This window comes from Mauremys mutica, chromosome 7, assembly GCF_020497125.1.
Source record: "Mauremys mutica isolate MM-2020 ecotype Southern chromosome 7, ASM2049712v1, whole genome shotgun sequence".
Classification (NCBI taxonomy): Eukaryota; Metazoa; Chordata; order Testudines; family Geoemydidae; genus Mauremys; species Mauremys mutica.
This window is the reverse complement of record NC_059078.1, coordinates 32,772,121-32,839,403: the sequence shown is the minus strand read 5'-3', so window position 1 is coordinate 32,839,403 and position 67,283 is coordinate 32,772,121. Positions and strand designations below refer to the sequence as shown.

The window sequence follows — 67,283 nt, the reverse complement described above, 5'->3', positions numbered from 1 at the left end:
GCTCAGCCGCAGCTATTCATTAACGTCCATCCTCAGAGTTAATTAGAGTTGGGGAAAATCTGTTGACCTGAGATTCCCCCTCCCTGCAAGCCCTCTTTGATTTGAGATTTTGTTACAAGTGTGGGTTCTCGACAAAGGAATCTCGAAGGAAACAAACAAGGGTTGATGTGTGAAAACCCGCTTTGGGGCCCCTCCCCCACACTTTAGTTCCATTTTTCCTTCCCATCCCCCTGCTTTTTTTTTTTCTAATTGGAGAAAAATCCCAGCACAAAGCACCCAGCTGGCACTTGGAGCTGGACCCTGCACTTGGAAAAAGGAAAGCTCCCCCGATGCTAACGGGACAGGATCAAACCGGGGGCGCATGTGTGTGCTTGTCTTACTCTTGGTGATGGAGTTTCGCAACGAGAGCGTCCGGGGTAGGAATTTCTCGGTGTCACTCATGTCTGAGGTGGGCGGGGCCATCTCACTAGGGGGCGAAGCCTGGCTATCCATGACCCCATGATCGGGGGGAGCCTGCTCCAACGATGTGGGGTCTCCTGGATGGTCCTGGGACAAGACAACACAGTGATTGATGCCTGGAGTTTCAGCCACCTCTGGGTGGGATGTGGAGGCTGTTTATACAGGGAACCCTCACCCAGTACTGAGATGCAGCCACCTCTTGGGTGGGGCGCAGGGGCTGTTAAACAGGTTCACAGATTTATTTCACAAATAAATAGCTGCAAATAACAGTGCACATCACAGAACGCCAAGAACAACATTAGTGCACTTGAAACCTCCAGAGCTCCAGCACACGTAACCGAGCGGCCTGATTGCATCCTGTAGGGGGCTGCCAGGACACACACACACTCACCATTTCCCGCTCAGGGGGCCCCTTGGGCGTGGCTGCCAGGATGAGGTCAGGTGTGGGGTCAGGTAACATGGGGATCTCCCTGCTCTGGGACCTGCAGAGGCAGAGGAACATTAGCCTGTGGTAAACACAGCTGAGAAAAAGGGGGGGAATGCAGAGGGGGATAACAGCTGATGTGGGGAGCCTAGGAGGGGGATGGCAAACAGTCCGTTGGGTGGCATTTGGATCTGGGGGGAGGAAGGAGTCCTAGAAGGCTGCGGGAGTACTCACAGCAGGTTGGGGGCTAATGGGGGTGGGGTGAAGGTGGGGATCTGAGGATGCAGGGGGACAGGAGACCGGGGGGGGGTGGGATGGAGGAGGGGGTCCCAGGAGGTACTCATGGCAGGTTGGGGAGCTGGGGAAGTAGTGTGGGGAGGTTCAGGGGTGGGATGGAGAGGGGCACTTATGGTGGGGCAGGGCGTCAGGTAGGATGGAGGTGGGGGTCCCAGGAGGTACTCATGGCAGGTTGGGGAGCTGGGGAAGTAGCGTGGGGAGGTTCAGGGGTGGGATGGAGAGGGGCACTTATGGTGGGGCAGGGCGTCAGGTGGGATGGAGGTGGGGGTCCCAGGAGGTGGGGGTCACTCATGGCAGGGCAGAGAGGCCGGGGGTGGTATGGAGGCGGGGTTGCAGGAAGTTGGGGCATTCATGGTGGAGTGGGGGGCTGGGATGGATTGGAGACGGAGATCCCAGGTGGTGGGGGGCACTCACGGTGGGTTGGCGGGCAGGGTGGGATGAAGATGGGGTCACAGGAGGTGGGAGTACTCACAGCAGAGTGGGGGGCCAGGATAGGATGGAGACGGGATCACAGGACGTGGGGGGCACTCACGGTGGGTGGGGGGGCCGGGGTGGGATGGAGATGGGGTCGCAGGAGGTGGGGGCACTCACAGCAGAGTGGGGGGCCGGGGTGGAGATGGGGTCGCAGGAGGTGGGGGCACTCACAGCAGAGTGGGGGGCCAGGGTGGGATGGAGATGGGGTTGCAGGAGGTGGGGGCACTCACAGCAGAGTGGGGGCCAGGGAGTGATGGAGATGGGGTTGCAGGAGGTGGGGGCACTCACAGCAGAGTGGGGGGCCAGGGTGGGATGGAGATGGGGTTGCAGGAGGTGGGGGCACTCACAGCAGAGTGGGGGGCCGGGGTGGGATGGAGATGGGGTCGCAGGAGGTGGGGGCACTCACAGCAGAGTGGGGGGCCGGGGTGGGATGGAGACGGGGTCACAGAAGGTGAGGGCACTCACAGCAGAGTGGGGGTGGGTGGGATGGAGATGGAGTTGCAGGAGGTGGGGGCACTCACAGCAGAGTGGGGGGCCAGGGTGGGATGGAGATGGGGTTGCAGGAGGTGGGGGCACTCACAGCAGAGTGGGGGGCCAGGGTGGGATGGAGATGGGGTCGCAGGAGGTGGGGGCACTCACAGCAGAGTGGGGGCCAGGGTGGGATGGAGATGGGGTTGCAGGAGGTGGGGGCACTCACAGCAGAGTGGGGGGCCGGGGTGGGATGGAGATGGGGTCGCAGGAGGTGAGGGCACTCACAGCAGAGTGGGGGGCCAGGGTGGGATGGAGACGGGGTCACAGAAGGTGAGGGCACTCACAGCAGAGTGGGGGGGTGGGATGGAGATGGAGTTGCAGGAGGTGGGGGCACTCACGGCAGGTTGGGGGGGGCAGTGCCTTCGCTGTGGCTGCGCAGGAACTCGGTGCGCTCCTCAGCCAGGCTATGGGGGGGCCCGTCCTGCAGGGAAAGTGAGCGCAGCAGCTGCAGGGTGGCCGGTCTCAGCTCCCCCTCGGGCCCCGGGCCCCCAGCCATCCGGGGGGGCTCCCTTGCCGGGGAATCACTGCGCCGCTTCTCCTGCAGGGACTTCACGTAGAGCTCAGAGAAACTCCTGTCAGAGAGATATGATGGGGCAGGGTCCCAGAATCCACTGACCCCCATCCCACTGAGCCCCCCACATCCTGCTCCACAGCAGCCCCTACAGTGATTCCATCCCATTCAGTCCCCGCTGACCCCTCCATCCTGCCACACAGCACCCCCAACAGAGTCCTACTCTCTGCCCCACAGTGCTCAGCACTGTCCCCAATTCTACCCCATCGCACCTTCTACCCTGCCCCACACAGCTCCCTGCCATTGCCACTGCCACCTACCCCGACTGTCCCCCCACAGTGCCCCTCCCCAAGGATTCCTGGCCCATACCACCCACACCCCATCATGCCCCCTGCTGGGGACTCTTGCAGCCAATGCTCCTGCATCCTTCACCAGAGCTCCCCACCAACACTCCCACCCTGTGCCCCACAGCAGCTTCTCCTGGAAGCTCCTGCCCCCACCTGCTAGTATCCCCTGCTGGGGACCCCCAGCCCATATGCCTGAGCATCCCTACCTGTAACCCATACCCCTGAGTGACCCCGCTGGGAGCTCCTGCCCCATGGCACCCCTTGCTGGGGACCCTCCTCTCTCAACACCCCAGGAACCCATGCCACCCACAGCGCCCCCAGCTGGCACTGTGCTCACCTGCGGGGCTTGCCATTCTCGTCAGGAGGCACCATGGTGATGGTGACTTTCTTGGCAGTGCGCAGAAGCTCAGTAGTCTGGGCATGGCTGAGGCCGGGCAGTGCCCGCTCACACACACGCACCAGCCGGGCACCAGGCTGCAGGCCAGCCTTCTCCGCAAAGGTGAAGCGCTCGACATCGGTGACGAAGCCCTCGCTGTCCACCTGGAAACCCAGCTGGCCCAGCCCGTTCCGTAGCAGGGTGAGCTCCCGCGTCTCACAGCCCCGCGTCACCAGCTGGGGGGAGAGAGAGCATTGGGGGACTGGCTGTGCCCCCTGTACAGCACCCCTCCCAGCGCTCCTGCCCCACTCCCTGCAGTGCCCCCTGTGGCAGAGGCCAGGGCTGGAATAGCCGGGAGCTCCCCTGCAGTACCCGCCACCTGCCAGTGGCCCAGGCCCTACCTGCAGCCGGTTCACAATGTCCTTGACCTCATCCCCTTGGCCGTCAGGAAGCCGCACGGAGATGTAGTCCCCGGAGCCGTAGTAGAGGTCCAGGCCGCAGTCGGAGTAGGTCCAGGCCAGCATGTCACGGCAGGAGCAGTTGAAGATGACTCGCTTGCCCTTGGCCTCGATGAGCACCAGGAACTCGGCGGAGATACCCAGCAGGCAGGGCAGCTCGGGAGCGGCCCGGTCTCCATCCCATGCCCGCACGCTCCACACCAGGGCCCCCGCACTCTGCAGCTCCCAGGCCTTGGCCCCCTTGGCCCGCTCCTTTCTCTTGGCGCCCAGGGAGAGCAGGGGTAGGCGGGAAGAGGAGGCCTCCAGGCTGGTGGTGGTTGCATGGCTGCGTGCCAGATCCTGCAGGTACTCCTGGCGCGTGCGGGTAGCCATGGCGTGGAATTTGCCTGACCGCTCAGCCGCATTCTCTGCATTGATGGCCTTGGCTAGCAAGAAGTCCCGGAAGGCGGGTGTCCGGGGAAAGCGGTGCCCAGCTGGGATGGGTGGCCCAAAGAGTGGGATGTCCTTGGTGCGGCTCACTGCCACACTGGGGAGAAAGATGGGAGTCAGGGCCTGGGGAAGCTGGGGGCAGCCATACGCTCAGCCAGCGACAGGGATGATGGCATGGAAGGAGGCAGGTACGGAGGGAAAGACCTTGGCACATGCACCACCCCGTAGTTAGCGCACTCAGCACACGCTTCCTCTCTCCACTGTAGATGGGACACTCAGCACTTGCTCCCCCCATCTCCTGTAGGTGACGCTCAGCGCATGCTCCCCCCTTCCCTGATAGCAGCGTGCTCATCTCTCTCCTGTATGTGGTGTGCTCAGTGCACATTCTCTCCTGATCTGAAGGGGCACACTCAGTGCACGCTCCCCCACATGTAGGCAGTGCTCTTGGCACATGCTCCCCCATCTCCTGTAGGTGGTGCGCTTGGCACATGCTCCCCTCCTCCCCTGTAGATGGCACACTCAGTGCGCGGTCCCCTCTTCCCTGTTGGCAGTGTGCTCATCCCTCACCTGTAGGTGGTGCGCTCGGTGCAGGGCTCATGCACACGCACTATGATGAAGACATGCTGGAAGTGTGAGCGGATGGTGCGGGGTGTGAAGGGCTGTGCGCCCGGCTCCTGGAAGATGATTGTGACAATGTCGTTGCCAATGTGACGCTTCCGTAGCAACTACAACCAGAGAGATGGTGTTACTGCGGGAAGGGTAGGATCTGAGCTGGGCATCGGTGTGGGGATGGAAAGCAGGATGGGACACCCCCCCCGGTTCCAGGTCACCCACCTCTGCCCCCCTTTCCTGAGCTGCCTGGACTCTTGACCACTCTCAGATTCTCTTCCTGCACCCTCTGGATTCCTCCTTCCCAGGAATCCTTCCCTCTGGACCCCTGGTGAACACCAGCACCCCCTCCCCTGTGCCAGCCCCATCCCAGTGCCCTGCCCCCACCCCTCACCTGCTGGCGGTTGTTGGGTGTGTAGGGAAGCATAGTGGAGACGTGGAACATGATCTCATAGTCCTGGTACGTGGTGTACAGCGAGTGGGTGCCTGTGGAATCAGCTGGGGGAGACACAGGATGGGAGATGTCAGTGGGATGGGGAGTGGGGGTGTTATTGGGGCCGGGAGAGACAGGGACTCAGCAGGAGGTAGCAGGGAAAGCCCTTGACTGGGTCGAGTGGAGAATGCAGCCCCCTCCTTCAGAGCCTCCCCACCCCCTCCTGCCAATGTGTCCCCCTGCCCTGGAGTGAGGGAGGGACTCTTTAAGACCAGGCTCCCCACCTCATGGGGTGGGCTGGGGGCTGGCAGAGGGCAGCCTGCTATGACAGCTCCCCAATGTGTCTACTGGAGCCAAAGGCCGGGGGCAGCTGCCAGTGCAGTCCAGTCCCCTTTCAGCCCTCAGCCCTCCTGGCCCCTTTCCCAGTAGCCCAACCCCACCCTGGTTCCCCTCCCCCAAGGTCTGGCCTTGCCACTCAATATTTCCTTGCTCCTCCCCCTCGATTGCCCCCTTTCCTGGGTCTCACCCTCCCTTCCACAGAGTTTAAAGCCAGAGGGGACAATTGTGCTCTTCTAGTCTGACCTCCGGCATAACACTGGACCGCCCCCCAGAAATTCCTGCTTGAACTAGCGTGGATCAGCCATTGAGACTGGAAAATGAACTAAAAAAACAGCCATCGAGACTGGAAAACGTCCAAGGGTGGAGAATCCACCACAGCCCTGGGGAAGCTGTAACAGCAGTTACTGACTCCACTGTGCCTTAGTTCCAGTCCGAATGGGTCTAGCTTCAACTTCCAGCGACAGGGTTGTGTTCGACCTTTGTCAGCCGGACTGAAGAGCCTCCTTTACCCCAGCTCTGTTCCCTGTGTAGGTGTCTAGGGACAGTGACCAGGTCACCTGTTCAACTTCTCTTTGATAAGCTGAGGAGATTGAGGTCCTGGAGTCTCTAACTGTAAGGCAGGTTTTCCAACCCCTCAATCATTCTTGGGGCTCTTCTCTGACCCTTCTCCAATTTATCCACATCCTTTGCGACGCTGATGTGCTGGCCCCTGCACTAGCCACAGACCTCCAGCAGCAGGCGCAGCGGTGCCAGATACAGGGGTAACAGAACCTCCCCACTCCTAGAGATTCCCCTGTTTATCCATCCAAGGATCATGTTAGCCCTTTGGCCGCAGCATGGCACTGGGAGCTCCTGTTCAGCAGGTTATCCCCTCCACCCCCCCCCGCCCCAGTCCTTTTCAGAGTCGTTCCTTCCTGAGACAGAGTCCCCCATGCTGCGAGCATGGGCAGCCTTCTTTGGGGCCCTACGTGTATCTGTTTACAGTTACCACCCCCGGTGCCCCTCCCCACACTCACTCTTGGTGTCAAGCTGGGCCCGGTACTTGGTGAAGCCGCGCAGCTGGATGTGCTGGCCTAGCAGCTCCAGGAACTCCTGGAAAGGGGGGCCGGCCCCCTCGTTGTTGTACATCTCCTCCTCGGAGCCCTGCCCCGCCCGGCAGTACAGAACTCCCACCTTGCGCTGGAAACTCACCTGCAGAGCGGCACGGTGAGGGGAACATGGGACCAGCTGATACAACATCCCCAAACTGCCCTGATTCAAACCCCCAACACAGCAACCCCCAATGGGACCCCTGACTCAGCCCCCCAAAATACCTCGCCCCCCAACACAGCAACCCCGGATGGGACCCCTATCTCAACCTCTCAAACTGCCCCAGTTCAATCCCCCAACACAGAAACCCTCAATGGGACCCCTAACTCAACTCCCCAAAATACCCTGACCCCCCAACACAGCAACCCCAGTGGGACCCCTACACCCCGAAAATACCCCAACCCCCCCAACACAGCAACCCCTATGGGATTCCTAACTCAACCCCCCAACATACCCTGAGCCCCCGACTCAGCAACCCCTGATGGGACCCCTACCTCAACCCCTTAAACTGCCCCAATCTCACCCACAATGTAGCATCCCTGATGGGATCATTGAGCCAACCCCACAAACTGCCAAGACCTCTGAACACAGTGACCCCTGATGGGCACCCCTGAGCTGATCCCCTCAAAGTGCTCAAGCCCCCCGCCCCAAGCCCCGACAGAAGACCTTGATCCACCTCCCCCAGAACAACCCTTCAGGACCTCCCATTCCCCAACCACCCTGATCTAACTCTTCCTGAACTTCCCCTCCCACAGAGCCTGGCTTTCCTTCTTGCCCCCAGCTCCCTCACCACCCCTACCGTGGTACTCCCCATAGTGGGCAGGCCCATGGCACAATCCCTGTGGCATTCCGTCACTCACCCCCTGCTCGTCCAGCTTGAGCAGCGTCTCAGGCACCTTGGGTGAGTTGGATGCCAGGCGCAGCCCCTGCAGGTTCAGGTCGGGCAGCACATGCTCCAGCAGCTTCTTGGGGGACAGCCCACGGGCAGCGGGGGGACGGGCGGTGGGGGGCAGCGCCTCCTCCAGCACTGAGCCACGCAGGGTCCGCAGCTGTGGGGAGGAGAAGCCGTGGGGGGGGGTGGGGAGCAAGTCAGGGAATTTTTGTACCCCTGCATAGCCCCCTGACCAGGACTACCCCCACAGCACCACCTCTCCAGGGCAGAAAGGCCGGCTTTATGAACGGTGGGGCCCGATTCGAATATCTGGCGGTGGTCCAGGGCTTCGGCGGCACTTCAGCAGTGGGGGGTCCGCTCCGGGTCTTCCACAGCACCTAAGGACCCCCTGCTGCCAAAATGCCACCGAAGCCCCGGAGCGGACCCCCCTGCCACCGGGTGAGTAAAAAAAAAATAAAAAAATAAAAAAGACGCCTAAGGCGCATGCGTGGGGCCCTCTTAGGCGCATGCGTGGGGCCCTCTTAGGCGCAGGGCCCGATTCCGGGGAATCAGGGGAATCGGCTTAAAGCTGGCCCTGCAGGGCAGTGCCCTACCCACAGTATCCTGCTCCCCCTGGCAGTGCCCCTGTGCTGTAAGCTCCCCCCAGGCTGTGAGCTCCCTCTGGTGGTGCCCACCTCGCTGGTGCGCAGGATGAGGCGGTAGTTGTACTGCAGGCTGGCACCCTCCTTCTCCTTCTCTTCGCGCCGCAGCGACACGGCCACCGCTCCCAGGCGCTCATCCACCCCAAAGAAGTTCTGGTGCTCTGTGCCAGGGGATGGGTGTTTGTTAGAGATGGGCATCGCCATGACTGCCCCCAACCCTCCCCACACATTTCCTGACTCCCCCGAATGCCAGACCCATGGACCCTCACTTTCACCTCCCCCCATCCCTGAGTGCCAGGCTCCTGCCTCCCCAGCCTTTGCTCCCCCAGAACCATTTTGCTGCCAGCTCACCCTTGCGTAGCAGCACTCATAGCAGCTGGCCCTTGCCCCCAGCTCCATGCTCCCTATGTCTTGTGGCCCTTGTTCCTTCCTCCCCACACCCTGTACCCCCCATACACTCTGCCCCCTATGCCCTACTCCCCTGCCCTGGCTCACCCTTGCCATAGAAGTATTTGCGGTAGTAGCTGGCGCCCAGGTCTGCATATTCAATGTAGTGGGTGGTCCGGCTGCCCCTGGTGGGGTAACTCTCCCGTGGCTCCTCCAGCACCGACACGGCCGCATTGGGCAGCTGCCCGGCGCCCCCTCCTGCTTCCTGGCGCCGACCCAGCCCCCCCTCCTCCTCACCCCCAATCTCATTGCGGAAGTGGGGGCAACTGAGCACTAGAGGCCCGTCCTTGCCATCACCTGGGTCAGGCTCCTCAGGGACAGGGGTCGGGGCAGGCCCTGCTGAGGCGGCTGAGGCCCCTGTGGTGATGTTACGCACCCGGCGCCCGGCACTGCCCTGGCACCAGGCCGCCTCACCTGGATCAAAGAGGATGCTTTGCACGTCATAGTGGGCCAGCTGGCGCACCCAGATCTGTGGGGGAAACTTGGGGGGCTCTTCTCCCCTGTCCTGCTCTGGCACGGTGGTCCCACCCCCCTGGCCGTCCCCCTCCCACACCTCATCTCCCGTGAGCCCCAGCAGCACCAGGGGGTCCCAGAAGCGCCGGGCGGCTGGGCTGCCCGCCCGTGGCTCCTCGTGGCTGTGGGCGCGGGTGCGGGGGGGCCCCGGGCCTTTCTCGATGGAGCTCAGGCTGCCATAGTCCCGGTGCAGCCCGCAATCCCCACCCCCCCCCAGTGACGAGGAGGGGGGTGTTCCATCCCCTGGCACTCCCTCCCCAAGGGTCACGTCACTGTTGCTGCGGTGCATGATGTGGCTGGCAGGCCTTAGGGCCAGGCCAGGGGGGATGCCATGCCCCCTGGAGAGCCCCTGGGTCACCTCACTCCGGGGGGGTCGCAGGAAGGGGGCCGGGAGTCCCTTGGCGTCGAAGGAGATGGAGGCCAGAGGGGGCCGGGCAGAGTGGCGCCGGATTTTGCGGACGAAGAGGTCATCTGACTGCATGGCCCTCCCCCCCCCACCAGCACGCCCCCCCCTGGAAAACGGGAATGAGACGGCCTGGCGGATGGAGAGCTGCAGCCGCTGATCACATGCACGCAGGCTTGGGAGAGCAAGAGTCAAAGAAACAATCCAGTTGGCTGGGAAGGACAACTATGTGCTCTACCCCTTGCCAGTCAGCTTTCTCCTTTATGGCCACTGGCCGTCAGTGGGTGTGGCCCGTCGTCTCATTGGATGAGAGCATCATGGGGAGCCGCTGGGGAGGCGCTGCTGTGCTGGAAGCCGTCAAATCCAGCCATGGGGTGTGGCCGGCTGGCATGCCATGCTGGGGGGTTAAGGGCGGGCCTTGGTGCAGCCTGGGTTCTGGGCAGGGTGCTCTGCTCTCAGCTCCTGGTGAAGCAGCCTGCTCAATTCCAGATCCTGGTATGGGGTGGGGAGCCGCCTTCCTGCGAAAGGAGTTGAGGGGAGGTCTGAGATGGGGAGAGGCCCAGCCTGCAATGCTGGACCATGTCCCCCCAGAACTGAGGCAGCTTGTGCTGAGTCCCATCTCCCCAGCTGCCCCAAAACACCAGGAGCATTTCTGGCGACTGGTTGGACAGCCTTCCCCTGGTGCGATGCGGGGAGTCCTGAAGCACACCAGGTGCCAACCTGGGCTGCTTGCCAGGGAGATGATGGGGACAGGGGCTTGAGGAGAGGATATTTCTACAGCAATTTTATCTGTCAAACACTGAGCCATTCCCTCTCTGATACCTGGGTACTTTCCTTCTAATACTGGGGTACTTCTCTGGGCTGTTTATTTACCTAGTGCCCAGATACATTTCTTCTCTGAAACCCCTGTGCTTCCCTCTCTAACACCTAGGCACTTTCTTGGGCAGGTTCAATAATGTCTGGGTCACGTTTTTGCTCTACTTCCTGGGTTCTGTTCTGGGACACGGATCTGTAATCCTCGCTCAGTGGGAATCCCTTCTGTGCCCTCTCCCGTCTGACCCCGGATGCCCCCGACTGCAGACTGGGCCCGATGGAGCCCTGATGTCAGGCAGCTTTGCCCCATCACAGGGAGTGGAGGGGGGACGGGACACAGGGCTATTGCTGCATACCCAGGGCAGTCTGGGGAGGAGAAGGCAGGTGCATTCTGAGACATCAATGTGACCATTGTGTGGGGCAGGTGCATTGTGGGAGGTTGATGTGAACGATGGGGAGGCAGGTGCATTCTGGGATGCTGATGTGACTGGTGGGTGGGGGCATACTGCATTAGCAGCAGCTGCAGACGGGACAGGGCTCCGTGGTCAGGGCTGCAGGAAATCTCCCCATACGCTCCCCTCTAGCCGCAACTTCCTGCCCTTGCTCAGATGGGGCAGCTGTGTGTGTGGAGGGAATGTCTCAGCGCTGAATGGGGGGGTCAGGGACAAGCAGCTGCCTGACACAGGTACACTCTGTGACATATGATAGTTGAGGCAAAACCACCCAGATACCGGCCTGATAGCAAGGGGCACTGGCCCCAATTTGGGCCCAGAACCGGGGCTTGGCTGGCTCGGTTGGGAGAGAGACAGGGCCAACAGGGCCCTCACATTGGGGGTGGGATACGGGGCCCAGCTACCAACAGAAAGAGCCAAAAAAACAGGAACTTGCACAAGTACCTGTTTCTGTAGCAGCTTCCTCCTGTAGGGGGTGGGGGGACGCTGGGGACAAAAGACTGAGGCTCCCAGTGTGGAGGCAATGGCCCCCAGGGGCAGAAACAGAGTTGCTTCCCTGACCCCTGAAGTGACACCCCTCTACACACACACCCCCTACACCATACCCCGACTCCCTGCACCCACCCAGTGCCCCCCCATTCACAGTTCTGCTTTCTCTGCAGTTGCTGAGCCCAGCAGAGTGGAATCGGTGGGGGAGAGGTCAGACCCCACAGAGATAGTGGGGGGGAGGGGAAAGGAAAGCATCTGGCAGACAAATAATCACCCTGCACCCCAGAACTGAACTTGCCCCCCAGCTAATTGTGACCCCGCCTACCTGGAACTGACTCCCCCAAATCTGTCCCTTCCACACTGACTCCCCCCAACTACTGGGGTTCCAAACATCTGCAGAACAGCCCCTGTCCTGGCTCCCCCATTCCCAGCCCCTCCTTGGTCCCTGGTTCCCCAGGACTCTGGGGGCGGGGAGCTGGCTGCTTCGCCAGTGACATACCAGGCTGGGGAGGGGTTCAGGGAGCGGCAAGAACAGAAGAGAGAGACAAGGAAGGGGGCCAGCAGATCAGCTTCTGCCACAGTTCTGTTGGTGTCCCTCATTCGCGACCTGCAGCCCAGACAATGCCAAGGCTAAGACCCGTCAAGCTCATTTTGCTGGTGACTTGATCTATATTGGAACTCAAGTGCCCAGACGTTCTGGGGGGGGTGCGTGGGTGGCCCCCACTTCCCCATTTGTGGTTGGCTCTGTAAGCGTCAGATGAGCCACTGAGCTCCCCCTCCCCCTCTCAATACGCTCGAGCCACGTCTGTGAGGTGAGGACGCATGGGGGAAGTGGGTGTCTGCAGTGATGCTCATGGTTGGGGGAGGTGCTGGCTCAGAGGTCCCAGCTCCCATCCCCCCCTTGTGTGGTCCCCAGATCAGGGGAGACAGCAGGGAGAGGTCCCCTCCCCTCCCCCCCACATCCTTCTCCCCTTCCCCCAGCCCCCTATACCCTCTTCCTCTTCACGCTCCCACTCAAACCGCAGACTCCCTTCCAAACACACAGCCCCCCACCATGTGCGCTCCCTGTGTCATGGGGTTGGAGAGGAAAGCATGGTCCCCAGAGCCTGTTCAGCCCCACTCCCCAGGCCTTTCTGCTAGCCAGGGGCCGGGGCCCAGTGTGGGAGGTGCCCTATTCTACTAGGGATGACTGGCCTGAGACCCAGCAAACTCATCTCACAGACAGGAATGACGTTCACTATGAACCTGGGGCCAGATCAGAGCTGGCATCCCCTAGAGGGGAAAGGCCTCGTGTCCCCAATTCCTTGCCCCCTGAGCTAGCCCATCCCCTGCCCTGGGGCTGCATTGGAGCTAGTGCCCCCTAGAGGGAAAGGTCCCATCTCCTAGTCTCTGGTGCAGATGAGTTTTTTTAACCTAAAAAACAATGAGGAGTCTGGTGGCACCTTAAAGATTAACAGGTTTATTTGGGCATAAGCTTTCGTGGGGGAAAACCCACTTCTTCAGATGCATGGAGTATTTTCACTCCATGCATCTGATGAAGTGTTTTTTTTACCCACAAAAGCTTATGCCCAAATAAACCTGTTAGTCTTGAAGGTGCCACGGACTCCTCGTGTTTTTGTGGATACAGACTAACATGGCAACCCCTCTGATACTTGTTAACCTAGTTGCTTGCTGGAGCGTTAACAAAGGACCCGCCTGGCGTAGACCCTCCTCCCCCGACCCAGCAGCTCCATTGTGCCCCATCACTGTGCTGGGGCGACCATCAAGCCCCACCCCACTCTGGACACACACACCCCCATTTACCCTCCCTGCCAGCTTGGAGGTCGGACTTGGGACGAACCAGTGGTTTTTTTTCCAGAGAGTGGGGTGGAATTCCTGGATCTCTATTGGGAAGGCTTGGCAGGGAAAGGGTTAATGGCGGCTGAATGCCTGGGGTGGGGTGTTGCTTGGGGTCCATTGGGGACCAAATGTGGGGCTGGTGACAGCAATGCCTGGTGGCTGAACCAGCCCCCTTTGAGCTCCCATATTACCCCCATGGAACAGTGCCCTCCGCCCCCCCCCCCCACGGGTGAGGTGTCTCCACCCCCCTCCTCACACACGGGAAAGAGCAACTCACCCAGCTCCCTGGGCAGGGGGGACGGATATTTGAGCCCAGAGGAGTCACAGGGACCTGGAGAAACAGAGAGCAAGAATTCAATATTTCCTTGGGGGGAAGGGGGAATCCCTCACCCATTGCTGAGATGCAGCCACCTCTGGGGTGGGGCACAGGGGTTCTTTGTACAGAGCTCCCTTGCCTGGTTGTTTAACAGCTGCACATTGACAGTTCCCAAGGATTTAGGACAGGAAGTGAAACAGAATCCTGCATCCTATTGTATCAGCAGAGGGAGAATCAGGAAGGTGTGGAGCTTCAGCTTGCTGGGACCCTTTCCTGGACACCGGGGTTCACGCTCTGTCTGGGGGGAGGGGGCAGCTCGGGGATAGTGATGGGCCTGGGGCTGGGGTGTCTGTGCAGGTGGGAGATGCTCCCATCACCTCCCCTCTATTTTGGATGTGGGGGGAAGGGATCCGGGGAGGAGGGGACCCCATGCTCAGGCAGGGGGCTGAGGGTGCTTAGTTTCGGGGTGTGATTTCAGGTCTCAGGAAGCTACAATGGCAGGAAGTACAACAATTCTTCCGGTTAAACTGAGGAGATGGGGCAGGGGGGAGGGAGAGACACATGGCCGCAGCCGCATGGCCATGGACACAGAGCTCTGCTGGGACCTGTTGCTTGAGCTGCCCGTTGCACTTATTTTGCCCTGGGAAAACACCCTCTCCGTGGGGGAGCCCTCCAGGAAGGATGGTTGGATACGCCGCCCCATCCCCATGCTGCCCGTGACTGTTTCCTCCCACCGGCTGGGCCCCAGCCCACCCCAAGATTCCACGGTCAGCCTAAGCTGGCCCCCCCTCACCTGCCCCCCAGACCTGCTTCATTGCTCCAGGGACTCCCCGACAACCTGCACCCCAGACCCCACATCAGCCTGGGAGCCACCCGCATCAGCCTCCTGGCACTCCCACCCCCCCCCATGACTCTCCAGTCCCCTCCAAGCCAGGCGAAGGGCTCGGTACCTGGGGGGTCGGTACCTCGGGGTCCAGACGGGCTGGGTGGCGCGGACGCTCTGACTCGCTTCCTGCTGTGCGGGAAGTGATGGCGCAACCAGGAGCCTGAGCCACGTCCCCCCCCACCCCCCCCAACATCCTCAGGAAAGAGTCAGGCCCCGAGTGTGACCTGCCGACTCCCCACCCCCAAACCGGTGAGCAGCTTCCTGGCCATGCAGCTAGGCCTAATAACGCCACCCCCTGCTCCCACTCTGCCAGTGCCCCGCAATCCCAATCCACAGCCCCCTGCGAGCCCAGCCCTGGGCTTCCCCACAGCCCTGCCAGTGCCCCTCGCTCCCAGCACACCCCACCATGCTAGCCCAGCCCCGGGCCCCTCACCTCTGCCAGGGCCCCTCACTCCCAGCCCTGGGCTTCCTGCTTCACACAGCCCAGCTCAGAACTCAACCAACTGGTCTTTTGCTCTTTCCCCTGCCGGTTCAAAGTGGAAACCACAAATCGGTGCCTCGTGCCCACAGGGAGATAAGAGGGGGCTGTGGATCAGGAGTACCGGCACTGCGGGGGAGGGGCAAGGGAGCCCAGTGCTGGGATAGCATGGGTTGTGGGTCAGGATTGAGGGGCACCAGCAGAGCTCTATGAATATTGGGGGGATCCCTCTGACTGGTACCAGGACGTGCTGAGCCAGCCCCCAACGCTGCCCCGGTTACTTCCCCTGGTCCCAAGTGAGCTTACGCAAGCAGACGTCCTCGCCTGGCCATGAATGGGTTCCCCACCCCCACCGGGTGGTGGGGGCGGATGCTATTTGGGCTGCGTCACCCCGAGGCTGCTGCCCTCAAAGGGGCCTTTCAGGGACATGCGGGGCGGGGCGGGGGGTGGGACAAGGGGACATCGGCAGCCATTGAACTGAATGGTAACCCGTGTGTGAGGGATGCTGGGCATTCACCAGGGTGCTCCCCTGCCCCAGAACCCCGAGCTCCAGGGCCTGGAGGGCTCCACTGCCTGGGGGGGCTCCAGCATGGCTGCAGTGTCAGGGGAACCCTGCCTACCCCAACCATCCCCCCTCCTAGGCCTTCACTCCCCCCTGCAGCCGGCATCTGGACCATCTTCCAGCTAGAGGGGGTGGAATTTGACCCGCTTTGGAGCCCCAGGACAATGAAGCCTCTTTAGATATGCCCCCCCTCTTCCCCTCCTCCCTTCACTGCCCAGATCGTTAGTGCCTTGGTCCCACGTCTCCCTTCTTCCCCTCAGGCTTCCCCTCACCCACCACTGCACTCCAGGCCCAACCCAGAGCTGGGATAGAACCCAGGAGTCCTGCTCCCAGCCTCCCCTAGACCCAACTCCCCTCCCCTCCCCTCTCAGAGCTGGTACTGAACCCATGAGCTGGCAGTGGAGGTGGGTAGGCTGGAATGGCAGCGGCCTGTAGGTCAGGACTGAGGGGCACTGGCAGAGCTGGCAGTGGAGGGAGGCAGGGCTGACATGACAGGAAGCTGCGGGTCAAGACTGAGGGGCACCAGCAGAGCTGGGGGTGGAGGGGGCCAGGGCTGGGGTGGCGGGGGGCTGCGAGTCCAGACTGAGGGGCACTGGCAGAACTAGGGGGCTGTGTATATTTCTATTCAGATTTGCCTAATGGCAGGATATTGAGTGTCCAACTGCATCTAAAATCCTCACTGCTGCCCTGCCCCTATCTCTCCAATGCCCCCCCGCAAGCTCTTCCCTGCTCAGGGCTCCAGCATCCCCAAGGGATTTCCCATTCACTCAGAACAAAGGGGGAAGGGTGTTGGTAGGTGGATCAGAGCTAGACAGGTGTCCCAGGGCTTGGATCCCTGGGGGGTGGGGGAGTGTGAATCCCAGCGGTAGTGCCCCCCCCAGCTTCTTCTGTTCCCTTCAACCTCCTCTGGTTCTGCAAAGCTGGCCTGGTGTTACTCAAAACAATCCACCCCCACCCCCACCCCCACCCCCCCGTTAATACTCCCTCATCAGTTCCCATTTTTCTTACAAGTTTATCTTCTTCATCCTTTTATAAGCTCCCTTGTGCCCCACCCCTCCCCGCTGACCCAGCTCCCTACTCCACCCTATAGTTATCCCATCAGCTCCCTCCCATCTCCTGATCTGGGCAATTCAGATTGGCAGGGGGAAGACACTGGGGCCCCCTGTTTAAAAGACCATCCCCCAGGGATTCCACCCCCAGCTCTGCCCTGCCAGTGCCCATCTAGCCTGCCTTCTGCCCGACAGGGAGTAAGCTGGAGGGGGCTATGTGAGTGTGGGCCATACAGGAGTGGTGGGGGATTGGGGGGCTGTGGCGGTAGGGGTGTTGGGTTGTGATGCCGTGCCATGGGCCAATGGTGTTGTGTTGAGATAGTGGGGTGCATGGGGAGTGTGCTGAGAGGGGTGGCACTGGGCTGGGTCTGAGTTATGCTGCATTTTGTGGGTGTGCTATGGTGGGAAGTGTCCACTGTGTGGTGTGCAAGTGGGGCTGTGGTGTGTATTAGAGGCACTGGGTGAGGGGGTTGTGTTGTGCTGTGTTGTGTGTGTATTGGGTCACACCGGGCACTGAGCGAAGGGGTTGTGTTGCATTGTGTATATTGGGTTTCACTGAGCATCAAGTGAGGGAGTTGTGTTGTGCATATGGGGTCACGCCGGGCCTGGAGTGAGGGGGTTGTGTTGTGCTGTGTTGTGTGTATTGTGTTATGTGTTGTGCTTGGAATTTTTGGCTGGAGTTCTCCACTAACAGCTGTTCTTTGAATGTGAAATGTTTTGCGGGAACTTGCCAATTCCGACAAAATTTTACATGAGAAAAACTAATTGTTTTGACATCCCCAGGTCAATGAAGGAAAAATGGTCGGTTTTGACTTTTATTGTCTTGGTTAGTTTCCTTTGGACTTTTATGTTTTATGAAAATACTAAATCTACAAACTATAAATATCAAGATATTAGCACTGCTGGGACATTTGTCATATTAAAATAGCTGTAGATATTTAATATTGTAATATATGCATGGTGATATACAATATTGGAGACATACTATCTTACAATCTTAATTCCAATATTATTATTATATATATAAATAGCTCATCCCCTGTAGAATGTATTGTATTTACTATTTCAATACGCTGGACAAGTCAAAATGAAATGGACCAAAATGAGAAAATCAAAATGGGGTAACTTTTTAATCAAACCCAAGCAGGGCCGAGGCCCTAAATCACCATTTTGGGACATTTGTTTTGCCCAAGATTCCAGTTTTTTGGTTTTGATTTGGAAAGAAAAACAAAATCCAAAATGTCAGAATTTCCCATTGCTTGTGGTTCCCAACTGGCTGTGCCTGGGTGCTGGGCAAGGGATTGTGGATTGTGCACAGGGTTGTGTGTATGCTGAGCATGGTGCCAGATGGGTTTTATTGTGCAGGTGCTGTGTGAAGAGAGGGGGGCTGCATTGCATTGGGGCAGAGGGGTTATTGTTTTGGGGAGTGGAGTTGTGTGGGCATTTGGTGAAGGGGGGCTGCGCTGTGATGGGGGTTGTGTTGTGTGGGCATAGGCGGAGAGGATCTGTGTTGTGTTGGGGCAGGGGGCTGTGTTGTGTAGGCATTGGAGCATGGGCAGCATTGGATCAGGGGCTGTATTGTGTGGGCATTGGGGGAGGGGGCAGCATGTTGGGGGCTGTGTTGTGTGGACACTGGGGGAGGGGATGGTGTTGAGTTGGGGGAGGGGTGGTGTTGTGTGGATGCTAGGGGAGGGGTGTGTGTGTTTGGGGGGTGTTGTGTGGGCATTGTGGGATGGGGTGGCGTTGTGTTGTGGAGTTGTGTTATATGGACGTTGGGGGAGGAGTGGCATTGTGTTGGGGGCTGTGTTGTGTGGGTGTTAGGGAAGTTTTAAAATATTAATAAAAGATTTTTTAAAGGAAGAGAAATGAGCCTCACTGTTCCCTTCCAGCCCGCCAAGCTCCAGCCCCGCAACCCTCTGCCTCTTCTGCCCCATGGCTCTCCCGAACTCCCACCCTCTAGTTATCCCATTCTTTTATAAATAGCCCCAGATGATGCCCAGCTGGGTACTCCCTCCCCTCAGTGGAAGCAAACCCGGGATAAATGGGGGGCAGCCCCACAAAAATCCTTTCATTACCCCTGTGGGAGCAAATCTCCCCAGCCCAGAGACACCAATATCCCCCCCATACTGGGGTCTGCCCTTCACCTGCAAAGTGGAAACCTAGTGCCTTTTGAGGGGGGGTGTGCATTGGGGGGCGCTGGGAAGGACAGCTGCGGAGAGGGGCACTGCGTTGGGTAGGGCTACAGGATAGACAGATGGGTGGGGGAGCAGGGGGTGCAGGGTGCTGGGAAGGGGATGGGTGGGGGAGCAGGGATAGGTGAGGATGCTATATGGGGAGAGGGGGATGGATGGGATGGGCAGGGGGTGCTGTGTAGGGTGAGAGGGATGGGGAATGGTGGGCGCTGGGTGCAAGGAGATGTCTGGGATGGGTGCGGGCGCTGTATTAAGTAAGGGGGATGGCAGTGGGGAGTGGGGGTGTTGTGTGGGATTAGGGGGATGGATGGATGAAAGATGTTGTATGGAGGGGGATGGGGTGGGGTTCAGGGGGATGGGAAGGATGTGCCGTGTGGGGTGAGAGGGGTGGAGAGAGGGGTCACTGGCTGGGATGGGCTGGGGCACTGTGGGGGGTGGGGTGGGGCTGGGGAGCAGGTGTACTGGCTGGTGGGTGGGGGGCACTGGCTGGGATGGGTGGGGTGTTGTGTGGAGAGTGGGGCTGGGGAGCGGGGGTGCTGGGTGGGGTGAGGAGGATCGGGAAGCTGGGATAGGTAGGGGCCCTGTGGGGGGGGGTAGTGAGCAGGGGTGCTGGGTGGGGTGAGAATGGGGGAGTTGGGCTAGATGGGGGCACAGTGCAGGAGTTAGCGGGGTAGGGAGCACTGTGTAGGGTGATGGGGTGGGGAATGGATGGGTGCTGGGGAATGGGTGGGGGTGCTGGGTTGGGTGAGGATAGGGGAGCTGGGATAGGTGGGGGCACTGTATGGGGTGAGGAGGATGGGGGAGCTGGGATGGGGGCACTGTATGTGGTGAGGGGAGTGGGGGACGCTGGGAGGGGTACAGAGGATGGGGGAGCTGTGATGGGTGGGGGCACTGTGTGAGGTGAGGGGGATGGGGAGCAGGGGGCACTGTCTGGGACATGGTGGGGACATTGTAGGGTGAGGGGGATGGGAGGTGCTGGGGGATGGATGGTGGGTGCTGTGTGCAGTGAGAGGGGTGGGAGAGCTGTGGAGGGTGAAGAGGATGGGGAAGCTGGGATGGGTGGGGGAGCGGTGAGGGAGTGGAGGCGCTGTGTGGGGTGAAGAGGATGGGGGAGCTGGGATGGGCGGGGGAGAAGTGAGGGGGTGGGGAGCAGGGGTCGCTGGAAGATGGATGGGGGATGGGGATGCTGTTTGGGGGTGCAGCGGGCACTGGCTGGGACAGGCAGGGGACGCTGTGTAGGGTGAGGGGGATGGGGGGCGGGGTGCTAGATGGCGGGTGCTGTGCAGAGTGAGGGGGCGGGGAGCTGTGTGGGGTGGGGGCGCTGTGAGGGGGTGCAGAGGATGGGGGAGCTGGGATGGGCGGGAGAGCGGTGAGGGGGTGGGGAGCGGGGCGCTGTGAGGGGCGCAGAGGATGGGGGAGTGGGATGGGCGAGGGCGCTGTATCGGGTTAGGTGGTGGGGAGCGGGGGGCGCGGGGGGCTCCTACCTCCGGGTCCGGCGTCCCGCGTTTCCCCCCAGCCTCCGCACCGGCCGCTCCCTCCCCTCCCAGCTGACAGGACCCCCCGCCCTTCCCCGTCCCCGCGGTGTCCTAGCGCCGCCTCCGCTGCTGCGGACGGAGGAGCGGAGACTGATAGACAGGCGGGGGGGGGGGCAGGGGGGTGAACGACAGACAGGCGCGGGGGTGGTGGTGGGAAGGACGGACAGACAGGCAGGGGGGGTGGGCAGGACAGAGGCGTGGGGGGGGGGGTTGGAAGGACGGACAAACAGGAGGGTGGGAAGGACGCACAGACAGGCAGGGGGGGTGGGCAGGACAGAGGCGCGGGGGGGGTGTTTGGAAGGACGGACAAGCAGGAGGGTGGGAAGGACGGACAGAGGCGGGGGTAGGAACAGAGAGGCGGGGGGGGGGGGACGGACAGACAGAGCCATGCGGTGCGCTACCAGGAGTCTGAGCACAGAGTGAGAGATTGGACGGGCAAGGGGCAGACAGACTGTCCCATCAACCTGCAAGTAGGGCTGGATGGCCAGAACACCCGGAAGGACAGACTCTCCCACTTGAGGGCGAGGGAAGGGATGGGGGACAGCAGACACAGGACAGGGGCCCTGCTTTGCTATCACAGGACAGGGCCAGGGTCCCTGCTGCCAGGACCCATGACCAGGCATGCAGACCCCTCATGGAGAGATCCCCATGTACAAAGAGGATGGGGGAAAGCAGTTGGCTTAGTGAATATTTAGGGTGGGGGCAGCATAACCCACTCACTGGATGCAGCCAGGCAAGCTGCACCCTATTCATTCCTTGACACCCGCCCTCCCCCACAATTCCCACTCCTGCCACTAACTGCCCTCTGCTAGGCAGGACAACAGGTTTTGGGGAGGCCCAGATCGGCACAGGATTCTCACCTGCAAGGGGCTCCTTCGACCCACACAGGAACCAGCCGTGGGGCACACCCCTGGCACTAGGGGAGAACCCCTCCTTCATGAGGCCTGTGGTGCTTGTGCTTTCCCCCTTGGGCCCACCCCACAACCAACCTTGCAGCATCCCCCCGCTAAAGAACTATGTGCTCCCCCGCAGCCTGGGCCCAGAGATTCACCAATTATGGGGGAGGGCAGGAAGCCCCAGCCCCCTGCAGGGCTGGCTCCCCCCTGGGGAGGCAGGTTGGATGTGGAAAGGGAAGGGGAGGGGGCTGCCCCGTTTCTCCAGAGAAGTGCAGCTAGACAGTGGGGGTACCTCCAACTCCCCCAGGAGGGGCCAGTCCTGGGAGGATGTAACTCCATGGCAAGAGCCTGGGGGAGGACAGGGGCTGGACCTCTCCCCTCATCATTGAGCACCTAGAAGGAAAGGGATCCCAGGCAGGATAAAGGGGTTTCTCCTCCTTTGGGCAGAGAGGGAATCTGAGTGGAGATGTGGAAGGCGAGATTGGAACCTATGCATCCTAATGCAGCCCCTCCTGCTGTAACCCATGAGAGCCCCGTCCCCAGCCCAGGACTGAACCCAGGACCCCTCTAAGCCTGCTCTACCCTCCCTGCACCCAGCACTAGGCTATAACCCAGGAGTCCGGTCCCTCCCCTACCCAACACAGACTTGCTAGGAGGTTGCATGTCTGGGGCGTGGGGTGTTTTCCTTTTTCTTTTTTTGTATTTTTTAATTTTTTGTATCAACCAAAAATCCAGGATCAGAGAAAAATAAACCATCAAAAAAAAAATCAAAAATAGTGTTATTCGCTTGAGTCCCAACCCCCCTTAAATACAGCACTGGGGGAGCAGCGCCGGGGGAGCAGTACTGAGACCGAGGAGCAGTTGAGTCTCTGGTGGAGGGGACCCCCGCCTGCCCCACTACAGGGGAGACAGTACTGTTGTCCATAGGGTCCCCTCTGGAGTCCGGTGGGGGGAGGCAGGGCAGGTGGAGGAGCCATTAGCCCCCTTATTGCTGTCCAGGGTCCTGAAGGCGAGAGGGGGGCACTGTGTGGTGGGACCAGCCCATTGGTATCAATGCAGGGGATAGGGAAGACAATGGCTGCTCCCACTGCCCCGCCTCAGTACTGGTGCTCCAGGAGCGGCTGGGCGGCGGGGCTCTCCTTCTCCCGCTGCCGGCCCCACTCTGGTGGTGGGGCACCGGGGTCGGGTGGCTGCTGCTCTGGCTCTGCCAATGGGGAGCACTGCTGGGAGGAGTTGGCCTCCATGGTGTCAGCAAGAGGGCCTGGGTCCGGGGGCACAAAGGGCTGTGGGCAAAGAAAGATGGGTTACAGGCTAGATGGAGGGGATGGGGGACAGGCCAGGATGGGGCCCCAAGGGGGGCAGGCTGGGCTGATTGGGATGGGGCCCCCATGCAGGACAGAACAGTTTGGCAGAGGTGGCCAAGCTGCAACTAATCCCAGGTGCCCTTCAAACGGCTTCTCGTAGGGGTGGAGACGGCACATGGGTGCCCCAAGCCGGCTTAAGGGCTTTCCATTAGCACTAAGCTGATCTGCCAGAGCTGGCCTGAGCCACCTGCTTGGCGGGGCGGGGGGGGGGGGGGGGAGGAGACACCACAGTGTGTCCAGGGCTGATCCCTCCCACACACAATGAAACGGCCGTGTCTGATATGGAGGGGAGCTCTGTGCAGCAGGCACAGCCCCTAAGGGAGGGGGCAGCCAGCCATGGTGCCCTGGGTGTGGGAGTGGGGGGAATGAAAGGTAGCCCCCCCAGGCCACATGGTGTGGAGGAGGGAGGCGGGGTCTCCCCTTGGAGGCAGGCATGGGCTGGGGTTTCCCTGAGGTTCAGGGTGGGGGGGGCCATTCTCACCTGTGCTCTGGCACTCGCCCCACGTGGGGGTGTGCCCTGGGTGGTGCCGGTGCTGGCTGGGGTCCCTGGGGAGGCATCTCCCTCGCTCCCCCCCAGCCCATTGAGCCCCTTGCGGCCAGGCAGGCTCCACTTTCCGCACAGTCCTTCATAGGCAAAGGTGGCTGAGGTGCCCAGCGCAGGCCGTAGGGGCAGCGGGAGCGGCAGGGGGGCCCGGCCTGGCCCTGCGCCCTCGACTTGGGAGGCCATGGAGGCCAGCGAGCTGGTGCAGGAGAGCTGGCTGCCAGAGAGGCGATGGGCGGGCACCCAGGGGGCAGCAGGGGGGGCTTCGCGCCGGCTCTCCACCTGGCTCCCTGGCACCGGCCGCACTAGCCAGTTCTGGCCCAGTGGAAGGCTCTGCTCTGACCCTGTGGGGAGATGGGAAGGTTAGAGCTGGCATGGCGCAGATACAGCACCCTGAGCCCACCAATGGCACTGGCACCCACTCTATCCCCCTGCTACAGCTCCCAGTCCTCAGCGAGATAGCCCCACCACTGAGAGAGAGTCTGGCACCACCCAGCTCATCCCACCAGGCCTCCCAAAACACCCCCAAGCACTGCACAGATGGACCCTACCTGTGCCTGCAACCAGATGGCTCTTATCCAGGGAGAGGACACTTAGGCAAGGGGTCAGGGCAGAGCGGGGAACAGAACCAAGGAGTCCCAGCTCCTAGGACTCCCCCAAACCTGCTCTAACCCACTCAACTCCCCTCATCTCCCGGCTGAGCTGAGGAGGGAACCCAGGACTGCCAGCCCACCTACACCCCACCCCTTCCAGAGCAGGGAGGTTTGCTGCTGGTGGTCTCCATACCTGGCTGAGGCTGGGCAGTGGTGACGGGTGGCTCCTGGGGGTTTGAAGCCCCCGGGGTGGCCATGCCCATGCTTGGCCCACCTGGGGCACTGCTCCCCTGCTGCCCATGCCCTGCAGGGTTGTTGCTGATGGATGAGGAGCCTCCGCCACAGTCCGAGTCCTCAATGTTCCCACCGCTGTTGCAGCCGGCACCACAGCCCTTCTGTAGCCTGTAAGATGAGGCACAGGGGCATCAGTTCATGGAGAGCACTGCACCCCGGCTAGCCAGCAGGGGACACTGAAGGGAGCGGGGCAGGAGCACTGCTGTGGGGGGAGCTCATGACTACTCCAGCCCTGGCCTCTCCCAGCAGGGAGCGCTGTGGGAAGCGAGGCGGGAGCTCCGGAGTGCTCACCTCTCCCAGCTGCTGATGAGCCAGGTGGAGATGTTGTGCAGGCTGATGGGGCCACCCCAGAGGGAGCGCAGCTGGGGGTGGCTGCCAGCATAGGAGGTGGTGAGGGGCGACACGTAGATGGGGTAGCCGATGGGCTGGTCACAGGACGAGTTGATCATGTTGCGCAAAGCCTGCTTGGCATTCTGGATGCTGCCCCGCTCTGGGTTGCGGTTCCGCAGGAACACCAGCTCCTGCTGCTGCCCGGCCCAGAGCCCTCGCACACACTCCCGGTTCACCTGGCCAAGAAGCGAAAACGGGGTGAAAGGTGGTCGGGTTCTAGCCCCAGCTCTGCGAGGGGAGTGGGGTCCAGTAGTTAGAGCAGGAGGCTGGGAGCCAGGACTCCTGGGTTCCATCCCAGTTCTGGGAGGGGAATGGGGGCTTGGGGTGTGTGTCTCACCTTGATGACGCGGAAGCTCAGGTAGCGCTTGTTGAGCATGATGATCTTGTACTCGTCGCTGGCGTCATCCATGACATGGCGCAGTGCCAGCAGGGCAGGTGTGTTGGCGAGGATGGCGCTGCGCCAGGCTGGGTCACCCTCGTGTGAGATCACCATCTTCTCCTCATTGGCGGTGATGGCGTCATACAGCACTGCTGGGTCCTCGTACTCATCTGGTGACGTGAAATGGTCCTGGGTGGGAAAGGGGGGGGGGTGGTCACGACCCTCTGATCTCCAGACCCTTCCTCTCCAGCACAGGGCAGGATCATCTCCCCTCCCTCAACAAGCTAACAGGGTTACCCCTCCCCTCCTTCCCAGTGCTCCAACCCTCTCCCTGCCAGCAGGCCAGCCCACCCCTCATCCTCCCTTCTCCCGCAGCCAGTCACCCCCACCCCCAGGCCATTCCCTCTCCCCCTATTCCCTAGCATGCAGGCAGGTGACAGGACAAGCCCTCTCCCCTCCCCCGGGCACAGCCCTTAAGGCACGGAGGAGGGGAACCCAGTGCCCATCTGCCCTAGGGGAGGGGCCTGCAGGCAGGGGTGGTACCTGGTGCAGTTTGAGCGACATGCGGACGCCGGGTGCCACCACGCGGTGCAGCAGGTCCATGTCGGCGAAGACCCACTCATCGCGGGGAGAGGTGATGCGGAAGTCGCCCTTGAAGAGGGCGTGCAGGCCATACAGGAAGGGCTCCAGGCTGTGGGGATAGCACGGCTCAGCGGGGGGTCGGGGATCTGGTCGCCAGGCTGTGGGCCTGTCCTGGTAGTGGGGCGGGGTGTCTCACAAATTCATGGCATGCCAGGTCAGAAGAGACCACTGGATCGCCTAGTCTGCCCTGCCGTACAGCCCAGGAAAGACACCCCATGCTACCTGCACTGGAGATGGAGACTCCACCCCTGCCCTGAGGTGTTTGTTCCAATGGTCAATCGCCCACCCTGGCAAACACAGGTCTTGTTTCTCATTGGAGAGCATCTGGTCGGCTTCCAGCCACTAGTTCTTGTCCTGCTTTTCCCCCACTAGCTTAAAAGCCCTCTGGCACCTGCGGGTTCACCCGGGGGGATATTTATACAGTGATCAAGTCAACTCTCCATCGGCTTTCTGATCAACTAAACAGCCGGCGCTCGTCCACTCTCTCCCTGCAGGGGTTTTCTCCAGTCCTCCAACCACTGCTGTGGCTCTTCTCGGGCACTGGCCCCAGCTTCCCACTTAAGATGCAGTCACCTAGACCTGCTCTCACTAATGCTGCAGCCAGAAGTAAAACCCCTCCCTGCTCCTACTCACTACTCCTCTGTTCATCCACAAAAGGGCTGCATTGGCGCTTTTGGCCACGGTGTTGTGGTGGGAGCTCATGTTGAGCTATTGGTCCCTCAAGGCTCTGCCAGGAGGCTGTCCCCCATTCTGCAGGGTTTAACCTACACTCCTTGCCCCTGGGTGTAAACCTCTACACTGGGCTGTATTAAAACCTTTTGTTTGAATAGGCCCAGTTTAGCAAGTGATCCTGATAGTTCTGCAGGGCTGCCCTGTCCTTATCACTCCACCCATCTTTGTGCTACGCACAGATTTTATCAGCAGTGATTTTATATTTATTTCCTGATCCAAGAGGAGGGCAACTTGATCACAGTCTATAGGTAACTACAGGGAGACCAAATACTGATCACAGGCTCTTCAATCTAGCGGAGAAATGTCTGACCCGATCCAGTGGCCAGACATTGAAGCTAGACACATTCGGAGTGGAAATAAGGCGTACGTTTTCAACAGTGAGGGTCACTGGAACAATTTACCCAGAGTCATGGTGGATTCTTCATCACTGGACTTTTTTAAAATCAAGACAGGAAGTTTCCTCTAAAAACGCTGCTCTAGCAAGTATTTTGGGGAAGTCCTCTGACCTGTGCGATACAGATGGTCAGACCAAATCATCACAATGGTTCCGGCTGGCCTGGGAAGCTATGAATCAGTGATGAAAATGTTGACTCGTGTGTGGCCTCGAACAGATCCCCACAGAACCACCAGCACTGGGTGAGCAGTCCCCGCGATGACTTTCTGAGAACTGTCAGTCAGCCAGAGATTCAGCCATTGAACGTGGGCTTTACTGATACTACACAGCACTCGTGTATTATCAGAACACTGTACAACAGTCTATTACATCTGCACAGCATCAACCCATCTCATCACCGAACAAAACTACGTTTCTTTGACAAGACCTACTTGACTAGCATTAATTATACTCCCAGCCTTCCATTTGTTATTAAACGAACCCCATATCTGCTTTCCCATTATTATGCCTGGCAGACAGGCTGTGGGCGGGCCTCGCTGGCACGGAAGGGGCTCTCTTGCCTGGTAGACATGCTGTGGGCGGGGGCAATGAGGTAGGGTGTCTCACCTGGCAGACAGGCTATGGGAGGCCGTGCCCAGTGCCCGGCGCCCCAGGATGCACAGCCCAAAGCAGAGGGTGACCAACGGGGAGTCCCACTGCTTGTCCATGGGCTGCAGGGAGAGAGAGGCAGCTGTGAGGGGGAGGGAGGAGAGGACAGAAACCCCACCCACCATGGAGCACAACACCCCCTGCTTCTAACAGACCCACAACTTCCTATGTAGGACTTGCCCCATGGGGACAGAACCGAGGAATCCTGGCTCCCAGACCCCCCCGACCCACAGCTGGGATAGAACCCAGGCATCCTGGCTCCCAGCCCCCCTGCTCTAACCCACTAGACCCCACTCCCCGCCCAGAGCTGAGCCAGATCCCAAGTGTCCTGGCTCTCAGGCTCCCCTTGCTCTTGGGGGCAGGCCCTGGCATCCAGGTGCCCACCTTGTCCCTGCGGCCGGCACAGTACTGGATCCAGTCCAGGTAGACGTTGCAGAAGGAGGACAGGGTGACGCCAGCCATGCGGGGGTCGTAGTCCTCGTCGATGTTCAGATTGAAGGTGGGATCGCTGTCAGCGTAGCTGGGGGTCATGCAGGGGCGCAGTGCCTCCTGAATCACTGTGTTCCCCAGCCACTCCTCCAGCTTGGATGAGCATGTCACATAGTAGATGATGCTCTGCCGGGGCACACAGAGTTAGACATCCAGAGCATAGGCACACAGAAAGTGCCCCCCCGGGCACAGACTTCGGCACTGACCTCCATGAGCCAGCCAGTCCCCTGCCCTGGGGACGGATCAGAGCCAGCGTCCACTAGAGGGGGAAGGCCCTGAGTCCGATTTCCTGGCCTCTCCCTCTCCGCACTGCAGCTTTCCCTGCCTCCCACCCCACCTGCTCTAGCCCTTCTTGCTGAGCCCCCAACCCATCTTCTCTTACCTGTTCCTGCACTCAACTCCCATGGGTTTTCCCACCGCCCCTTACCCTTCAGCTGCACCCTCCCAGCCCCAAGCCCCATCCCCCACCCCATCTGTCCTCTGCCTTGGGCCCCCTGGCCTCATCCTCAAGGCCCTGCCCCCATTCCCTGCCCCAGGCACCACCTCCAGTGCTGGCCCCCTCACCTTGACGTAGTACGTGATGAGGATCTTGCGGAGGTCGAAGACCTGTAGCATGGAGGCGGCGTTGTTGTCGCTGATGCTGTACCCCTCCAGCACATACTTGGTGGCCGCCACCTCCCAGGCCAGCCAGCGCTGCCCGAAGGCCGCATTGAATGACAGCATATGGGGCAGATGGCCCGGCTCACAGCAGCAGCAACCCTCGTCCTCCTCCACACCCTCTGTGATGGCCTCCACCTCACGCTGCTGGCAGTACGTACCTGTGGGGGTGGGGCATGAGCGGAGCTGCCAGGGACTCCCTCAGATCAACCCACCACCACGGGATGGGACCAGAACAGGCAGACAGGACACTGGGCTGGCTGGGCCTGCTGGGCTGACACAGAGGCAGGGAGTGGGCAGGATACCATGCTGGGTGGGCCCATGGGTCTGATCTGGGGGGATGGGGGGGTACCAGACTGGGTGGGCTGATGGCGGCCTGGCACATGCTATGAATGTATGAGTGAGGTTACTAGACGGCTAGGGGCCAATGGGGTCTGGGAGAAGGGCCCTATCCAGGCCAGAACTGCAAGGCTCCACACTCCGCTCAGCCAGGGCCCGGCCCTCACCCCGGAACTCAAGGCCACGCAGCTGGAAGGTGACGAGGCCGTTGCCGAGCTCGATGAGGTGGACGAGCGCATTCAGGTAGTCCGAGGCCAGGATGAAGCAGTCACCGGTGGCATAGTTGCCCCAGCGGCCCAGCAGCAGGTCCCCACACAGCGTGTGCTGTAGGGAGCGTGTCAGGTGCTCGTAGAAGATCGAGTTCAGGTTGTTGTCATCAGCGCCTGACATAGAAAAGGGATCGAAGGCTGTGGGGGCTCAGCAGGGGGCGCTCTCCCCTCGCAGTCCGTGCTGACCCAACACAGCACTAGGGGGCGCTGTGCTGCAGGGTGGCGCTCTCCCCTGGCAGTCTGCACTGAGCCAACACAGCACTAGGGGGCTCAGTAGCCAGAGCTCTCCCCTCACTGTCAGTGCTGGCCCCAAAGCCCCAGTATTTCACTAAGGGGAGCTGCACTGCACAGAGCAGAGGGCTCAGCAGAGCGTGCTCCCCCCTTGCACTCACTGCTGGTCCTAAGTCTCCAGTGTGGTGCTAGGGGTCGTGCTGCAGAGAGCAGGATGCAGCAGAGTGTTCAGTGGGGTGTGCTCTCCCTTTGCAGTCACCTCTTTCTGGGCTGGGGAGCCCAGTCCCCTTGGCCCCGGCAGACATGGGGGCTCAGCGGGCACACTGGGTACGCACCTGGGTTGCGGTCGAGCTGGGTGGCCAAGCGAGTGTTGGAATGGTCGACCCTCTTTGTGCTGGGGAAGGAGGAGAGCCAGGTTAGCAGTGCGCCACTGGACCCCTGCACAGGTTTCCCACCCACGGTGGCCCCCTGCACTCTCGGTTAAGCCAGGAGGGGGCCAGCCTGGACAGGGAAGACTGGGCTAGCATGTGTGTGAGTGGGGAGGGGCTGGCTGACCCAATGAGGGGGCATGAAGGGGAGGGAAGCTGGCTAGGTGGGGTGGGGATGTTCAGGGCCCTGCAGTGAGGGTGTGTGGTGGGGATGCAGGGGGCCCTGCTGGCGGGGAGAGGGTGTCTCACTCACTTGTAGTCACGCTCCCAGAACTTGACAGGGCGGGCGTACGACATGATGAACACAGCGCTGCCCAGCAATGGGTTGAGTGGGGTGGAGAACAAGGCCGACAGCACGGCCTGCACGAACAGCATGGCTGAGTCTGGGGGCGTCAAGGCAACAACCCCTGTGGGGCTGCAGTGCCCCATCCCACTGCCGCCCAACTGCCACAGAGCCATGGCACCCCATGCTGCTGCTGCCGCCCAACCACCCCAGGGCCCCACCCCACCGCTGCCCAACCGCCACAGCGCCCCACCCAACTGCCCCACCACTGCACTGCCATGCTGACCTCCCAACTGCCCTACTGCCACCCAGCCTCCCAACTGCCCCATCTCACCACTGCCCAACCCCCTGGTGCCCTGCCCAACCTCCCCCCGTCCCACCGACGCCCAACCTCCCCAGTGCCCCGTCCCACCGACGCCCAACCACCATAAAGCCATGGCACCCTGTCCTGCCACCATTCAACTGCCCTGGTGCCACACCCCATCACCGCCCACTATTATCCCACTAGCACGCCATTATCCCATAGCCCCCTCCCCAGACTCCCTCACTAGCCCATAAGCTCCCTGAGTAATTCCCCTCCACCCAACACTCCTTAGCTCACACCTGCCCTCAGCAGTTTCCCCTATGCACATTCCCAGCAACTCTCATGCAGCCCTTGCCCTGCCTCCAGCTTGGGGGACCCACAGGCAGCTCTCCAAGGATACGGGGCACGGCGAAGGGCTGGGCAAAGGCATGGAAGGCCGAGCCCCACGTGATCTGCCAGGGGGCGATATAGGTGAGCACGAAGCGCAGCTTGTAGAGCAGGTCCCATAGCTGGGGTGGAGTGGGGGAGAGAGAGAGAGAGAGAGAAATATGTTACATAACACAGAGCCCAGCTCAGCCACAGGGAGCCAGGACCACTGGGTTCTATCCCAGTTAGGGAGGAAAGGGACTGGGGTGTAGTGGATTAGAGTGGGGGGATTGGGAGCCAGAATGCCGGGGTTCTATCCTCAGGCTCCCTGAGAGACTCAAATGCTGAGGGATCCTCAGACAGCAGGATCTGCTGGGCGGGGCAGTTCTGGTACCTATTGCACAGCATCAGCGGAAACCCCAGTAGGAGTGAGTGCCAGGGAGTGTGGGATACAGAATATTGCTGAGTAGGGGAAGCAGGGGATTGTGGGTCCATGACACAGAGCAGGGGGCAAAGTCACTCTGGGTATGTGGGGCCTGAGGCGGCGGCGAAGCCGAGGGGCGCGTGGGCACCTTGCTGAAGAGGATGGACATGACGAAGTAGTCGATGAGGAAGCCCTCTGAGTAGCGCTGATAATCGAAGTGGAAGAAGAGGACGGTGAAACCTAGTGCCACGTACTGCTGGGGCGGGCAGCAGAAGGAGCAGCGCAGCAGCTTCATGCCAGCCATGGTGATGAGGAGTGCGCGGCAGCTGGGGGCAAGAGAGAATGTGAGGGGGCACTGGAGCATGCAACCCCCAGCCCAGCCAGTTTCCAGACCCCCCCCTTTTCTATTGTGTTTTTCTACTTCCCAACCTATCTGCGCAAAGGGGAAGATTAGAAACTCCCCCTCTGTGAGGGCCTGCCCAGCTCACTGCTTATTACTCCTGTCCCAGGCCCCCCTTCCTGTGCTGTATCCAGTTCTCGCTCCCAATTGCTTTTCATGCTGTCTCTGAACAGCACCCCCACTAGCAAGGGGAGCTAGGTGGGGCTGGGATGTGTGCTGCCGACTCAGCCCCAGGGAGCGTGGGAGGCAGAGGGACCCTGTAGGGATCTGCTCTTTGGGAAAGGAAGAACCCCCTGAGAAGCAGCATTGGGGGAGCTGTAGCCAGGGAGGCTTGGCTGGTGCCGCAGGTACCTACTAGATGCAGATCTTTTCCTGGTGGGGGGCACTGACTGAGTGGGCATCCACCGTCAGGGCGTTGAGCACCACGGCCGGGTAGATGAAGTACTTCTCCACGCACTGCAGCCAGGCATACAGCTTCTCAAACCACATTAACTGGGCCGCGCCTGTGGGGCACACGCGGTTACTCCCCACCAGAAGGCAGCAGCACAGGGACAGCATGTGGTTCTAATGCACAGATAGTCCAAATGAACCCCACCCCCAACAGCAGGGATCCCTTGCCCATGCTGAGATGCAGCTACCTCTGTGGTGTGGCATAGGGATCAGTACTGAGGTGAGGTGCAGGGCTGTTTGTATAGGGATCCCTCACCTGCGCTGAGATGCAGCTGCCTCTGGGATGGGGTGCGGGGGGGTTTGTACAGGGACCCCTCACCTGCGCTGAGATGCAGCTGCCTCTGGGGTGGGGCGCAGGGCAGTTTTTAGAGGGATCCCTCGCCTGCGCTGAGATTCAGCTGCCTCAGGGGTGGGGTGCAGGGCGGTTTATAGAGGGATCCCTCACCTGCGCTAAGATGCAGCTGCCTCTGGGGTGGGGCGCAGGGCTGTTTGTACAGGGATCCCTCACCTGCACTGAGATGCAGCTGCCTCTGGGGTGGGGCGCAGGGCAGTTTATAGAGGGATCCCTCACCTGCGCTGAGATGTTTTCTGTCATGTGAAAGAACAGGTCGCCCTACTAGCACTGCACTAGGACACTGGGGCCAGGAGCCCCTCTACCCTGCTGCCTGCAGCACAGCACCCGCTAGCATCATCCTGGGGCACTGGGGCCAGCACTGATGGGGAGGGGAAAGCGCCTCCTGCTGGGCACACCCAGGAGCACTTACTGCGCACTTCGAACTGGCTGTACTCGCGTGGCTTCAGCACAGGTAGCGAGAAGCAGAACCAAGGCAGCTGCTTGCGGAGCTGGGGCAGCAGGTAATGGGTGAGCAGCCCGACCAGCCCAGCCAGGGCATACAGCACATAGCCTAGAACAGACTGAGCGCCCAGCGGGATCAGGGCATCTGATGGGACCCCCGTGTGCCCCCAAACAGCCCACCCCACACAGAGGTCCCCAGAGCCTCCCTCTCCCAAACACACACCCCCTACCGCTCCACCTACCCAGCTGCCACCCATCACACTCACGGCAACCCCCCTCCCTCCCCAGCTTGCTGTAACTCCCTCTATGGTCCACTCAGAGAAGCAGGCTGGCGTGATGGTCAGGACTCCTGGGTTCTACCCCCGCGCTGCCAGGGCACTGGGGTCTGGTGGGTCAGGGCAGGAGATGCTGGGAGTCAGGACACCTGGGTTCTATCCCACCCCTGCCAGGGGAATGGGGTATAGTGAGTTAGACCAGTGGGAAACTGGGCACCAGGACTTCTGGGTTCCTCGTTCTGCCTACTCAGCTGTTAACATCACCATAGACTACCAACAAGGGGCCCCGACACAGCCTAGTCTCTGACCCCACCAAGCTGCCGTGCCCTCTACCTGTCCCTCCTGCACCCACTGCCGCCATGAGCTGGGATGGCCCCTGGCTGCCCGAGCAGCCCCATCGCTGGCGGCGCCCCTCCCTCTCAACCCAGGCGGTACCTTGAGGGCGATGAAGACGGTGCTGGCACTGATGGCGAAGGTGAGCACCGCGATGACCACGCACATCACCAGGTCCGAGTGCAGGATCTCCCGCTGGGGGGGGTGGGGGTAGGTGTGTGTGTGACAGAGGGAGCGGCTGGAGCCACCAGCCATATGCACCCCTCCACACAGAGCCACGCACGGGCCTACCCCTGCCCAGCCATGGGCCCCCACCACCCACCTCCAGCCATGCCTAGTCTTAATTCCCTCCCACTATGCAACCCCTCAGCCATCCATGCCCCCCACTGACCACATTAATCCAGGTACCAGCTGCTTCCATTCTCCCCAATCCCTCCCAGGCAGGCTGCAATCCCCTACCCCCACCCCAATCTTCCCAGCCATGTGTCCTGCCCCCACATATCCATATCCATATCCACCTACCCTGCCCTGTAATCCTGGCCCCTCCCCAACACCCAGCCACACGCCCCCTCGCCCTTGCACCCGGCCCCTCCCCCCCGTAACCCCAGTCACATACCCTCCCCCGCACCTGGTCCCTATCCCCCTCCATCACCCCACCCCCGTGCCTGGTCCCTCCCTGCCCATAACCCCAGCCACGCCCTTCCCCCCCAATCCAGCCCCTATCCCCCATAACCCCAGCCATTCCCCCCCTCTACCACCCATCCGGTCCCATCCCCCCGTAACCCCAGCCACGTGCCCCCTCCCCCCATCCAGCCCCATCCCCCCGTAACCCCAGCCATCTACCCTGTCCCCCCTCACCAGGGAGTTGCGCAGTTTCTCAGGCAGCGGGTCCTGGATCTCGGCTGGTGCATTCTCCACATTTCGGTTCTCAAACTCGGAGAAGAGCTTGGTCCGGATCAGGGACCTAGGAGGCAGGGCGGTTATAGGAGTTCCTTCCCTCCTCACAGGATCAGCATTGAGGATGGGCCCCTGATACCTCAGCCCCTCTCCAAGGGGCCCAGCCTGGCATCCCCGTGACAGAGCGTCCCCCTGCTGCACTCTCCAGGACAGATTTGCCATCCATGGGCAGAGGACAAACCTTTGTCTTCCTGGAACTAGGGCTTGAACCCTGGAGTCCTGACTCCCAGCCCCGCCCCCACTCTACCCCAGCAGAGCTGGAATAGCAGCCAGGGGCCCTGGCTCCCAGTCCCCGCAGTGGAAGATGGCCCGGCCTGGCCCTCCCCCAGCCCTGGGATACACACCACAGCACAGTGGGGTCGCTGCTCTGGCGACTCAGGTGGTAGGACAGGGCGACCAGGAGGCCGCAGAACACGGAGAAGAGGACCGGGACGTGCTGGTCGCCCCACGGGGCCTGGAGAGGAGAGAGGAGAGAGCATGAGTCCCAGTGCAGGGAGGCCCCCCCAGCATCAGAACCCCCAGCACACTCACATCGCACTGTGCCTTAAACCACAGACCAGCCCACACAGAATCAGAGTCTGGGACTTCCGCCAGGGCTGCCTAGAGGGGAAAGGCCTCATACCCCATTCGCTACCCCCGTCCCACCACCACAGGGCCAGATGGGAGCTGGTGCCCCCTAGAGGGCAAAGGCGCCATACCCCATCCCTGAGGCAGCCAGTCCCCCATCCTAGGGTTGGATCGGAGCCGGCGCCCCCTAGAGTCCCCCTGCTCCACACACCCAGGTACCTTAATGGCTCCAAGGCAGAAGCCATAGAGGAGGACAGCGACCAGGAGACTGCGCAGGAGACTGAAGAGGGCAGTGAGGGGGCTGGTGGCGGCTGGGAAACAGAAAGGTGGCAGGGTCAGTGTCGAACAGGAATATCCCCCAATTGCCCCGTCCAGGCCCTGTGCACACACCAAGGTTGCAGCACCACCTACTGCCCAGCAATGGCACTCACACGGGGCAGCAACAGCAACACATCAACCAAGCTAGAGAACCCAGGAGTCCTGGTTCCCAGCCCCCCGATCTAACCCACCTGACCCCTCTCCCTTCCTAGAGCTGGGACAGAACCCAGGAGTCCTGGCTCCCAGCCCCACTCTGCTCTCACTACTAGATCCCATTCCCCCTGCGGAGCTGGGACAGAACCCAGGCATCTGGGCAGTACCTGTGCCGCCAAAGATGTGCATATCCACCTGCTCCAGCAGGTACATGAGGCAGGTGTTGACCTGGGGCAGGAGCCCGAAGAGGAAGATGGCAGGGAAGCAAAGGGTGAAGACTGTGAAGGACACCACAAATAGGGGGCGTTAAATCAGCGACCTCCCACCCCCCAATTCCCACTGCAGAGCAGGACTGTCCCCACTCCTACCTAGAGAGAAAGCCCCCCTCCTACTGGTGAATGGGGTCCACAGAGAAACCTGCATAGCACCCCCTAACTCCTCACTGGGGGACTGCAGAATCACAGAGCCCCTTACCCCCAGCTGCGGGGGAGGAGGGGGTGCTGCAGCAGGACACGGGGAGGAGGTGCCCCCTAACCCCAGCTGGTGAGGGCGGGCGGGCTGCAGCAGGGCATGGGGAGGCGACACCCCCTACCCCCGGCTGGGGAGGGCTGCAGCAGGGCACGGGGAGGCGACACCCCCTACCCCCGGCTGGGGAGGGCTGCAGCAGGGCACGGGGAGGCGACACCCCCTACCCCCGGCTGGGGAGGGCTGCAGCAGGGCACGGGGAGGCGACACCCCCTACCCCCGGCTGGGGAGGGCTGCAGCAGGGCACGGGGAAGCGACACCCCCTACCCCTGGCTGGGGAGGGCTGCAGCAGGGCACGGAAAGGCGACACCCCCTACCCCCGGCTGGGGAGGGCTGCAGCAGGGCACGGAAAGGCGACACCCCCTACCCCCAGCTGGGGAGGGCTGCAGCAGGGCACAGGGAGGTGGTGCCCCCTACCCCCGGCTGGGGAGGGCTGCAGCGGGGCACAGGGAGGTGGTGCCCCCTACCCCCGGCTGGGGAGGGCTGCAGCGGGGCACAGGGAGGTGGTGCCACCTACCCCCGGCTGGGGAGGGCTGCAGCAGGGCACGGGGAGGCGGCACCCCCTACCCCAGGCTGGGGAGGCAGGGGGAAGGAGGGCTGCAGCGGGGCCCAGGGAGGTGGTGCCCCTGCCCCCGGGCTGGGGAGGGCTGCAGCAGGGCAGAGGGAGGGAATGCCCCCTACCCTCGGCTACGGAGGGCTACAGCAGAGCACAGGGAGATGGTGCCCCACACTCACCGGTGGTGACATCCCGGGCACCGTAGAAGAAGTCTGTTGAGAAGAGGGTGAGCCCATAGAAGGTGATGGGTGGGACAGGCACAGCCCGGGCACACAAGTCCAGCACCCAAATCAGCACGCAGGCCACGCAGAAGTAGACAGGCCGGCTGTAGGCAATGATCCAGTTGTGCCCCTGCAAGACAGCGTGGGGTGAGGGGCATGGGGGCAGTCAAGGGGCTGGCCCATCCCACATCTCAGGGGTGGGGGGCAGCCTAGCTCCCAGCTGGCACTAGGGGACCCCCATGCTGCCAGCCACAGCCAACAGACCGGGCACTGCACAGGCCAAGGGGCCCGCACCCAACTCCCAGAACCCCCCAGCTCCCAGGAGTCTCAGAGGCTGCAGCGCTGGGCACCAACCTACACTGAGGACTCCATGGCCCATTTACACAGAGATCCAGTGCTCGGTGCTGACAAGCAGCTGCTTCTGGGGTGGGGCGCACAGCTGGTTAGAGAGGAACGGTTCACCCGGAGCTGTAATATCCCGCTCCCTGTAGCACAGCACTGGGGCACGGGGGCCAGCACTGACTGCAAGGGGAGAATGTCCCCTCCTGGCCCTGCAGCCCCCCAGGAAGGTCACTTACGTGCATGGGGGAAGCAGCATCAGGCTGGACGCTCTGAAAAACAGAATCAAGGTGATCTTAGTGATGCCCGTTTCCCCAGTAAGCACTCACTGGAGTGGGGCTGGGAAGTAAAACGGGCCCTGCACCCCGCTGGAGGCGAGGAGTTGGGATTTCTGTGATTAGCCGGTGTCAGGGGCTGGATCTCACAGGGGAGCAATTCAAAAGGGCTGGGGTGCCCCTGTTGTTAGCCTGCCAGGGAAGAGAGTGCTGGCCCTGCCAGAGGAGAGTGCATGAGTGGCTGAAAGGCTGGGGCTATCTGGCCACGGACAGCAGCCAGGCACAGGCAAAGGCAAGACTCCCTCACTCTGGAGGCAGGGGTACCAGTGCGTCTCACTATGCTGGGTGCCCCAAGAACTGTCACAGGAGGGCTGAAAGCCAGGGTAAAGCGATCCCAGCAGAGCTGGGGCAGCGTGAGAGCGCCCAGGGCTGAGATAGCAGGGGACTTCGGGTGAGGACTGCGGGGCAATGGCAAAGCTGTGCAATGCCCAGAGGGCATGGCCACACAGGCGGGCTCTCACCTTGAGCAGCGAGTACTGGCAGCTGGCGATGACCAGGCAGAACTGGAAGACCCAGATGTCGCGGAAGAAGCCCTGCAGCAGCAGCAGGTAGCCCAGAAAGGCCACTAAGGACCCCAGAGACACCACGAAGATGTTCTCCATCACCCGCCGGTTCCTGGGGGGCCCAGAGCACAAGGCAGTGTCAGCCACTGGGCAGTTGCCAGCAGGTTCCCCAGGCACCCAGTGCTGCCAGGGCCCCAGTCTCTACAGCCGTAACGCGGGCAGCCTGCTGGATGGGCTCACGGGGCTGGTTCCGGTGAGGGGATAAACCAAGCTGCATGGGCCTATGGGACTGATTGGTGTGTGTGGTGGGGAAATCGGCTGATCGGTGTGTAGGTGTGTGTGGACAGGCCCATGATCGGGGAGGTGGGGGGGCAGTAATCAGGGTGGACGGGCCCATGGGGGTGAGGGGGGCAACTGACCGGTCGAGAAGTGCCAGCAGCGCCAGCCGGTCGTAGCGCACCCGCATCCAGCGCCCAGGCAGCACCCAATACTTGTAGTACTGCCGCGGTTTGGACTTGTCCTCAATCATCAGCGTGTTCTCCTGGGACTCGTGCAGGGACTCCTGATCCAGCAGGTCAAACTGGGGGGAGATCAGGCTCAGTGGGGTGCAGGCAGCCTGCCCATAGACCACCAACAGCCAAGCCAAGCTACGATGAGGGGGTGCCCCCTCCAGACAGCACAGAACCCCCCAGCAAACCACACCCCATGCAGCAACCCCCCCAAAGAGCCCCCCTCCTACAAAGATCCCACCCCTTTCATGGATAACCCACTCACACTGAATGGGGTTCCCCCCACCTCAGAGCCTCTGCTCCATCACAGAGACCAGGCCCAAAGTCAGCCCCACGCATCAGACCTCCCCCCCGAAATGTCCCCCCATCTGCCAATAGAGCCCCCTTCACAGCACAACTCCCAGGGCACTGACCCCCCCCCTTACCTCAGGGATTTCCAGGGGAACCCTGCGCACCTGCATGCCCTGCAGCACCACGGGACGTGGCTGCAGCAGCGACAGGGCGGGCGTCCCCTCGGGCACATCGGTGGAGTTGAAGCTGGAGGAGTGCGAATGCCGGTCCCTGAAAGGGCAGCAGGGGGCAGAGACGTGAGGGGAGAGAGAGTGAAGGAAGCAGCCCCCTCCCCACCACAGCTCCAGATCCTGGACTCATGGCTCCCCCACTGCATAATGAGCAGCACAGCGCCCCCTAGGACAGCACTGGGGCCAGCACTGCCTGTGAGGGGGCAGTGCCCTCTGCTGGCCTCTCACCTCGCAACACGGCGCCCCCTAGGGCCAGCACTGCCTGTGAGGGGAGAGTATCAGAGGGGTAGCCGTGTTAGTCTGGATCTGTAAAAGCAGCAAAGAATCCTGTGGCACCTTATAGACTAACAGATGTATTGGAGCATGAGCTTTCGTGGGTGAATACCCACTTCGCCGGATGCATGTCAGGGGAGAGCGTCCCTGCTGGCTCCCTCAACCCTGTAGCACACCACCCCTTCGGGCCATGCTGGGGCCAGAACTGCCTGTAAGAATGCCGCCTACTGGGCCCCTGCCCCGCTCCCCGCAGCTCCCAGGGTTTCCCTGGTGGCCTGCCACCCAAGTGCTGACCTGCCCCTCCCAGCTTAGCAGAGGGCAGCACAGACCCTGCCAGTGATTTCCCCCAAGCCCCGCCCCTCCCCGGGCACTCCCTAGTGCTGGGGACAGGGAGCAGTGTGCCATGACAAGCGGAGGGGAAGGGGGTGTCACTCACCAGGCGCTGTTGGTCACATGATCCACACTGACCTGCTGCCCCACCGGGTTCTCGTAGCCGCCTCCTGCCAGGCCAAAGGTGTAGGAGCGCCGCACACCTGCAGGGGGAGGCAGGGAGCCAGCTAGACTGGGGGACGTGTAGCAGGCGAGGAGGGGAGACCCCACAGCCATGGGGCTGGAAGAAACAGCCCCGCGATGGGACCAGCCCCTGGCTACAGTCACGTCAGCCACAGGAGCCCTGGGAAATTACAGGCCCCCCTCTGCAAGGGAACGCCCCCCGACTCTACCTCAGGTGGAGGGTGCCCAAGGGAATGGGCAGTTCCCCCCCGCTGCAGAATATTTATAAAAGCAGCAGCCCAGGGCTGGGATAGCAGGGGGCTTGGATAGGGATTGGGGGCACGGGCAGAACTGGGCAGGAACCCAGGGGTGAGATAGCAGGGGGCTGCAGGTCAGGATTGAGGGGCACTGCAGAGCTGTGTGTGGGGAGCCCAGGGCTGCAGTTGCAGGGGGCTCTGGACAGGGATTGGGGGCACTGGCAGGGCAGGGGGAATCAGTGGCACTGTTAGATTGCCATACTTTGTAACCTGCCCGCAAGCCCCAAGGCCCCTGAAGGGGCGGGGCAAGCCATGGGCAGGCCAGTGGCAACCCCCCTGCCCACCCGCACTCACCACTCTCGTCGTAGAAGTAGTGCACGGCACCCTCGGAGGTGTCGTCAAAGTTGCAGGCCTCGTGGATGGCGCCACGCGGGAGCAGCAGGGAGCTGGCGAACTGCAGGGCCGAGGGCAGTGTGAGCGCCCGCGAGTGAGAGGAGGCACGGCCCCGCTGCAAGTCTTGCAGGCTGCAGAGAGAGGGGGACGAGGCGTCAGGCTGCGCCAGCCAAGGCTCAGCCATGAGCACAGTGTGAGAGGTAGTGTTAGCAAGACGGAGGGGCAGGGCTGGGATAGCCAGGGGTTGCGGGTCAGGACAGAGTGGCACCGGCAGGGTTGGGGGCAGCCCCAGGCTGGGACAGCAGTGATGAGCCCCCAAAATCCTAAGAACCAGTTCCCTACCAGGTCCTCAGCGGCAGGTGGGTGGGTGCGTGTGCGTTTGTTCACTCACTCCGGGTTTTCGGCGGCATTTCGGTGGCAGGTCCTTCACCCAGAGTGAGTGAAGACCCCACCGCCCCGCCGCCGAAGACCCAGTAGGGAACTGCGCGGTGAGTACAGTACAAGTCCCACGTGCCTGTCTCCCCCTCCACACACACATCCAACCCCAACCCACGTCCTGCCCCCGACTGCCCCCCTCAGAACCCGCAAGTTTCTCCTCCTCCCCTCCCGTACTGGGGTAGCCCCTGGACCCCCCCGCTATCCCAGGGCTCTGGGGGTTAAAGGGCCGGGGTTCCAGCTGCCTCTGCTGCCCCGGTCCTTTAAATAGCTGCCAGAGCTCCGCTGCTTCCCCAGGGCTCCTTGGGGGTGCGGCGTGGGAGCTGGGGCGCGGCCTCTGGGGAGTAGCAGGAGGTGCTGGAGGAGGTGGCGGAGCTGTAGTTGTGCTGGGAGGGCAGGCTGGAGGCACGGCTCAGGTCGCTGCCATCGCTCGAGTCCTCATCCTCGAAGAAGGTCTCGCTGTAGGCCTTGGTGTCCAGGATGGCGGGCACGGGGGCATAGTCCCGCGGGTACCCGCTATCAAAGCTGCGGGGCTCCGGGGGCTATTTAAAGGGCCGGGGCTCCCCTGCTTCTACCGCCCCGGTGCTTTAAATAGCTGCCAGAGCCCCACAGCCCTACCCCAGGGCTCCAGCAGTGGGGCTCTGGTGGCAATTTAAAGGGCCTGGGGCTCCAGCCCCTGCTGGGAGCCCCAGGCCCTTCAAATTGCCCCCTGGGGAAGCGGGGCCACCCTTTAGCAACTGGTTCTACACCGGCTTCTAAATCTAACAACCGGTTCTTGTGAACCAGTGCGAACCGGCTCCAGCTCACCACTGGCTGTGGGTCGGGATCAGGGTGCCCGGGCCAAGCTATGCTGTTAGCAGACTCTGGGCTGTCTGGGGGGGACTAAGCGAATGTCTGCATGGAGCGGTGTGTCAGTGTCTCGCGTGGGGAGAAGTGTCACCTGGGCGGGGACCCCATCACCGAGGACGGGGGTGTGGGGTTGCTGCCCGCGTTGTGCCGCCGCCTCATGGCCTGTGTGCGTTTGACGCTGCTCGCCCGATCCCGCTTGCTACCCTCCTCACCTGTGGCGGCTGCAATGGAGAGAGAGAGCTGTCAGGAACCCCGGACTGAGAGCACCCCACCCAGTGGGGACCCCCTCCAGGGGGCGCTGGCTCCGATCCAGCTCTAGGTCGATAACCATTACAAGTCAGCCCCATCTGTGAGACGAGCGTGCCGGGTCTCAGCCGGGTTCCTAATGGGCCAGGGGTCCCCATCACACCAACCCCAGCCCTTCAGCAGGATGGCCAGAGGCTGAACAGGCCACAAAGGCTAAATCCCACTCTGTCCCTGGGCTGGGGGGTCTCCATGCCAGCTGTGGGCTCACACACAGGACCCTGGGGCTGAAGGCTGGGGTGGGGCAGTGTGCATGTGTGTGTGTGGGGGGGGCACATCACTCCCCACCCCAGCTCTGCTACAGCCAGGGCCCCCCGTGGCTGCTCACCTCCCCCGACGGCCCCCTCCTCCAGCAGCTCCCCCCTCCAACCAGGCTGGTTCGCCGACTGGCTGCGGGTGCTCCCCCCCAACTCCAGCTGGCGCGGGGGAAAGTGCTCCGGCTGCCCCGTTCGGGCCTCTAGGTCCGACTTGGAGACGGTGAGCACTGCAGCAGCCTTGCTGTCCCCGCTGCCCCCATCCATGCTGAGCACGCGAGCGTGGGTCTTGGCGCTGGCCGTGCTGGCGCTGCGCTGGGCGTAGTGCGGGTGCTTGGGGGGCTCGGCGACCTCGGGGGCCGGCTCGGCCTTGGGGGTGCGGCGTGGGCGCTGGGGCGCGGCCTCTGGGGAGTAGCAGGAGGTGCTGGAGGAGGTGTCGGAGCTGTAGTTGTGCTGGGAGGGCAGGCTGGAGGCACGGCTCAGGTCGCTGCCATCGCTCGAGTCCTCATCCTCGAAGAAGGTCTCGCTGTAGGCCTTGCTGTCCAGGATGGCACGCACAGGGGCATAGTCCCGCGGGTACCCGCTATCAAAGCTGCTGCTGCCCCCGCCGTGCTTGCGGGAGGGGCGCCGGCGCCCTGGCTTGTGCCCTGGGCGCAGCAGGGCCAGGTCTTTGGGCCGCACCACCTGCTCGGCTGGACCCTCCCAGGGCTCCCCATCGCCCCGCACCGTCTCCAGCGAGGCCAAGGTGTTCTGGGTATCGTCCGTGTGGCTGGCGAAGCTCAGCTCCCCCAGCAGGCCCTGCTCGGGCGAGCGCAGCAGCTCGCTGTCCGACAGGGCGTCCGTGTCGCTGCCATCTGGCAGGACCCCAGCATCCGGGGCCGGCGCTGTGTCCCCTGCTGGCCCCAGCGAGGGGCTGTCCAGGTGGGTGGAGTTGGTCTTCTCACTGCGGTAGCTGCTGAGAGTGCTGGGCGTCTCCTTGTCGGTGCCACTGAAGCAGCTGTCGGAGGAACCAGCCTTGCGGGGGCGCTCCTCACTGGGTTCACCCCGCCCCTCCAGGGGCCTGTAGTCAGTGCCCGAGCGGCGCTTCTCCTTGCGGCTGCTGGTGCGCAGGATGGTGCGCTCGGGCAGCGCCAGGCTCAGGAAGCTCTGGCTCAGCTCCTCGCTCAAGCTGCTCTTGATCAGGGGGCTGAGGGGGGTGTCGCCCGCACTCTCTGATTCGCTGGCATGCCAGCTGCCAGGCAGCTGATGTGGGGCCCCACCTCCCAGCACCGCTGGCCCCACCCCTGCCAATGATCCCATGCCCAGTGGGGACTGGTCGGAGGAGTCTGTGCTCTGGATGGACGTCTGAGCTGGCAGTGAGGGGGGTGGCTTCTTTCCAGCTGCAGGGGGCTCTGCCTTGGGAGGGGGCATTGGGGCCTCACCAGAGGACCCTGGGGCGAGAGAAGCCAGCTGCGAGTCGCCAACTGCAAGGGAGCGACACAACATGGGTTACACAAACAGCAGGGAAACTGAGGCACGGGTAGGGTACCACGCTTACCCAATGAGCCGTGAGCTGGGGATAGACCCCAGGAGTCCTGACACTCAGCCCCCCTACTCTAACCCACTAGACCCAGTCCCCTCCCAGAGCTGGGACAGACCTTAGGAATCCTGACACTGCATTCCAAGCAGTAGACCCTTTCCAGCCCCCGTCCCAGGTCCCTCCTGGATGCGGCTCACAAGCTGTTTACTGCACTGAAGGCTGAGGTGCCCGGTTCCATTTTGTCCCCAGGAATCCTGGGATCCAGCCTCCCCTCAGGCTGTACAGCCCCACCCCCACCCTGGGCACCTACTGACATTATCCTGGGAGCCGGGCTCCCCCCATGGTGTACAGCCCCACCTCACCCCCCACGCAGGGCACCTACTGATGTTCTCCTGGGAGCTACGCTTGAGCAGCTCGCGGTCCGCCGAGGTGACAATGACGTTATTGCTGCCCTGCTCCCGCACTAGCTCCTTGATGTCTGAAGGACGAATGGAAAGGGAAGGAGGCATTACTGGAGTACAGGGGCTGCTGATCCCAAGGGGAGACCTGCCTTCCCCGCTCCCTTTGCACCCCACACCACCCCAAATCGCCTACACTGCTGCCTTCCCCTCACCTTACACCACCGGCTAGAGACACCTAGGGCACCGCCGGGCTCTCCCCACAGGCAGTGGGGTCGGGGTGGGGCTTCAATATTCACAATGGATCCAGCAACTAGTGGGGCTCAAGTCACCTTAAAGGGGCTCTGATATACAGATGTTGCAACTGTGCCCCCCGGGTACCTGCAAGTCTGAGTTTCTTTGGGAAACCTTGGTCTAGGTGGCTCAAGGAATGAGACATGGGGCCTTTCCCCTCTAGGAGGTGGTGCCTCCGATCCAGCCCCAGGGTGGGGGGACAGCCTGGGCGTGGGGAAGAGGCCTTTCCCCTCTAGGGGACCCCAGCTGCAGTCTGGCCCCAAGGCAGGGGAGTCAATGGAATATCCACCCCCAGCTCTGTGGTTCTGGTTGCCAGAGGAGGGACAAGGCAGGATATTAAGCAGCCAGAGGCAATCAGGGGACACCCTGGAGAGGGGCAATACCCACAGCTGCAGCACGAGGCAGGCGCCCCAAAGGGTCAGGGACCCTGCTGGGGGGGGGCAAAACATTTGCACTGGGCTAGGGGGAGCCTGCCACCCACTCACCTCTCGCTGCTCCTGCGTCCTCCAAGTGGGGCAGCAGCTCCTATGAGGGGGAAATCAGTCAGGGGGTTACATGCCAATGTCTGCAGCCAGGCAGGCCCAGGAGAGCCCTTCGCTGCAGAGAGCCCAACGCCCAGCCCTCCTGATGCACCAACGGGGCCTGCGGGGCACGGACAGGGTTTTCTAGCCTCCCTGCTGCAGGACAGCCACAGCAAACCCTGATGCAAGCGTAACTGACCCAAACACCAGGCTCAGGCTGCAAAGAGCATGCGGCTGTGGCTGTGGGAGGGCCAGGCGCCTCACTGATTGCACCGGGGTGAGGAAAGACAACTCTCCCACCCCCACCCAAGGAGCCGAAGTGCTTTATAAATCAGAGAGGCCTCCTCACCCTCAACACCCACCACTCACATGCAGCCACCTCTGGGATGAGGCAGAGGGGCTGGTTGTACATGGACCCCTTGCCCAGCACTCACATACACACACGCCTCAACTCCCTGGGCTGGGGAAGCTTGTAGAAACCCAGCTCTCCCGGGACGAGTGATCGCCAGTGGGCACCTCCCAGCCAGGAAGGCAACAGGAAGCCCAGAGGATCACCCCAGTACTCACCATGACTTGGTTGAAACCAAATACTGAGTGCTGGGAGCTGCATCTCACCGGGGGCGTGGAGCTGACTTTCCGGAACACTGTCATCTCGACTCCCCCACCCGGGTCTCTGCAGAGAGGGAGGGAGCATTGCATGGACATGCATTGACGGTTGAGCAGTTAACGCAAGTACAGAGGAGAGCAGTGTGAACAGACCTGCTGCCCCAGATCAGACCAACAGGCCCCCAATGCCTGATATCCCCCCTCATAGGCAAGACCAATGAGCCAACCTGAGAAGCTGCTGAATCTCCATATCAGGTAAAGGATCCCTATATAAACAGCCCCCACTCTCCACCCCAGAGGCAGCTGTATCTTGGCACGAGGTGAAGAATCCCTGTACAAAGAGCCCTGGACCTCACTGCTCTCCCCTCCATGCACCCCAAATGCTGGCGACTTACCTGGCCAGGTTGCTGTCATCCCCTGCAGTGCCTTCCTCAGCCTTGGCCCCATCAGTCAGCACCGAGCCACCCTTCTCCACAATCTCGCCCTGGTCGAACATGGTGTGCAGCCGAAAATTGATGGTCTTGATGGTGGTGAAGAAGACAGCTATAACTGCACAATATATGCCAGCTACCAGCATGCTGGGCGGCAGCACCTGGCAGAGAAAGACAGGACAGCCCGGAGTTAGCACCAATTGGGGCATTAGGGGGCCACCGTGCTCTCCACCAGGGACCTCAGTCTACTTCACCTGCTACACAGAAACTCAGGCACAAACCATGACTTGTCAAGTTAAACCCAGGAGTCCTCCCAGGCACTCCTCCTCCTCCCCTCTAACCATTAGACCCCTTCCCAGAGCCAGGGAAAGAACCCAGCCTCCCAGCCATCACCAGCCCTACTTTAGTTACTAAACCCCACTCCACTCCCAGAGGCAGAAACAGAACCCAGGAATACTGCCTCCCAACCCCTCCCCTCTCCCAACCACTGGGTAACACTTCTGGTTGTAATACATGGGCTCTATACACCCAGTCTCTTGGACCCTTGGGGAAGCTGGTAACAGAGCTCCGGGGCAGCAGTGTTTGGGTCACTTTCTCTCCCATCGCCTCTGTTAAAGCTGCTTGTTGAGATAGTGTTTAAGTGTTTTCAGCTGTCAAGAGACATTCACGCACAGGACTCCTGGGTTTTATCGCTGGTGCTGGGAGGGCAGTGCAGGCTAGTGGGTGACAGCAGGGTTCTATCCCCAGCACTGCTCACTGACTTGGTGTGCAACACTGTGCACCCTGACTCAAGTGAAGCTGATTTTTATTTACCACCCATAACACCACAGTGCCAGGAGCACCAGCCATGGCCCGGCATCTTGTCCCCAACATAAACTGTGCGAGTTTCACAAAATATCCCCCTGTTCTCTTTGGTTACAAACATTCCCCTGCAGCATCTGCCACATACCCTCCACCCTGCCCCACCCCAGCCTTGGGACAGAGGAGTGAAAGTGGCTTCCAATGCCCTTTTCGCAGCTAGGCTATTTCAATCAGTGCAGATAGAGGGCAGGGAATGGCACTGGGAGGGCCGGTATCAGGCCTGCTCTGGTTCCCTCGGTTTTCACTGCCTCGGGCATCACTTGTAACAGCAGCTCAAGCAAGGCCCTGTCATTATTTGTTTGTGTTACGGTTGCGCTTACAAACTGCTTCCAAGCTCAAGCCTTCTCTTCCTCACCAGGTATGCTCAGAGCACCCCAGCCTCCAACTGAAATTGGGCACCCTGGTCACACCAGGAGCTGCCTGGACCCCTCTACTACTATTTGCCAAGATCGGGGGCACCCTCATGCCACACAGACCACTCAACTGCCCTAGGCAGAGATTGGGCAAGGACCCCCTGACCAAGACTGTGCCCCCCCATAGCTCCAGGCACTGTATAGACTCCTCTCCCCACTGAGACTGAGGCCCCCCATTGTGCTGGGTGCTGCTTGGACCCCTCCCCCCAATCATGACCAGAGCCCCCCACCACTGCACAAATCCCCCTCCTCCGACTGCAGCTCTGTTGTGCTAGGAGCTGCGCAGATGCAGAGACAGACGGTCCCTGCCCCAGAGAGCTCACAATAACAGGCAAAGGTAGGATCATCTCCCCATTTTACAGATGAAGAAAGTGAGACACCGAGGCAGGGCAGGACTGAACAGTCACCCTGCACTCCACTCCAACCCCTCACACACAAACCCATCACCCCGCTCTGAACCCCAACATGCTGATCATCCCTCCACCAAAGGCTCAGCTCTCCAGGGCCCCCAGTGACAACAAGGGACTGAGAGTCCCCTCTCGCCTAGAGTCCCCCACGCTGCTTTTAATTTCTGTGCCAAGTTCAGTGGTGAGGGGAGCTCATCTCCAGGGGAGAGTTAGCTCTGGGGATCAGCCTCTACATTACAGAGCAATAGCTCAGTGCAAGGCAGGGCCAGGGAGGCAGAGTGAGAAAGATACAAGTTCTACTCCCAGCTCTGCCACTGACCTGTGGGATGACCTTGGGCCACATCCTTCACTGCTCAGTGCCTCAATTTCCCCTCCCACCCTTTGCCTACTTAGACTGGGAGCTCTTCAGTGCAGAGATTCTCTCTCACAGCCTGTCTGTGCACAAATGGGGCAGGGGGCAACCTCAGTGAGGGGTGTCTTTACAGCACCCAGAACAACAGGGGCCCTGGTCAATGCGCTAAGCCCTAATGAAATACATACACTAAATCACACCAGTGCATGAATGCAAGATCAGGTGTCACAGGACCCCAAATTGGGACATCAATGCCAGGACCCCACACCCCAGGTTATCAAGAGTGATGTGCACAACTGGCACTAGTGTCAGGTGCCTAACTCCAAGTCTGCAGTGAGGGGCCTGAGGTGGACTCACCATGTAGAGCAGGAACGGGAAGGTGAGCAGGAAGATCCAGGTATAGAGGTGGAAGCAGTTGGAGAAGGTGCTCTGGTGGGGATCGAAGAACCAGCCGCCCGTCAGTGAGGCCCAGACGCCCTGGCGCAGGATCTGCAGCACCTGCGAGCCCATGGCCACGGCGGTGCCTCTTCCTCCTCCCCCTCCGCCTGTTCCTCCTGCTCAGGGAACGTGACTGCCAAGCTTGCACCTGTAATATCCTTCATCAAGGCAACTTGAAGGCCATGATCCGCAGGCTGGGACCCCAAACACCGACCCCACCCCTCTCTTCCTGTTAAACCAGGCTGCACTCCTCCGGCGGGGATGGGCACCTCACACACCCACACGTGAGAACCTCAGCTACCGCTGCTGTGAAGTCTCACTAGCCATCCGGGGTGCCCTTCTCTCTCCCCGGCAACAAGCCTCCTTTCTCCCTCCACGTTCACCACCCCCCACTCCGTTCATGCCATTATGATTGCTGGAGAGGGGTGGTCTCCACTGTCACAAGGAAATTACAATTAAACAGTGGAGGGGCTGAGGAAGGAGGTAGGGTGGCAGGGAGCTAACTCTCCAGTGGAGGGGACTGCAGGCTCAAGTAGAGGTGGGACCAACTGGGGACATAGGAGAGGGCGCCCTGGTGAACAGGCTGGCACCTGCCTTGTTGCCACTGAACAGCAGCCCAGTGGATGGGGACCCCAGGAGAGGGGAGGCTCAGTGAGGTGAATGGCCCAGGGAGGGGAGTGGTCAGCACGGTGGTGAGGGGGGACCGCGAGTGGGAAAGCACAACCCTGTGGAGAGCGTAGCTGGTGTAGTGGGGGCAGGGGAGCAGGGCTAGGGAGCAAGCAAGTGGGGACCCAGGCAGGAGGGTTGGGGGGCTGGGGAGCCCAAGCGAGCGGGAGCCTAGATAAGGAGCAGGGGTGGGGAACCCCACACGTGAAGGGCCCAGGCAGCCGGGGGAACCCGAGGGTCGGGGGGCCCAGGGATGGGGGGACGGGCAGCGGACCCCACGGGTGAAGGGCCCAGGCAGCCGGGGGAACCCGAGGGTCGGGGGGCCCAGGGATGGGGGGACAGGGGCAGCGGACCCCACGGGTGAAGGGCCCAGGCAGCCGGGGGAACCCAAGGGTAGGAGCCAGCCCGAGCGGCGCCCACCAGGCACCCAAAAATGCTAAGGGGGCCCAAGATCTTGTTCACTTCCGGGGTCAGAGGTCAGTTCGGTAGCCCCGAGCGGAGGGGGCACCCGGCCGCGGCACCTCAACCCAACTAGAAACTGGGGAGGCCGGAAGAGGAGCCCGGGGAGCAGCAGGAACAGCAGGAGAAGCACGCATGCGCCGATCACCTCCCCCCCTACACACATACACAGAGCCAGGAAGCGGAAGTGAAGGTGCTTGGGTCAACTGAGAAACTGCTGACGGCTGAAGCACCATTGCGCATGCACTGAATTGTGTCCTCTACACGCATGCACAATACTACCACGCCCCCTGGCCCAATGAGAAATTTTCTCTGTGCGCGTGAGCAGATTTCGCGGAACTCTGTTTACGCATGCGCATCAGGTTTCATCTCCGCCATTCTTCCCTCTCAATCGGGTTCTTCGAGCCCAGAGGACCTCGGAGGTGCGCATGCGCACACAAGTTGCGGGCCCTAACTGGGCAACTGCTCCCCAAGGTAGATACAGGATGGTGAACTCCGCATGCGCACGGTCCGAGCGTTCGCTCGCGCGCTCTCTAGGTCTAAATTTCTATTGGACTGGGTAGTTTGATCGACATTTTACTCCCCCAATAATAATTGAAGAAGGGTTAAAGGGGTGTGTTGGGGGCGCGAATGCTCCCTAACCAAATAATAGGCTAGAGAAGAAGGGGGTGGGGGTGGTGAGTAGGGGAGCTGAGCTTTACCGCTCTGGGCTTCCGGGTGTCTGCCCGCCCATGGGGCCCGGTTAGCTGGGCACTGGCAGTCCCCATGGGGCTGAATTTGGAAGGATAGCCCAGGCGGTGGTAATGTCCATCCTGTCTCCCTACTAGGTTTCCAGGGGGTGTTTCACAGGGGATGATCTTCACTGCTGTTTCATCAGGATCCCAGGCTCCTGGACAGGACCTGGGGCTCTGATGGGCACTGTCTGCCCCAGATGTATGGGGCCCTCAGCCAATAATCTGTGACAACGAGCTGGATGCTTGAGTTCTTTTCCCCATCACAGGCTGTCAGTGGAGCTTGAACAACTCCACCCAGGCCTCCAGGCACCATCCTCAAAGCTACACGTGTCACTCTGTTAGCCAGCTGCAGTAGTAGGCTAGTATTCCATACAGGGCTTCTCTTGTGTATTGGAGGTAGAAAACTGGGTCAGAGTGAGTGGGGTTAGGAATAAGCAGGGTGCATACCCCTTATCCTCTCCCCCTTGCTGAGGGGAAGTAAATGGAGTGATGCCCAAGGATCAGGCCCCAATAGGAAGCAATGATGATTGACAGTTAATGATTATTTATTATATGAATTGCAAAAGCTTTCTGCGCAGACACAATGTGAGTGACAATCCCTGATCCAAAGAGCTCACAGTCTAAATAGTGTGAGGGAAAGGACTCAGCTAGGGTCCCACAGCAGACCAATGTCAGAATAAAAAATAGAACCCAGGAGTCCTGAGTCCCAGTCAAGGGCTGTCACCATGGGGTCGACGTCAATACAGTGCCCAGTGCAATGGGGGCTCTGATCTTGGTTAAGGTTTATACAGTGCCTGGCACAACATGACCCTAATTTCAGTAAGGGTCTGTGCAGCATCCAGTTGGAGAGGGGCTGTGATATCTGTCAGAGTCTGCCGAGCACTATCATAATACACGCTAACAATCTGAGGCAGTCCTTGCCCCAGAAAGCTTACCATGGTCCAGCAGTCAGGAAACCAAGAATATTTCCCCAAATCCTTTAGAAAATGGTCATGGGACTAAGCCATTCCCAAGGGAACTGCTGACTTTAGTGGGGATGGGTTTATGCATCCGGTAGTGAGTACCCACACAACAGTTCCTAGCTGGGAACAGCTTCTGGGGAAGCTTACTGCATTGAAGCCCAATTTGGCTACTGCTATGAGGAAGCTCACAGCTTGGGAGTTCCAGGCATTACCGGGGGGGGGGGGGAGCTTGCAGTGCCAGAGCCCCCACCTGGGCACTGCTATGTGGGAGTTCCTGGCTGGGCAGCTCCGAAGGGGAGCTCACTTTTGCTTCCACCCAGAAAAGCAAATTCGGAACAACTTATGAATGAGCAAAGAGTCAGGAGAGTAATGACTGAGGAGCCCAGGCATTGTCTCCCAGCCTCCCCTGTTTTAACCACTATACCCTACTTCCTCCCAGAGCTGGGGCTAGAACCCAGGTGTCTTGGCTCACAGCTCCCCCAGCCTAACTCACTCCGCTGCCGCTCCCAGAGCTAGGAAGAGAACCCAGGCGTCCTGGCTCCGAGCCCCTCCCCCCACTCTAGTCGGACTCCTGAACTGTGTCTCCGCTCTTGTTCCTTTTCCTTTGTCCCGGTAACAATGTGACCCGCTCCGCCTTCCTGGTCCCAGACTCCACCCCAGAGCCTGTGCGGGGCGGGGGGACGGGCCAGGCCAGCGGGCGCTGCACTGGGGGAGCCGGAGCACACCCCGGGAGAGGCGGAGAGACCGGGCCGCCGCCGCGGACGATCGATCTTTGCGCCCGGAGCCCGCTGGCTTCCTGTGGGTGCCTGGGGTGGCCAGCGACCGAGGGGCAGAGGCATTTCCCACGCCCGGACCGGCCGGGACCCTGCCCGAGAGACGCCCCCAGGAGCGGCGGCTTCCAGCCGGGGAACTTCTCCAGCCGAGGCATTTCCTCCTCGCTCTACCGCGGCTTGGGACAGAGCTCGGGCCGGGCCAGCTGGAGGGAGCGGGGTCTGGGCTGGGCAGGGCGCGGGGAGCCGGGGCCTTTGGGTGCTTGGAGATCGCCGGGGCCGTAGCTAGATCGGAGTAGAGGACCCTGCAGGCAGAGGGGCACTTCTGTGGCCCTGGGGGGATAGGCTGTAGGGGGGAATCCTGGTCCCTCTGGGAGGGCAGAGTGTAGGGGGCTATCCCAGCCCCTGTGGAGGGGGGCAGACTGTAGGGGTTATCCTGGTCCCTGTGGGGGGGAACAGGCGGTAGAGGGGGGATCCTAGCCCCTGGGGGTGGGGGGCGGGCTATAGTGGGTGATCCTGGTCCCTGTGGAAGGGGCAGGGTGTAGGGGGCTATCCTAGCCCCTGTGGAGGGGGGGCAGTCTGTAGGGGATTATCCTGGTCCCTGTGGGGGGGAGCAGGCTATAGGGGGTGATCCCACCCCTTGTGAGGGGGAATAGACCGGAGAGAACAAGTCTGTGCCCCCCAGAGAGGGAGCGGGGGAATAGACTGCCAGGGATGATCGTGGCCCCTGACAGGCGGAATAGATTGTAACTGGGATGATCCTGCCCCAGCAAGGTGGGGATTAAACTGTAGGGGCCAATCCTGGTTCCCAGATGGAAGGGGACTCCTGTAAGTGTGCGGGTTTCCCAGCCCCATAACCACCCTGCTCCCGTGAGACCCCTGTGAGCTGGGACCCCCAGGCTGGCCGTGCAGCACCTCTCTGGGAAGATGCCCGTGCCGTGAAGGGCCACATTTGGGCAGGGTCTCACTAGAGGCTGCCCCCAGCCTCTGACCCAGGATGGAGCCACTGAAGAACCTGCTGCGGAAGGGCGCATGGGCGCCGGAGCGGAGTGGCGGGGCGGCCTACACCAACCCGGTGTGGACGGCACTCTTCGACTACGAGGCGGCAAGCAGTGACGAGCTCAGCCTGCGCCAGGGGGACCGCGTGGAGGTGCTGTCATGGGATGCTACCGTGTCTGGTGATGAAGGCTGGTGGGCAGGCCGAGTGCGGAGCCAGGTGGGCATCTTCCCCTCCAGCTACGTCTCCTTGCAGCCGGTTGGCTATGGCGAGGCTCCAGTTCACGCTGACTTCCGGGAGCTGCGGCTGGAGGAGGTGATTGGAGTGGGGGGCTTCGGCAAGGTGTACCGCGGCAGCTGGAAGGGCGAGCTGGTGGCGGTGAAGGCAGCGCGCCAGGACCCGGATGAGGACATCAGTGCCACAGCAGAGAGCGTGCGCCAGGAGGCCCGGCTCTTCGCCATGCTGCGCCACCCCAACATCATTACCCTCAAGGCCGTCTGCCTGCAGGAGCCCAACCTGTGCCTAGTGATGGAGTACGCTGCTGGGGGCCCACTCAGCCGTGCCCTGGCCGGGCGCAGGATCCCTCCCCATGTGCTGGTGGACTGGGCGGTGCAGATTGCCAGGGGCATGCAGTACCTACACTGCGGGGCCATCGTACCTGTCATCCACCGTGACCTCAAGTCCAACAACAGTGAGTGTCACTCTGCCCCATGGGATCCCTCCAGCTCCATTGGTGTCCCTCAAATCTGACCTGCAGGCAGTGGCAGAATAGCCATTTGGCCAATGGCGCCTGTGCCCAGGGGCCCTGGTCAATTGGGTGGCCCCTAGAAAAATGGGCACCCCGTGCCCCGACTAACTCTGCCTTCCTGGCGCTCCTGCCAGGGAAAGCCCCTGCATCCCAACCCCGCTCCCCAGCAAGAGCGCTGGAAGGGGGGCAGGGCAAGCCCCCGCACCCTGACCCCATTTCCCTGGCAGGAGCACCGGGAGGGGGTGGGGAGACTGCAGGCATAAGGCGGGGGAGGGGCCCCCACTTGCCTTGGCCCAGGGCCCCACAAACCCCTAATCTGCCTCTGCCTGCAGCCTGCACAGGTTCCCCCCAGGTCCACTGGTGTACCTCAATTCTGACCTGCAGCCTCCTGCTACCCCAGCCCTGCCCGCCTTTCTCCATCTCTCACACAGCTCAGCTGGTGCATCTGAGTTCTGACCTCAGTGACCCTGGGCAGCAGGAAGTGATGAAAGTTGTGGGACCTTAGAAAAATGTTTGATTTTAACATGTACATAAAATGCAGGGGGTGGGGAATGGGATTTAGGCTTTGGCACTCCCAGGGGCACTGGCTCCTATCTAGCCCCAGGGTTAGGGACTTGCTGGCTCAGGGGGTTCCACTGGATTGAATGAGATACCAGGAGTGTTAGGGCATGTCTACACTGCGATAAAAGACCACTGCACAGCCACAGCTGGTCCGGCTCAGCTGACTCGGGCTCGCCAGGGTCTCAGAGCCTGGGCTCCAGCTCGAGCCCGAGCCCAAACGTCTACACTGCAATTGTACAGCCCCACAGCCCAAGCCAGGTCAGCAGAGCCAGGCTCAGACTCAGTGCTGTGCAGTGTAGACGTCCCTTTAGAGGCTTGAACAGTGAGGGAGCCTGGGGCTAGACTGGGCTTGATTAGGAAGAGTGGAGGTGAATGATTAGAGCAGGGGAGGCCGAGAATCTATCCCCAGCTATGGGAGGGGAGTGGGGCCTAGTGATAAGAGCAGGGGTGGGGTTAGAAGCCAGGACTCCTGGGTTCTATCCCTGTTCCTACCTAATAAATAATGAACTGGTTAAGTGGAAGGTTGGGGTCATGACTTTTGCCCTGGTTGACCCCGTCCCTGTTAGGATCCCCACTGGCTCTTAAGGAGCTGATTGGCTGGCACTGCCTTGGCCTAGGCCACCACTGAGTTCCCAGCATGCCCTGCTGCAGGGGATGGGCAGGCGGGGGCTGTGGCTTGTGTTGTGCCTGGTTCAGCGCTCCTGCAGCACTGGGAGGAGCTGGGGCAGGCAGCTGGGGCTAGAAAGGGGTCACGAGGTGGGGCGTGGGGGTGGTGAGACTGAGGGGGACTGGACACTTGTTGGCGGGAGGGTACAGGGACACATACCAGCTGCCCCTTGTGCTTGTGCCTGGTGGGAGGCACAGGCTCACAGCTGGCTCTGTATAAATGGCCCCTCCCAGGCTGACTCCCCAGGTTCCCGCCCCTTTCCAGGGCTGCAGCCAACCCCCAAGGCAGGGGTGGCCTTCCTCAGGGACTGGGAGAGGGCAGCATTGGGGCGCAGGCTGAGATTGGGACCCTCGTGAGCTGGTTGCTATACAGATCATGAGCCCCCCAACTGAGATCAGGGCCCCATGGGGCTGGACTCCACACAGACCCTGACACCCACCCCGATTGAGATTAGGACCCTGTGGGGCCAGACGCTGCACAGACCCCCAACCGAGATCGAGGTCCTGTTGGGCCGGGCACTGCACACACCCAGAGTGAGAGAATCTCTGCCCCTAAGAGTGCACATTTTGAATTGACTAAAGGGTGGGAGAGGAAACTGAGGCACTGGGGAAGGAAAGGGACTTACCCAAGATCAGAGGCAGAGCCATAAATAGAACCCAAGAGTCCTGATGCCCAGCCCCCAGTGCTGTAACCACTAGCCCCCACTTCCTTCCCAGAGCTGAAATCAGTGTGGTTGGTGGTGGGTGCAATCATTAGCGCACACTGGGGGAGAGGGGAATGTGTAAGTCTCTATGACCCCCCCCTCCCAATACGGCTGTGGGGGGTCTGTCCCCAGTCTGAACCCCTCCCTCTCCCTGCCCATTTCCTGTCTTTCTAAATTAGACTGGTTCCTGTCTGCCCAACTTGCTCTGGAACCGGCTCCACTGGAGGTGCCTGTAGCTGGGGCGGTGTTTGGAGGAGGGCAGTGCTGCCTATCCTGCCCCCACACAGTGAGGAACTCCCTTTAACGGGGGCCTGGCCTGCCCAAGGGGCAGTATGGGCTTTGGGGGACACTGGGGGAGGGAGGACACTGCTTGGGCAGGGTCTGGTATTGGGGTGGCTGAGAGGGACTGGGAAGGGAAGGCCACAGTATGGGGAAGAGAGACTAGGTGGGGGAGAAGAGTATTGGGGGGCTGTGGTGGGGACGTAGAGCACTGCAGCATGGCAGGATCCAATGTGGGGAGGTCACAGCATGGGGAAGAGGGATAAAATTGGAGGCTGTGGGGGAGGGGAGGAGTTATTGGGGTGGCTGTGGGGTGGGGGCTATTGGTGGACTGTGGTGGGGGACTGGTTATTAGGGGATGCAGACTGGGGGAGGGGCATTGAATGGGGGGCCGTGGTGGGCATTGGGGGCTGTGGTCTGGAAAGCAGATGGGGTGTGGGATGGGACAGTGGGGGCTGTGATCTGGGGGCCCCCGGGTGGGGGAGGGAGTATGGGGGGCTGCTGACAGGGGGAGGTTGGAGCTGTTGTCCAGCCGTTCCTCCGGCCCCCAGCTGTGGGAGCGCCTGGCCTGGCCCAGGGCCTCCCTTCTCAGCTTCCTTCCGGCAGCTTCCTGCCCTGGTTTCCTGCCCCCCTCAGCTGGCAATGGTGGGGGGAGAAGAGAGAAAACAGCAGACAGGGAGGGAGTGTAAGTGCAGAGGACCCAGGAGAGGGGCTGGCAGAGGTGAAAAGGGGAGGGACCCAGGGCTGGGGGATTCCAGCTCTGCTCTGGTACCTGGGAAAGGCACCTATCTTGCTCTTCCCCCTCCCTCCTGGAGGGTCCCCATGGCGGATGGCTGTACTGGGGAGGAGGGAGGGAGGCAGTTGCTGCAGCACGGGAGGGTGGAGCTGGTGGGGGCAGCACTAGGTGTGTGGCTGGGGGGAGCTGGCAGGGGCAGTGCTGGGGGTGTGGCTGCAGCGCTGGGGGGGATTGGCAGGGGCAGTGCTGGGGGTGTGGCTGAAGCGCTGGGGGGGGGATTGGCATGGGCACTCCAGGCTGTGTGGCTGAAGCGCTGGGGGGACTGGTGGGAGCAGCGCTGGGGGTGTGGCTGCAGTGCTGGGGGGGAGGTGGCGGGGGCAGTGCTGGGGGTGTGACTAGCGCTGGCGGGAGCTGGCAGGGGCAGTGCTGGGGGTGTGGCTGCAGCGCTGGGGGGGGATTGGCAGGGGCAGTGCTGGGGGTGTGGCTGAAGCGCTGGGGGGACTGGTGGGAGCAGCGCTGGGGGTGTGGCTGCAGTGCTGGGGGGGAGGTGGCGGGGGCAGTGCTGGGGGTGTGACTAGCGCTGGGGGGAGCTGGCAGGGACAGTGCTGGGGGTGTGGCTGTAGCTCTGGGGGGAGGACTGGCGGGAGCAGCACTGGGGGTGTGGCTGCAGTGCTGAGGGGGAGCTGGCAGGGTCAGTGCTGGGGGTGTGGCTGCAGCGCCGTGGGGGAGGAGCTGGTGGGGGAAGGGCTGGGGTGTGGCTGCAGCACTGGGGGTGTGGCTGCAGCACTAGGCGGGAGCTGGTGGGGGCAGCACTGGGGGTGTGGCTGTAGCATTAAGGGGGAAGCTGGCGGGAGCAGGGCTGGGGTGTGTGGCTGCAGCGCTGGGGGAGAGCTGGCAGGGGCAGCGCTGGGGGTGTGGCTATAGTGTTGGGGGGGCAGGCAGGGGCAGTGCTGGGGGTCTGGCTATAGCAGTAGGGGGTGCTGGCGGGGGCAGCGCTGGGGGAGAGCTGGCAGGGGCAGTGCTGGGGGTGTGGCTGCAGCACTGGGGGGGAGCTGGTGGGGGCAGCACTGGGGGTGTGGCTGTAGCACTAAGGGGGAAGCTGGCGGGAGCAGGGCTGGGGTGTGTGGCTGCAGCGCTGGGGGAGAGCTGGCAGGGGCAGCGCTGGGGGTGTGGCTATAGTGTTGGGGGGGCAGGCAGGGGCAGTGCTGGGGGTGTGGCTATAGCACTAGGGGGTGCTGGCGGGGGCAGCGCTGGGGGAGAGCTGGCAGGGGCAGCGCTGGGGGTGTGGCTATAGTGTTGGGGGGGCAGTGCTGGGGGTGTGGCTGTAGCACTAGCGGGGAGCTGGCTGGGCCGTCGGGGGAGAGCTGGCAGGGGGCAGTGATGGGGGCAAATGGCGGAGGGCAGCACTAGGGGCGTGGCTGCAGCTGGGGGGGAGCTGGTGGGGGTAGCGCTGGGAGTGTGGCTGCAGCATTGGGGGGAGCTGGTGGGGGCAGCACTGGGGGTGTGGCTGCAGCATTGGTGGGGGGGACTGGTGGAGGCAGAAGACAAAGCACTAATTCTCCAGCCAGCCGTGCACAATGGGCCGCTTAGTGCAGCACAGTCCCAGGGAATGTTTCTCTTTCGCCTACGGGTCATGGGGCTACAGAGCCCAGCTGGGTGGAGCTGGATGCCAGGACTCCTGGGTTCTGTGTCCAATTCTGGGAGGCGAGTGCGGGCTAGTGGTTAGAGCAGGGGGGCTGGGAGTTGGGGCTCGTGAGTTCTATCCCTGGCTTTGCTACTGAGACTCTGTGCAGAGCTTGCCCAAGTCCCTCCTCCCTGCCTCAGTTTCCCCAGCTATGACATGCTCTTGAGCCAGCTTTGCCAAGGAGCAGCTGCCGGTGATTCATCCTCACTGGCACCTGCCTCAGCATAAACTAATCCATGAGCCCTGGGAAAGGGGAAGTGATACTAGGCTTCTAATATAAGAGCTTGTATCTCAGGCTCTCTTCCTACAACAACAGAATCCCCAGAAAAAACGTCACAGGAAACGTGCTGCAAACAGCACATCAGCCATGGCTGGGAGGCCTTGGGGCCTGTCCCCTTTACAGGGTGTGGGCTCCGATATGTGGGACATGGCACCTTTCCCCTGCAGAGGCACTGACTCCTGTCTCCCTCACCCCTCAAGTCCTGCTGTCCCAGCGCATTGAAGAGGAGGACATGAACGGGAAGACGCTGAAGATCACAGACTTCGGGCTGGCGCGAGAATGGCACCGCACCACCAAGATGAGCGCAGCTGGCACCTACGCCTGGATGGCACCCGAGGTCATCAAGGCCTCCACCTTCTCCAAGGGCAGCGACATCTGGAGGTGAGCACTCACAGGCCAGCCAGGATGCCTGGGTTCCATCCTAGCACTGTGCGGGGAGGGGGTCTAATGTCCATTTTCCTCTTTCCTGTCCCCCCTTGGGTTACCACGGGGATGAGGAATGCTGGGGATGGTCTCCCCTCCCCCCCACTAACGCTCTCTCCCCTCCCAGCTATGGTGTGCTGCTGTGGGAGCTGCTGACTGGGGAAGTCCCGTACCGCGGCATCGACGGGCTGGCTGTGGCCTATGGTGTCGCTGTCAACAAGCTGACGCTGCCTATCCCCTCCACCTGCCCCCAGCCCTTCGCCCAGCTCATGGCAGGTAAGGGCAGGGAGGGAGTCAGGACCCCTGTTCTATCCCAGCTCTGGGAGGGGTGTGTGAGGCCTAGTGGGTAGAGAGACAGCAGGACCTGTGTCTCACCAGAGCCAGATCCTGGGTGGCTGGGCAGTCTGAGCGAGGCAGAGTTTGCCCCACCCCCCTGCTGGATGAGACAGACCCTGACATGTCCTGTTCCCCCGCCCCCAGAGTGCTGGGACCAGGACCCCCATGGGCGGCCCAGCTTCGACTCCATCCTGGCCCAGCTGACGGCACTGGAGGCCCAGGTGCTAGAGGAGATGCCCCAGGACTCCTTCCACTCCATGCAGGATGACTGGAAGCTGGAGATCCAGGGCATGTTTGATGAGCTCCGAGCCAAGGAAAAGGTACAGCTCCCCCATTCCCACTTCAGCTCAGCCTCCTGCTCCCCACTGAGCACCCACGGCCTGGCCTCCCCTCAACCCCCACAGCCCAATCCCCCACTCCCTACTCAGGCCCCGCACTCCCCACTGAACCTCTGCAGCCCAGCCCCCCCAGCCCCTGCAGCCCAGTCCCCTCCTCAACCCCTCTTTCCACTCAGTCTCTGCAGCCCCGCCCCCCCACTCCCTACTGAGTCCCCAAAGTCCATCCCCCCCACTCAGCCCCTACAGCCCGGTCCCCACTCCCCACTGTGCCCCCGCAGCCAGGCCCCCCCATCCCCCAAAGCCCAGCCCCCTCCCAATTCCCCCCCTTCCCACTCAGCCCCCACAGCCTTGGCTCCTACTCCTTACTGAGCCTCCCCACTGAGCCCCCTGACTGTTCCCCACAGCCTGGCATTTCCATTTCCCTCTGAGCCTCCCTCCCTGCTCCCTCACGCCCCCTAATGGTGCCCAGGGGCACTGCAGTCAGTGCTGCCAGCGAAGCGTGAGCCCCCTGCCCTCCCCACAGCGGTGCGGTGACCCCATCCTCACCCCACGGCAGGAGCTGCTGAGCCGGGAGGAGGAGCTGCAGCGGGCGGCGCTGGAGCAGAAGTCCCATGAGGAGTTCCTGCGGCAGCGGGAGCACCAGCTGGCCCAGTGGGAGCTGGAGGTGTTTGAGCGGGAGCTCACACTGCTCATCCAGCAGATGAACAAGGAGCCCCCCAATGTGAAGCGCAGGAAGGGCACTTTCAAGAGGAACAAGCTCAAGGGGCGGGACAGCGAGAGGATCAGCATGCCCCTCGGTACAGGCCTGGGCGCTGTGGGTTGGGACGGACCGGGAGAGCTGGAGGGACCCCAGGGCTGGGATGGCAGGGGTCTACGGGTTGGGATTGGGGGCACTAGCAGGGCTGAGGGCTAGGGCAATCCAGGGCTCATAGCAGAAGGGCTGCTCCTCCATCCCTTGCTCTGAGTCCCCATTTCTCCCTCTGCCACCCTGCTCCCCTCCGTGGCCACATGCTCAGGCCACGCCCCACTCTGGGCTTTGGCTGGGAGTATGGAGGGCTCCAGGCTGTGGTTACTCAAAGCTAATTATCTTATTTACTCTCCTTTCCCAGCAGGGGCAGGTGCAGGTAATGCTGCTAACGGAGACACCCGGTGTAAATCTGGAGTGTCCAGGCAGACACCAGGGTGGAAACCTTCTGGAGAGCTGAGATCAGAATCTGACCCTAACCCAGTGCAGTCAGGGGGGACTCCGGATTGACCCTGGGGAGCTGAGATCAGAATCCAGCCCTGACCCCAGTACAGTACAGTGATCTTTTGGGGGTGGTAACTCCGGGGGAGGGGCAGAGGGCTATTCTCACCCATCTCGTTCTCCCTGCCCCCTAGATTTCAAACACCGCATCACGGTGCAGGCCTCCCCTGGGCTGGACAAGAGGAAGAACGTCTTTGAGGTGGGGGCTGGAGGCTCCCCGACCTTCCCGCGCTTAAGAGCCATCCAGCGTGAGTGAGACATTGCTGCTGTAAGGGGCCAGGAGCTGGATTAAGGCTCTGTGCTTGCACCGTGCCCCCCACCCTAGGGAATAGTGTCTTGGTGCTCCCCTGAACTTACACCCCAAATGATGGAGTATCTGGTTGGGGAGGGAGAGCTGTGTTGTCACCACCTTCTGGCCAATCAGAGAGGGACAGGTGATCACATCATAAGTATTCACCTGTCATTTCCTTCTGGTCAGTCAGAGAAGCACAAACTATAATTAAGGCTATGATTATGTCTCGGAATCTGTGCCTTCCAGAGACCTCCATGACATTTTCTGCTTCAGCCCCAGGGTCATGGGGCTGGAGCTGTCAGCCAGCGGGGACGCCAGAGCTCTCAGCTGCCGGGGCCCTGAAGCTCCAAGCTGTGGCGGGGACCCCCATGCACAGCTCCCAGCGGTGGGGGGCCTTGCAGCTCTGGGAGCGTGCCCAGAGCTCCAGACTGCCAGAGCTCTGAGCTATAGCAGGGGTCTCCACAGATTTGAGTCACCATGGGCGGCCCCCGGAGCTCCCAGCCACCACAGGTGGCCTCCGGAGCTCCCACCCACCAGTCCTGGAGCTCCCAGCCGCTGTGAGTTGCAGCAGCAGTGGGTGCTGGACCTCCCCACTCCCCATTTTGTCAGGGTTATTTTTAGTAAAAATCGTGAATTTTTGTGTATTGCCCGTGACCTGTCTGTGACTTTTACTAAAAATTTCTGTGACAAAATCTTAGCCTTAACTGTGATGTGATAACTATTTGGCCACAATATAATTTTGTACAATAGGAGCCGCCCCCAAGGGTCAGTTGCACAGAGTATAATGATCCATGGGTTGCTTTATATTCCCCCCTCTCCCCATACACACATACCCTTCCCCTCAGCACTTATTGGCCAGAATTAAATTACATCACTGCTGTGTCTTTAGCATGTCCATCTTTATGCTGATTGGATGGAGTGAAGTGACATCAGCTGTTGTTGGGTTTGATGACTCAATATGGTGTTGACTGGATGAAGGAGAACGACATCACAGGGAGTTGCTTGTGTTATCACTTCCTGTGACTAGCTCCAATTGGACCAGAGTAAATGACGCTGGGGGAAGAAGTTGGTGTGGGAGGATGCAGGGATTTGCTGTTCCATTGTGGTCTGTGTTTTGTGCTGATTGGCTGACAAAATGACATCACAGCTTATGACATCATTACACAACTTGATCAGAGAGAATTAAATTTTATCAGAGTATGTGACATCCAGGGCTGGCTTTAGGCCGTTTCCCCCGATTCCCGTGAATCGGGCCCCATGCCTCAGAGGGCCCTGCAGTGTCCGGAAGAGGGGCCCCGCAAGGTAAGCCCTGGAAGACAACTGCTGCCGAGGAAGGACTCTCCGCCGAAGTGCCACCGGAAACAGCGGCAACTGATTGAGCTGCCGCCGAATTGCTGCCGCTATCTTTGGCAGCAGCTCAATCGCTGCCACTGTCTTCAGCGGCATTTCGGCGGCAGCTCTTTCGAATCTCTTGGGACTCCCTGGTCAGCAGGAAATGACATCACAAGCGATTATATGTGACATTACTTGTGCTTCTCTGATTGATCAGAAAGAAATGATATCACGGGGGACATGCTGACATCACAAAATATTCACCCACGATGTCCTTTCTTTCTGACCAATGCTCTCCGTCCTGAGTAGGGGGGCCCGGCATGACATCACCCCCCACTGAACCATGTGTTTTTTCTCATGTAGTGGAGCCCGCCGAGAGCAGCAAGAGCTGGAGCAGACAGGCACCACGCCGCACAGATGAGGCCTGGAATGGGGAGCGCCGCCCTGGCAAGAACTGGGGTCCCGGATCCCCCAAGCCCTGGGAGGGCAGCACCCAAAATGGCAGGTAGGGGATGCTGCTTCCCCTCCCCCATACACCCTTCCTTTCCCCTCCCTAAGCCCCTCACCCTGGTGTTTGGGGTTGGGGGAGAAATCCTGGCTGCCCCCCATGATGACTAACTATAATATTAATAATGTTGAGACAGGTACTGCGATGGGAGCCAGGGCTCCTGGGTTCTTTCCCAGCTTGGGGAGGGGAGTGGGGTCTAGTGGGTTAGAGCAGGGGGGTTGTGAGTCAGGATTTCTGTGTCTCCGTTGCCCCTCCTCTAGCTGCTCCTCCTGGCTGCCCCCCCTCCCTGTCCCTCTCAGGATTCTAACCCCCACCCCCCATCCCCTGCAGAAGGAGGTCCCGGCCGGAGGAGACGACCTGGTACGTTGAGCCGGAGGAGCCCAATCCTGTGGAGCCGGCCCCACCCCAGCCTGCCCTGAACGGTGAGTCCCCATGGGGGAGGGGACACAGGCTGGCTCTGGTGTCAGGCCCAGACTCCCCAGCCTGGGGAATTCAGCACCCAGACAGCGTCACTGCATGTACGAGAGGAGCTCCTGCTGACGTGCTGAGCACCACACGCTGCCCTCAACTGAGGTTAGGGCTGGGCAGCACATGCTCCCCCTGCTGAGATCATGGCCCCCCTTGGGCCCGGCACCGCACAGACCCCTCGCAGTTGTGATCAGGAGTCTCCTCGGGTCCGGCACCACACAGACCCCTTGCAGCTGTGATCAGGGGCCCCCTCGGGCCCGGCACCGCACAGACCCCCCGCAGCTGTGATCAGGGCCCCCCTTGGGCCCGGCACCGCACAGACCCCCCGCAGCTGTGATCAGGGCCCCCCTTGGGCCCGGCACCGCACAGATCCCCCGCAGCTGTGAGCAGGGGCCCCCTTGAGCTGGGCACCACACCCCCCCCCGGCTGCAATCAGGGGCCCCCTCGGGTCCGGCACCGCACGACCCCCCCGCAGCTGTGATCAGGGCCCCCCCTTGGGCCCGGCACCGCACAGACCCCAACAGCTGTGATCAGGGGCCCCCTTGGGCCCGGCACTGCACCAACGCACAGAGAGACAGTCCCTGGCCCAAAGAGCTCACAGTCTGAAAAGCTGAGTGTGTGTGAAGATGGATGGGGGCGGAGGAGGAGGGAGGAATGGATGCGAGGGATCTGTGGGAGGGTGAATGAATGGAGGGGAATTTGCTGGGGGGAATGGGACATGCTGGCTGTGTGTCCTGTTCCCTGCACTACCCTGGACAGGGGATTCCCAGCATGGGCGTTGTTGCTTATGGCTCTGTCCCTTCCTTGCAGGTGATGTCCCCTCTCTAGGCCCCAACGGGACCCAGGAATCCGAGGAGCAGCGGGCACCGGCTCCGGAGCGTATCAGCACCCCCAAACTCATCCAGAGAGCACTGCTGAGGGGCACAGCGCTGCTGGCCTCCCTTGGGCTGGGCCGGGACCTGTCACAGGCCCGACGGGAGGAGAAGGGGGAGCCCCCACCCGTGCCCACCCCCCCCCCTTCTCCTGAGCTCATCCGCTTCTCCCCCAAGGACACACACTGCCCTGCCCTGCTGGTGGAGCTGGACCAGGAGGGGCCAGCCCGGACGCCAGGGTCCACGGAGGAGGACCAGGAGGGGCCGGCCCGGACGCCAGGGTCCACGGAGGAGGACCAGGAGGGACCGGCCCGGACACCAGGGTCCACGGAGCAGGGCCAGGAGGGGCCGGCCCGGACACCAGGGTCCACGGAGCTGCTCATCCATCTGCTCCCAGGTGGTGATAGAGGGTCCCTGACCCCCTTGTGGGGTCAGAGGTCACCAAAGAGCCCACGATGTGAGGAGGAGTGGAGTCCTGGCAGCAGGGCGGATAAGTGGGGTAAGTGGGGAGTGACGAAGATGCAGAGACTTTTCCCACTCAGGGGTGCTGGCTCCAACCCAGCTCCAGATGGGGGATGGGGCCTTTCCCCTCTAGACGGTGCCGGCTCTGACCCAGCCCTAGGGCAGGGGACGGGCTCGTTCAGCTTGGGGGATGGGGTTTGGGTTTGGTCAGTAGGTGCCCACCTACGTGTTGTTCTAACATCCCCTGTTCTCTCTCACCATAGGTGGGGCCCTCCCATCGCCCTCATCCCCCTGCAGCCCCCACTCACCACGCCCTTCCCCCCACACCAGCCTCATCTCCCGGCCCCGCCCCTCCCCTGTGCGCAGCCGCATCGACCCCTGGAGTTTTGTGTCAGCTGGGCCCCGTGCCTCCCCAGCCCAGTCCCCCCAGCCAGAGCCACGCCGGTGTCGGGCAGGGACTCCCGACTCCAGCAACCCCTTCATGACCTCTGACCCCTTCTTCCACCCCTCACCGGGACCTTTTGATTCGGAGACCTTCGACCCTTTTGCCTCGGCGCCCAGATTGAGTGGTCTCTCCTGCCGCCTGGACCATGGCCAGCTCAGTCCTTACCCCTCGCCCCCTCCACGCCACTCCTCTGGCTTTCCTGCCCTTCTGGAGCAGACCAAAGAGACCCACCCGCTGCCATGGTGGGTGGCCAGATCCCCGCAGGAGGACAGCAGAGTCCCAAAGTGAAATGGGCGATACAGAAAGTCCTGGCCTCTTTGGACAGTTGCACACAGGAAGTCCTACAATGAAAATGGGCAATACTGGAAGTCCCACCCTCCTCAGACTTTGCATGGAGGAAGTCCCGCCCTCTTCAGACAATTGCACACTGGAAGTCCTGCCCTCCTCAAGTTCTGGGCACAGGAAATCCCATCTTGCATGGATCATTGTACCAGATACAAGGCTCAGGTTCGGGCGGTCTCTGTGTTGGATGTTTGGGGAGTGGGGGGAGCGGGGGGAGTTTTCACTATACACTGGAAAGGTGGGGGAGTTCTGGGGAGCTCCTGTGGGGTAACTGTGGCACCTCCCCCCGCCTTAAAGAAGAGACTAACAGGGGCTTGGACACCCTCTGAGCCTGGTGCCATGTTACACATGGTATGAGGTTGTCAGGTCTCTGCCAAACTCTCACCCTGGTCCTCAGAACCACTGCATAAGTAGTGATCACTGTTTGGGAGTGAAGGGCACTGGCAGATCTGGGGGAGCCCAGGGCTGGGATAGAAGGAGTGAGGGGCACTGGCTCAGCCCATCTGTTTCATGAACACTAATAGTGGGCCCTCTCTGTTCCCAGCGTGGGGTTCTGATGTCTGGGTTGGGGACCAGATACCCCTCCCACAAGGTAGCAGCCCCTTTTGCTGATAGCAGGGGGTGTCTTGGGGATATCTCGGGAGGGGGGGAGGACACTGTGAGGGGTCAATACGGCATCACCTCCCCTTGCTACATTCACGAGCACGGACTGGCTGCAGGTGAGCGTGCACTTTGTCTGCAAGTGTTGGTGTGCGTGCAAGGCTGGGAGTGCTGTGTACTCAGGCGAGTGTGCAAAGCATCATGGGGTGCGCGTGTGTGCAGCTGCCCCAGTGCCTTTGTGCTGGTATCTGTGGGTGCATGCAAAGCCGGAGGCATGGGAACACGTGTGAGGGCTGGCCTGGGCGGGGCTGTACCCATACGTGAAGCTGGGCACGCTCGCCCATGCATGGGCTGGAGACAGGTGTGCTTGGGAGCAGCTGTGCCATCACCTGCAAGTCCAGCGTGGGAGTCTGCTGCTTCCCTCCCACATCTGTGGGGTCCCCGTTAACTCTGTCCCTTCCTCCTGCTGTGAGTTTCTGCCGTGGGAGGTGGTGGGGGGAGGCAGGCCATGTCAATGCCCCCTGTAACTGCACCAAGACCCCAGGCTGGGGAGCAGCTGAACCTGGGGCTGCCTGTGGATTGAGACCAAATAAACTCCCAGCTGCCTCCAGCTGCTGCCTGCTGCTTCCATTCTTGCCCCTGCTTTGGTTCCATGTCCTCCCCCACCCCACCCCCGCAGCTCGCTGCACCCTCCCTCCCCGGGTTATGGTCTCAGAGCACCAGTAGGAGAATGGCCCCGCAGGGTGCACTGGGCCCAAGGCAGGCCCTTGAGAGGCTTGGCCACCTTTGCACAGCTGCCCGGTATGGGCGTTAGCCTAGCATGGGAGGGAGCAAATGTGGGTGTGCGAAGACCTCTGGGTGCAGAAAGGACTCGGCTGTGTGCATGCCCCTCGCATGCCTGCCTGCCGCAGTGCCAGTCACTGCTGCTTTACACTGACTGCCTTGTTCTCACGGCGGCCCTGGGCGCATGGTGCTATCCAGGGCACGTGGCTCTGGTGCCCGTGCGTGGGCATGCATGACTCTTGCAGGTGCCACTTTTTGCTCTTAGCTCCGTTCAGCCTGACCCCGACTCCAGCCCCAGGGAAGCTCAGGACACCAAAGCGGCTCGGCCCCATTTGCATGCCCATGCATGTGCATGCACCTGGCCCATGGAGGTGCCACGTGTGGCTTTGA

The 67,283-nt window shown here is 61.5% G+C and overlaps 3 protein-coding genes across 9 annotated transcripts in view; 1 reads left to right on the top strand and 2 right to left on the bottom strand.

Annotated features, from left to right (window-relative positions):
• Positions 1 to 20,320, bottom strand: part of SIPA1 (signal-induced proliferation-associated 1) — a 23,706-nt gene extending 3,386 nt beyond the window's left edge. For 2 of the 6 annotated variants that reach the window (XM_045025570.1, XM_045025576.1), the window contains exons 1-13: positions 20,233 to 20,320; positions 13,543 to 13,596; positions 8,805 to 10,190; positions 8,343 to 8,470; positions 7,637 to 7,825; positions 6,704 to 6,878; positions 5,310 to 5,413; positions 4,874 to 5,031; positions 3,821 to 4,403; positions 3,381 to 3,655; positions 2,524 to 2,757; positions 851 to 941; positions 381 to 546 (exon numbers count right to left, since the gene is read on the bottom strand). In XM_045025570.1, the coding sequence (XP_044881505.1) occupies positions 381 to 546; positions 851 to 941; positions 2,524 to 2,757; positions 3,381 to 3,655; positions 3,821 to 4,403; positions 4,874 to 5,031; positions 5,310 to 5,413; positions 6,704 to 6,878; positions 7,637 to 7,825; positions 8,343 to 8,470; positions 8,805 to 9,750 (3,049 nt within the window). In that variant the 5' untranslated portion in view covers positions 9,751 to 10,190; positions 13,543 to 13,596; positions 20,233 to 20,320. Of the gene's footprint in view, positions 1 to 380; positions 547 to 850; positions 942 to 2,523; positions 2,758 to 3,380; positions 3,656 to 3,820; positions 4,404 to 4,873; positions 5,032 to 5,309; positions 5,414 to 6,703; positions 6,879 to 7,636; positions 7,826 to 8,342; positions 8,471 to 8,804; positions 10,191 to 11,925; positions 12,086 to 13,542; positions 13,597 to 14,531; positions 14,614 to 14,900; positions 15,589 to 20,232 lie in introns of those variants that run through there. The other 4 variants (XM_045025573.1, XM_045025572.1, XM_045025575.1 and 1 more) reach the window with 4 other exon arrangements.
• Positions 20,321 to 21,378: 1,058 nt separating this feature from the next.
• On the bottom strand, positions 21,379 to 49,505 carry PCNX3 (pecanex 3). Of its 2 annotated transcripts, none has more exons than XM_045024053.1 (35): positions 48,120 to 49,505; positions 45,694 to 45,890; positions 45,260 to 45,365; positions 44,657 to 44,696; positions 43,862 to 43,957; positions 42,035 to 43,423; positions 41,495 to 41,624; positions 40,081 to 40,250; positions 39,414 to 39,510; positions 38,609 to 38,744; positions 38,094 to 38,254; positions 37,633 to 37,786; positions 37,076 to 37,108; positions 36,456 to 36,627; positions 35,363 to 35,473; positions 34,944 to 35,035; positions 34,502 to 34,611; positions 34,059 to 34,164; positions 33,303 to 33,395; positions 32,561 to 32,711; positions 31,702 to 31,849; positions 31,095 to 31,272; positions 30,557 to 30,665; positions 29,823 to 29,952; positions 29,477 to 29,535; positions 28,809 to 29,024; positions 28,210 to 28,463; positions 27,541 to 27,771; positions 27,115 to 27,218; positions 25,284 to 25,431; positions 24,699 to 24,929; positions 24,263 to 24,537; positions 23,871 to 24,079; positions 23,025 to 23,428; positions 21,379 to 22,462 (listed from the first exon to the last, which is right to left on the bottom strand). In XM_045024053.1, the coding sequence occupies exons 1-35, from the start codon at positions 48,270 to 48,272 to the stop codon at positions 22,277 to 22,279; spliced, it is 6,579 nt and encodes a 2,192-aa protein (XP_044879988.1). In that variant the 5' UTR covers positions 48,273 to 49,505; the 3' UTR covers positions 21,379 to 22,276. The 2 variants fall into 2 exon arrangements, with proteins under 2 accessions (XP_044879988.1, XP_044879989.1); XM_045024054.1 differs by having other exon boundaries at positions 21,381 to 22,462; positions 43,382 to 43,423; positions 48,120 to 49,499.
• Positions 49,506 to 52,280: 2,775 nt separating this feature from the next.
• Positions 52,281 to 66,720, top strand: MAP3K11 (mitogen-activated protein kinase kinase kinase 11). The gene is made up of 10 exons (XM_045024565.1): positions 52,281 to 53,479; positions 58,647 to 58,827; positions 58,997 to 59,145; positions 59,350 to 59,525; positions 60,100 to 60,340; positions 60,924 to 61,037; positions 62,777 to 62,918; positions 63,252 to 63,343; positions 64,200 to 64,760; positions 64,987 to 66,720. The coding sequence occupies exons 1-10, from the start codon at positions 52,789 to 52,791 to the stop codon at positions 65,454 to 65,456; spliced, it is 2,817 nt and encodes a 938-aa protein (XP_044880500.1). The 5' UTR covers positions 52,281 to 52,788; the 3' UTR covers positions 65,457 to 66,720.
• Positions 66,721 to 67,283: the final 563 nt, after the last annotated feature.

Bases quoted from the DNA above. Each gene is read 5' to 3' on its own strand.
- PCNX3 (XM_045024053.1), bottom strand. From the start codon at position 48,272: ATGGGCTCGCAGGTGCTGCAGATCCTGCGCCAGGGCGTCTGGGCCTCA. The intron at 45,366-45,693 runs GTAAGTCGCCAG...CCCTCTCTGCAG, and splicing joins GATGACAGCAACCTGGCCAG to AGACCCGGGTGGGGGAGTCG. The intron at 28,464-28,808 runs GTGAGGGCCGGG...CCACCCCCACAG, and splicing joins GCGTGGCCTTGAGTTCCGGG to GTACGTACTGCCAGCAGCGT.
- MAP3K11 (XM_045024565.1), top strand. From the start codon at position 52,789: ATGGAGCCACTGAAGAACCTGCTGCGGAAGGGCGCATGGGCGCCGGAG. The intron at 58,828-58,996 runs GTGAGCACTCAC...CTCCCCTCCCAG, and splicing joins AAGGGCAGCGACATCTGGAG to CTATGGTGTGCTGCTGTGGG. The intron at 59,526-60,099 runs GTACAGCTCCCC...ACCCCACGGCAG, and splicing joins AGCTCCGAGCCAAGGAAAAG to GAGCTGCTGAGCCGGGAGGA.